Source organism: Triticum urartu, chromosome 3A, assembly GCF_056163025.1.
Source record: "Triticum urartu cultivar PI428250 chromosome 3A, HENAU_Tu73, whole genome shotgun sequence".
Taxonomy (NCBI): Eukaryota; Viridiplantae; Streptophyta; class Magnoliopsida; order Poales; family Poaceae; genus Triticum; species Triticum urartu.
Genome location: NC_141875.1, coordinates 28,364,958 through 28,434,608, shown reverse-complemented (window position 1 = coordinate 28,434,608; position 69,651 = coordinate 28,364,958). Strand labels below are relative to the sequence as shown.

The 69,651-nt window shown below is 47.4% G+C and overlaps 2 protein-coding genes and 2 pseudogenes across 2 annotated transcripts; all 4 read left to right on the top strand.

Annotated features, from left to right (window-relative positions):
- The first annotated feature begins 2,377 nt into the window (after positions 1-2,377).
- Positions 2,378-3,961, top strand: LOC125546536 (lysine--tRNA ligase pseudogene; annotated as a pseudogene).
- A 28,958-nt stretch (positions 3,962-32,919) lies between these two features.
- LOC147978156 (lysine--tRNA ligase pseudogene) lies at positions 32,920-34,439 on the top strand (annotated as a pseudogene).
- Positions 34,440-50,156: 15,717 nt separating this feature from the next.
- On the top strand, positions 50,157-55,299 carry LOC147978155 (uncharacterized). Its single transcript, XM_087514658.1, has 2 exons — positions 50,157-51,690; positions 55,208-55,299. The coding sequence occupies exons 1-2, from the start codon at positions 50,157-50,159 to the stop codon at positions 55,297-55,299; spliced, it is 1,626 nt and encodes a 541-aa protein (XP_087370784.1).
- Positions 55,300-64,143: 8,844 nt separating this feature from the next.
- On the top strand, positions 64,144-65,680 carry LOC125546537 (lysine--tRNA ligase-like). The gene is made up of 2 exons (XM_087514657.1): positions 64,144-64,601; positions 64,639-65,680. The coding sequence occupies exons 1-2, from the start codon at positions 64,144-64,146 to the stop codon at positions 65,678-65,680; spliced, it is 1,500 nt and encodes a 499-aa protein (XP_087370783.1).
- Positions 65,681-69,651: the final 3,971 nt, after the last annotated feature.

Below are 69,651 nucleotides of genomic sequence, written 5' to 3'. Positions count from 1 at the left end.
AACTTCCTTGATAGTTTCCATTCCATGTAGTTGGGCCGAACTTCAATCAAAAGTTTGTTCAACCCCTCCCAAGGCTTTATTGGAGTTGTAAGGTACTATAGAGGTAAAATGAGCATGACTATCTCCATAAACAAACAATAACGTAAATAGAGCAAGGAAACAACACATACTGTACTGTTGTGTTCAGTATATGGTGCTTCCATCTTTTGTTCAAATCTTCTACAGCCCCATACTGCATCACGGATACAAAAGGGTGAGAACTAAGAAGACAAACAGAACCATTAGGGGCCTAGATAAAATGTTGTTTGCTGCTAATCTCACTTTCAAAATCGTTATTAGCACTTAACAAAACAAAACATATCAGAATTTCCTAACAAATAAAAAGCTATAGTTCACACTCTGTTTCTCTTTCAGAAATTACAAAGTATCATGTGAATGCCCAAGATAAGACATTATACATGCTATACTAAAAGTAAGATGGCATCAAACGAACTATGAATCCATTTATGATCTGACCAACACAGGGGAAAGAAACAACAGCTACCTGAATGATCGCCCAGACGGCGGCCGTGAGGGGCACCCAGTTAGACAATGGCACGACCCAGCACTCAACGAACCACGCGAAGAGGCCGAGAAGGATTAATTTTCTTGGAAGATACTGACTTGTCAAAAGTCAGATGCCATGACCAGATCTTGCCATCTTCAGATACCGATCCTAGATATGTCATGGTCCCTTAATACATGTTCTGGTTCGACTCTATATCAAGGAATTATTGATTGTGAAGATTGCACATGTGCGGAATCCTGAGATTGTTTGCCAATGTTAAGAATAGGGAAAAAATAAAGAACAGAAATAATTCACCCGCCCTCCACAAGATCAGGTCGACGCCGTTATGCTGCATGAGCGACAGTAGCGCGTCCCGCACCGTCTGGAGCAGATCCCGCCGTCCCGCTCCCACATTTTGTTTATATGGGTAGGGATGGTTCAGAACATTTTTCTCGAATACGCATGAGCATGCGTATCATATATTAAAGAAGAAGCAGCAAAGAAGCCGGATAGAATGCCTTTCGGCCATTACAATGCCAATCACAGGAATTAGCATCCACATCCACCAAACACACCCACCACGCGTACTACAATACTTGCTTCACCTAGGCCAACCTCATGCCGATGGCGATTGGGCAAGCCACAGAGCAACCGAGCCGCGTCACAACCGCTGCCGAAGACCTCTACAACAAGACCATAACTCGCGACCAACACAGACCAACGTACTCAACCCATTGCGCCAAGAAGAAGTCAGCAAGTGGACGGCAGGGCCTGGACGGACCTAGAGACGGCATCAAGGGATGGTTCAGAACATTCAGAGGGGCCATTCCCACAGACGATTTTGATTTCCTCAGAGCGATGATTAACCTAGCCAGCTAGTCATTTTCAGGCTTGGGAATAAAGCTTCAGAAAATCTCAAGGTTCCGTGATTCGAAGGTTATGTTCTCAAGACAGATTTGCATCGGTTTTTAGGAGATTCACATCAGATTTCAAACTAAGAATCTCATAGGTCATCCCCACGCTGAGCAGAGCACTACTCATTCACATCAGAATTCAAACTAAGAATCTCATAGGTCATCCCCACGCTGAGAAGAGCACTACTCACCAGTGACGAGATCGAACGCAGATGGAGGCGCAGGAGAGGGAGCACGGAGATCCCAACCAGGAGCACGACCCTCCTTCCGAGTCCCCTCCCGGAGGATGAGCAGCGAGACAGAGACACACGGGCAGAGGTCCGTGCTGCTGCTGCAGATGAGGCCGAGGTCGGAGGCGGTGACGTCGTCTGTCAGGGGTGGAGAACCTCTCTCCCGTCGCGGCCCCCCTTCCGCTGCCGTACTCGAGGAAGAAAGGGAGAGGCGGAGGGCTAGAAATAGGCTAGGGCAGGGGAAAGGGGAGGAGCAGACGAGAGAAATGGCTGAGACAGCGGCGGCGGCTTTGGAGGTTGCGCGCGAGAGCTGATGTGACGATGTGGGGCGAAAGAAAAGTAGAAGTTACCTTCCAAGGGAAGGAAGGGATCCATCGCTAGTTTTTTTATACTTCGCCACAGTAAAGACGGGGATGAGCGATGCCGATGGGAGCCTGATGGAATTTTTTTTATACTTCGCCAGAGTAAAGACGGGGATGAGCGATGCCGATGGGAGCCTGATGGATGCATTTTTTTGTCGTACATGCGAACGCGCGAGGAATGTGAACGCGTGAGGAGGCGCCTTTGATGCGCACGTTAATGTTTTGGATATAAATAAACCGACGAGAACACGAAATCGGTGCTAGGTCAACAAAGTCTCCGCTCTGTTTTTCCCCAACTACGGTACGGGAGAGAGTTTTGCACGGCGCGCCATGGCGGACGACGGCATGGATCCCACCCAGTACTAGCACAACAGGCTCGGCGCGCTCGCCGCGCAGAAGGCCGCCGGCGTCAACCCCTACCCGCACGCCTTCCAGCCCACCGTCTCCGTCGCCGACTACGTCCACAGGTACAGGGGCCTGGCTGACGGGGAGAAGCTGGTCGACGTCACCGAGTCCCTGGCCCGGAGGATCATGAGCAAGAGGACGTCGTCCTCCAGCCTCCTCTTCTACGACCTCCACCGCGGCGGCGCCAAGGTCCAGGTCATGGCAGACTCCGGGACCTCGGAGCTGGAGACTCCCGAGGAATTCTCCGCTTTCCACTCTGGCGTGAAGCTTGGCGACGTGGTCGACGTGCGTGGGTTCCCTGGTAAAAGCAACCGAGGCGAGCTCAGCATATTCCCTGCACAGTTCGTCGTGCTCTCGCCCTGCCTGCACATGCTGCCGCGGCAGGCTAATAGGCACCGACGCGCGCCGCCGCTGCCGTGGGCGCCCGGCATGCCCAGGAACATGGAGAGCTACGCCCTCAAGGACCAGGAGACACGGTATCACCGACGGTACCTCGATCTCATGGTGAACCGTGAGGTGAGGTCCATCTTCATGGCGCGAGCCAGAGTCGTCTCCTTCATCCGGAGCTTCCTTGACAAGCGTGGGGTTTTGGAGGTGGACACCCCGATGATGAACGTGGTTGCCGGTGGCGCCGCCGCCAGGCCGTTCGTCACGCACCACAACGACCTGAACATGAAGTTGTACATGCGCATCGCGCCAGAGCTCTACCTGAAGCAGCTCGTCGTCGGTGGACTGGACCGCGTGTACGAGATCGGGAGGCAGTTCAGGAACGAAGGCATCGACACGATGCACAACCCCGAGTTCACGACGTGCGAGTTCTACATGGCCTATGCGGACTACAACGACCTGATGGAGCTCACGGGCGGCTACAAGGGACAGTACCACGCCAACGGCGCCGACAAGACGCCTATCGAGATCGATTTTACTCCTCCGTTCGCGCGGATCAACATGATCAAGGGACTGGAGGACATGGCCGATCTCAACATACCGGAGGAGGATCTGTCGACCGATGATGCCAATGAGTACTTGATGGAGGCTTGTGCCAGGTACGACATTACGTGCCCGCTTCCACACACGACGGCACGGCTGCTGGACACGCTTGTCGGGCACTTCCTGGAGGAGACATGCGTGAACCCGACGTTCATCATCAACCATTCGGTGATCATGAGCCCACTCGGAAAGTCACACAGGGACGAAGCCCGGCCTGGACTGACTGAAAGGTTTGAGCTGTTCATCAACAAGCATGAGGTGTGCAACGCCTACACGGAGCAGAATGACCCCGTCGTGCAGAGGGAGGGGTTTGAGGAGCAGCTCAGGGATCGTCAGGACGGTGACGATGAAGCGATGGCCATGGACGAAACCTTCTGCACTGCCCTTGAGTATGGCCTGCCACCGACCGGAGGCTGGGGTCTGGGGATTGATCGCCTCACCATGTTGCTGACGGATTCCCAGAACATAAAGGAGGTCCTCCTGTTCCCGGCCATGAAGCCTCAAGACAGCTAGCTGTTTGAAAAGATGAAATTCTTGTCCTATGAAAGAAACAAAATGGAATTTAAGTTATGGACAGTAATTGCCCATTGTCAATAAGGTTTCCTAGTTCTGTGCTTTACAAATAGTTAATTTCTGTACTTCGAGAAATAACAAGCAATGTTAACTAGTTCTATGTTATTTTAATGGACAGTAACTGCCATTGTGAATATGGTTTTCTATTTCATTGAGTTGCTATAAGCCTATAACTAACCTCATGTTCATGTAATATGTTTTGGTGTTTTTTTCTTCTGAAAAAGAGGACAACTCCGGTCCCAGAATCCCACATACGACAAGATGTTTCTGCTCCAAACGGTAGAGCAGAAACATCTGCACTCGCCGGCCGAAGCAGATGCGAGCAAACTTAAAAAACTCCGCTCCCCAGGTAGGTAAGTTGCCGTGATTTGCTACAGAATCTTTTGTTCAAAAGAAATCTCATTGCATCCAACAAAGCTTTGCGATGTGTTGGTCCAAGTAAAAAAGTAGACGCAATGCCATCATTACTCAACCTTAAGCAAGAGACAGCACAGGTTGCAACCATGGAACACTTTAAAATTTGTAAGATGGCACCCTTTTTAAACACTTGATGATGTTGTACTGGAACAACCGCAGGGAGTCATATGGAAACATCAGAAACTTACACCTGATTGCTGTTATGTGTCGCTTGTTCTTCCAAGAATTGCATGGAATTTGTTCTGCGCCAGGTTTGCAGCGTATAGAAGTTCCAATCTGGCAAACATCTACAAGTCACATAGTAGTCCTCACATAATACATCAATTGATTTGCAATGGACATATCTACTTACAGATTGTGTATAAACATGCTCAACTTATTCTCATGTCTTCAGGTCGGAAGGGAGCCGTTTATACTTTGAGCAAAATGTCACAGGGGCTTTGATCCAGTAGCACATCATTCCTTTTGTCTGACTAAATGACGCGGTTTTGATGGACAGTTAGACAAAATAGCATAAATTGGGTTTTTGCTTGGTCTAGGATAATTTTCACCCTGGGCCCTTACACCTGGCTCGATCGACCCTTATCGACCAGAAGTAGTCGTTAATCCAAAGAAATAACAACGCCGCCGCAGCTTCTTTCTTTCACTCGGACCCATATTACGAAAGCAAGAAAGGCAGCTACCGGCCAGCAGACGAGGGGCATGCAGACCCCACGGCACCGGAATTTTTCACTAGTACGACAGATGGTCGAAGCGTCCGCGCTAGCATTCCCAGAATTCCGAGCATTGCCACCATGTCTTGCTAATTTTCTGATGCCTCCTAATCCTATATGCTTCCAGCAACATTGACTACGATTTTTCTATTGAAGCTTTAGAGCTGATCCCGATTTCACTGCATTCTGATATACGTTTAGGTTTCACCATAGTGTGTCAGCAATTGCATGCAAGAGGGTCGGGGAGGTTAGTGAAGAATGGAAAAGCAGCAAGTGAAAGGGTGAGCTTTTAAAAGTAGAGGATGTAGAAGTATTGTCACGCCTGCGGTCTTAATGTTAGCCACGTCACCCATCATGTGGTACACAGACCCAGTGATGTTGTAATAAGTTGTAGCAGAAAGGAGAAAAGTCACTTGCATATGTTGATCGATCCTTCAATGTCGCTTAATAGTGATATAACTCACCATGTTATAAAGTGACTACCATCATATGTAGACCAGGCCGGAGTATGTCACTGTTTATGTTGCCAGTTATTTTCAGTAGATTTACACTTTGGACAAACCAAAAATATGTATGTGCAATCACCACCAGGTGTCCATTAAGTGAGGAAATGAGCTAGACCCAAAGCAATAGTTTGACAGGTTTAGTTTGGGTATATTACTAAAATCACCTAGAGATACATCCAAGTATAAACTAGTATAAGAAACTAGTGTTACATATTGGTACTACCATCATTCTGGATGTATTTTTTTTCTAACGTCCAATTGAAGCAAGTTACACAAAAAACATGGGGCTAAAATATATTTGTCATCTAATGCAATTTAGTAAACTTCTTTGCATTGTCTCTCTTACATAGTATTGGCTACGTGAGAGTATCTTGTGCCAGGAAAGAGAGGCTGTTTTCTTAGCACTACGTATCCTAGTAGTGGGCTGCAAAGGGGGAGACATTTCAGTAGTGGCATATTGTTGCTTGGATCTCCCTAACTTCCTGATGCCTCCTGCTCCTACAAGTAGAGAGGCAAGACATAAATGCCATCCAAGTATTATTTTCTGACAACTTAATCATCATTTTTAATTTGTCAGTCAGAATGACTAGAAACAATCGAGATTTCAAATGTGCAGGCGTACAAGTTGTGTTTGTGAGTATTGCATGTGGCAAGAGGAAAATGAAATGGGCAAGGAATGGGACTCCTCCCTTTTAAAGATGGATCCAGGAGGTAGAATCAATTTGTGTGGGGCCTTGATTATTAGTCGTCTCCCTGATCTCGGCAGCCACCTTCCATTGGCCGCAAGTCACGCAACTTCGTACTGTTCTTTTAAGTGCTGTGTTTGATATTGTTATTCCAGTGACCCGGTAGTGCCGTAGTGGCCGTCATGGTTAAAATTTTCAATGAAATTTCACATATTTCGATGAGTTCCAAAATTGTTTTCTTTTCCAAACTAAAAACCTTGGTGGTGGTAATCACAAATAGTTAATTTCTCTTCCTTTTCACAAATAGTTTATTTCTGTACTTTGAGGAATAACAAGGCAATGTTTCCGAGTTCTGTCGTATTTTAATGGACAGTAATTCCCCATTGTCAATATGGTTTTCCTTTTCATTGAGTTGCGTATAATTAACCTCATCTCTGACCATGCTGCATGTAATATTTTTTGATGTTTTTTTTTCTGAAAAAGAGGATAACTCAATCCCGACAGGGGTCCACCTCCTTTCAGGCCACCACACCCCAGATACAACAAGAATTTTCTGCTCCGAACAGCAGAAGCAGATTGGAGCGAAATTACCACCTCGGCTCCCCAGTAGGTAACTTGTTGTAATTTGCCACAGAATTTTACTTCCTGTCCAACAGAAATTTCAATACATCCAATATAGTTTAGCGATGTGTTGGTTCATGTAAAAAAAATTAGAGGGATGACCATTACTGATCCTCAGAATGTACACAAAAAGTTTTACACATTGCCATTGTACAGTGCAAAAGTTGCAACCATGAAACACTTCAACTTTGAATCATAAGATGTCACACATTTTGGACACTTAATGATGTTGTGCTCCCACAATTTTAGGGAGTCAAATTCTGCACCATATTGAGAGATCATAAACTATACCTGATTGGTGTTATGCGCAGCTTGTTCTCTCGGAATTTTACGAATTATGTTTTGCAGCAGGTTTGCAGCATATAGAAGTTACAGTCTAGACTCGTACATGTTACTTTGTCTTGCGACATTCTATTTGGCAGTGAAAATATTTTCCCTTGAATGGACGCCAAAAGGAATGGCAATCAAAATTCAGTGTAACACAAAGGAGGGCAAATCGAAAGGAGAGGGGGGCAAACACAGAAGCAGGTGCAGCCGAGCTGTGATAGACCCGTGCGTTATTGTCTTCAAGGTACTACAGGTTTCCAGATACTAGTAACCCAAAAGCACATATCAGCCTGTGAGCGCAGACCCTCCCTGTAATAAGGATACAAAGGTCCAAAAAGGTGCATATTAAACAAAACGGACGCACTAGCAGGACAAGCACGGAGCAACAGCATGTATGCACTGATCTCGCTATCCGGTTCTCGCCGGAGGAGGTGGGGAGGTCGATCGCCTCAATGAAGGCGGGGTCGGCGCCGGGGCCGGATGGCCTGCCGGTTGCCTTCTTCCAGAAATTCTGGAACGTCCTAAAACCTGTGATCATGCCAATGTTCCATGAATTCTATATCGGAACATTTGACATGGCGCGTATAAATTTTGGTGTTATCACCCTGATCCCATAAGTAGTTGGGGCGACGGACATTTGCCAATTCAGACCTATCACAGTTATCAACGTCCTGGAGCGCATCTTCTCTAAAGTCTGCACAATTAGACTCGCACTGGTAGTCGAGAGGATGAACCACCCACTTCAGACAGCCTTCTTGAAAGGGAGACGAATTCATGACGAGCTTCTGTCCCTGCATGAGATTGTGCACGAGGTACGATCGCGTGTCCAAAAGGGTGTCTTCCTCAAGCTGGACTTCCAGAAAGCCTATGATCGGCTAGACTGGGATTTCCTGCGGCTCGTTATGCAGCGTAGAGGCTTTGAGGACAAATGGTGCAACTGGATTATGCAGTTGGTACGGTCTGCCAAGACTGCGATTAACATTAACGGTGATGTGGGGCCGTTCTTCTCATCCTCTGCGGGAGTGAAGCAAGGGGATCCGATACCCCCCTGCTCTTCAATCTCGCCGTGGATGCTCTGGCAGGCATCCTGGACAAAGCTAGGAGGGCCGGCCACCTCTTGGGAGTTGCTAGTGTTGGGAATCAAAGCAGAATTTTAAAATTTTCTATGCATCACCAAGATAAATCTATGGAGTCATCTAGCAATGAGGGAGAGAGGACTGCATCTACATACCCTTGTAGATCACGAGCAGAAGCGTTCAAGAGAACGGGGTTGATGGAGTCGTACTCGTCGTGATCCAAATCACCGAAGATCCTAGCGCCCAATGGACGGCACCTCCGCGTTCAACACACGTACGGAGCGAGGACGTCTCCCGCGCCTTGATCCAGCAAGGAGGAGGGAGAGGTTGAGGAAGAGGGCTCCAACAGCAGCACGACGGCGTAGTGGTGGTGAAGCTGCAGTACTCCGGCAGGGCTTCGCCAAGCTCTTACGGAGGAGGAGAGGTGTTGGGGAGGGGAGGGGCTGCGCCTTGGATGTTCTATGCAGCCCTCCCCTTGCCCCTCTATTTATAGGGGAAGGAGGAAGGGGGCCGGCCCCCTCTAGACGAGATCTAGAGGGGGGGGGGCAAGGGAAGGGGGCTTGCCCCCCAAGCAAGGGGGGAGCCCCCTTTAGGGTTTCCCCCCCCCCCCAACCCTAGGCGCATGGGCCCAAGGGGGGGCTGTGGCCTGCCCATGTAGGGCTGGTCCCCTTTCCTCTACAGCCCATTAGGCCCTCCGAGAGAGGTGGCCCCTCCCGGTGGACCCCCGGAACCCCTCCGGTGGCCCCGGTACAATACCGATATGCCCCCGAACCTTTCCGGTGACCGTATGACAACTTCCTACATATAAATCTTCACCTCCGGACCATTCGGGAACTCCTCGTGACGTCCGGGATCTCATCCGGGACTCCGAACAACATTCGGTAATCACATATAAGTCTTCCTAACAACCCTAGCGTCACCGAACCTTTAGTGTGTAGACCCTACGGGTTCGGGAGACATGCAGACATGACCGAGACGACTCTCCGGTCAATAACCAACAGCGGGATCTGGATACCCATGTTGGCTCCCACATGCTCCACAATGATCTCATCGGATGAACCATGATGTCGAGGATTCAATCAATCTGTATACAATTCCCTTTGTCTAGCGGTACGATACTTGCCCGAGATTCGATCGTCGGTATCCCGATACCTTGTTCAATCTCGTTACCGGCAAGTCTCTTTACTCGTTCTGTAACACATCATCCCGTGATCAACTCCTTGGTCACATTGTGCACATTATGATGATGCCCTACCGAGTGGGCCCAGAGATACCTCTCCGTTTACACGGAGTGACAAATCCCAGTCTCGATTCGTGCCAACCCAACAGATACTTTCGGAGATACCTGTAGTGTACATTTATAGCCACCCAGTTATGTTGTGATGTTTGGCACACCCAAAGCACTCCTACGGTATCCGGGATTTGCACAATCTCATGGTCTAAGGAAATGATACTTGACATTAGAAAAGCTTTAGCAAACGAACTACACGATCTTGTGCTAGGCTTAGGATTGGGTCTTATCCATCACATCATTCTCCTAATGATGTGATCCCGTTATCAACGACATACAATGTCCATGGTCAGGAAACCGTAACCATCTATTGATCAACGAGCTAGTCAACTAGAGGCTTACTAGGGACATGGTGTTGTCTATGTATCCACACATGTATCTGAGTTTCCTATCAATACAATTCTAGCATGGATAATAAACAATTATCATGAAAAATGAAATATAATAATAATAACTAATTTATTATTGCCTCTAGGTCATATTTCCAACAGTCTCCCACTTGCACTAGAGTCAATAATCTAGTTCACATCGCCATGTGATTAACACTCACAGGTCACATCGCCATGTGACCAACATCCTAGAGTCTACTAGACTCAATGATCTAGTTCACATCACTATGTGATAAACCCTCAAAGAGTTCTGGGTTTGATCATGTTATGCTTGTGAGAGAGGTTGTAGTCAACGGGTCTTGCCATATTCAGATCCCTATGTATTTCGCAAAACTTTATATCGTAGATGCTGCTACCACGTTCCATTTGGAACTATTCCAAATTATTGCTCCATTATACGTATCCGGTATCTCTACTCAGAGCTATCCGGACAGGTGTTAAGCTTGCATCGACGTAACTCTTTATGTCGAACTCTTTATCACCTCCATAACCGAGAAACATTTCCTTATTCCTCTAAGGATAATTTTGACTGCTATCTGATCCAGTCCTAGATCACCTTTGTACCCTCTTGCCAGACATGTGGCAAGGCGCACAACAGGTGCTGTACTCAGCATGGCATACCGTATAGGGCCTATGACAAGAGCATAGGGGACGACCTTCGTCCTTCCTCTTTCTTCTGCTGTGGTCAATCTTTGAGTCTTACTCAACTTCACACCTTACAACTCAGGTAAGAACCCCTTCTTTGACTGATCTATTTTGAACTCCTTCAAAAAACATGTCAAGGTGTGCGTTCTTTGAAAGTATCATCAGGCGTTTTGATCTATCTCTATAGATCTTGATGCCCAATATGTAAGCAGCTTTATCCAGGTCTTCCTTTGAAAAACACTCTTCAAACAACCATTTATGCTTTCCAGAAATTCTACATTATTTCGGATCAACAATATGTCATCCACATATACTTATCAGAAATGTTGTAGTGCTCCCACTCACTTTCTTGTAAATACAAGTTTCTAGCAAACATTGTATAAACCTAAAAGCTTTGATCACTCCATCAAAACATAAATTCCGATTCCAAGATGCTTGCTCTAGTCCATAGAATGATTGCTGGAGCCAGCATACCTTTTAGCATCCTTAGGATCGACAAAACCTTTTATTGTATCACATACAACTTTTCTTATGAAAACTGGTAAGAAAACTTGTTTTGACATCCATCTGTCAGATTTCATAATCGAAAAATACAGCTAATGCTAACATGATTCTGACAGACTTAAGCATCGCTACGGGTGAGAAAATCTCATCGTAGTCAACTCCTTGAACTTGTGAAAAACTTTTTTGCCACAAGTCGAGCTTCATAGACGGTAACATTACCGCCCACGTCCGTCTTATTCTTAAAGATCCGTTTATCTCAATGTTGTGCTGGAGATGACAATGAATCGGGGTGCTTCAGGGGAGCTCCTCGCGTGGGGCTGCTTTGATGTGGCAGCCAGTTTTGCGTTGACTGGATCCAACGGCTACGCTCAAAAGGATCCGACGAGTCACGGGGTGGGGTCGTGGGGTTGCTTGTTTGGCAAGTCAGGGTAGGTTATGTTCGATTTTGAGTCCAAACTAGCGCATAGTCGTCTCTTCTTCTTTGCATACTAGTAGGTGGGGCGCGCCTCCTGTGCGTTCTTGTGCGCACTTGCCTTGGCTGTGCAGCTGTGCACGTGGATATGCAGGCCAGGGTACGAATCACAAAAACTTAGAGAAAAGTGTTCATTCAAGAGACATAGCAAGGTAATAGGTGCATATTATAAGATATTAGGTCACAATCTTACAAGGTGGATGATAGAGCACAACATTGAATTGAAATCAAAGACTAACATGCTCCAAAAGAAAAACGATCTTCACAGAAAAGTAGAGTTCATATATATAGATAGCAGGTGCTGCTGATGGCGATGTTCTAGAGATTAGCTAAAGATGATAGATAGTTCATATATATAGATAGCAGGTGCTGCTGACGACGTCGTGTCTTGAGACAATGGACGGTGAGGGAGAGGCGGCGCCCTTCCTTGCATATCTTCTTTGAACTTTAAGTTTGCAATGAACTTAATACATTCTTCAAGACCAGCAAAACATGTGGATTCTTGGGGAAAAAATCTGACCATAGTATTCAAACCTGTAGAAGTAGAAGGAACCAAATCAGCATCATATTTATTTGAACCGATTCAAGAACAAGCAGATCTATGCAGATAAGGGATGTATTGTGTTGCATGCATTAGGAACAAAATATTCAAGCAGCACCATCGAATTGCTAGTAAAAGGGGGTAGAGCAAAAGCATGTATTTAAACAGAGCACCTCCTAATAAAAGTTTCAAGAGTATAGGATACCTCTTGAGTTCTGAAACTTGAACTAAGATTTTGAGACTTGTCGTTAGTTTAGTACAACTTTAGTCGGAAGGAGTAGTAGCTAACATCTTTGGAATCACAGAAAAACAATGGTATATTATGCCTAACGCTATACGGTCCATCATAATTTTATCTTCCTCGAGTGTGTCACTGAGATTGGTCAGGGTAATGATCCCCGATGTGAATTTGAACCATTAAAACATAAGGATCAAAGACTGGGGGATGGGAGATATAAGCAGATCAATGATTGAGCTCTACTAAGGATACAAGGCACAAATATAAGAGATACTACATAAGATGGTAATGAGTTGGACTGCTCTACAAAGAAAAGTGAGCAAACCAGTATGTAAAGCTCGTTAATTTTGGTCTGGAGGCATCAGGATGGAAGTAACAAACATAAATAATAGTTACCAAATAAAATTGTTAACAAAGACATATTTAGATACATCAAACATGCCGCTCCTCTGGTCGGACCTCCTCCACATCCAAAGACGCCCCGTCAGTACCAGAATAAGCTACGTTGCCGACGGCCCAGGGCCGTCAGCATAGGCCTATGCCGACGGCCACCGTCGGCAACTCGTACGTCGGCATATCCTAGGGCGGCCGTCAGCATAGCAAAGCCGTCGGAATAGGACGCTATGCCGACGGTGTCCGTACCACCGTCGGCACACATGCACCGTCGGCAAAATTTTCCGCCTAACGGCTCCGCCGTCAAAACCGAGCCAACCATGTGCTGACACGTTGCACAGGTATCCCGACGGTAAAGCCGTCGGCATAGCTCTAGAACTTATGCCGACGGTCTAACCGTCGGCCTAGCAGTGCCACATGTCAGCTGCTGGGCAGGCCTGGCGCATAGCTACGCCGACGGTTAGACCATCGGCATACTTGCTGACCATAACAAAAAAAACAATTAAGGCTAGAAATTTACGAATGCAATTAGAGACATGATTCTAGAAATTAAATCCCAACAAACAAATATGTGTAAGAGAACTGCACTGGCAACAAGTGAGCTGCGCAAACACAACCAGAACAGCAAAGATGGCTTCGAAAACTGAATCAGTTAGTCTTCCAGCTCACACTGAATACAACTACTAGTGCTAGTAATCAAAATTAAATGGTACGGCCATCCACTCTGAAAATCAGTGCACAGATAAACGTCACAATCCACATTATTAACTTGGAAGAAAAAAACTTGTTGGTTGGGAGCGACCTTGTGTTCGTTGGATGCCGTCGCCGTCGAGATCCAAGTCAAAGTTTTAAGATATTTGCTTCTCAAGATGCAGAGCATTTTTGTCAACCTACACAACAGCACCACCACCAGCAATACTATGAGCGACAATCCAGACGGCCACCACAATTAGCTAGTAAGACATTAACACCATAATATGAAGCAAACAGAGCAATCCCAATGTGCAAAGGAATTGTACTGATTCCATTGAAACAATACCGTGGCATAAGTAACAGGTGCCACAAAACAGAGCTAGCTGCTGAGTGTAGAGCAATACTAGTATAATTTCAAATTCAGAGGACAGTTACTAAGCCATAAACACTAGATAAGCATCTCAGCTCAGGGGACAACAAAACTATAAATTCCATTGCATCAATATCAATAGGATGGCATAATGATCAGGTGGCACAAAACAAAACAAAGCTGTGGGGTGAGTCTAGCACAGAAAAACAACGGTTTGGCCATCAGTCATAGCTCTCAAGATAAAACAAAAGAGGTCTCAGTTTTAAACTGAAAAGAAACAACTAGTTATGAGAGCTTTTTCAATAGTAACTTGGAGATGCATAAAGAACAACTAGGTACGACTCACCCTGGATGCATGCATGCATGAGCATCCATACTTGCAGTGCAGGCAGTAAATAACAAACTACTATATTTCCCAAAGTATATAATAGCTTTGTAAAAAAGAGGATTGTATCAGCCAGGCACTTCTCCCAGGATCAATGTATGCATGCAATTCATCCAGGCCCAGCATGATGCTAAATCCTACTCATGTTGCTAGCACATATACATATATACACAACAAGAACGAATTCACAGGCACAAAAATGAATATCCCCTGGATAGCATGGTAATGAACCACTCACATGCAATTTGATAGGACTAGTACTAGTGATAACAATCCAACAATGTCCTAACAGCTGCAGCAACACGCACACATCAACTGCCTGAATACTGGTGAATAGCAAAGTCTATCCATACTTGACAAAGGAGCAAATCAATGTCAAGTTCATCTCAGATGTGTGGTTCATGACAACGGTAGCAGTTAACAAGATTACTGAATTTTAATTTGTGGAAGCAAGGAAACAAGCAATAGAATGCCTATCTCGTTCAACACTAGAGTAACAGCAGTAGCAAATTCAGTCCAGCATGTGAGTAAGTAAAAAATATAGATCAACAGGGAATCAAACTAGTTCAAAGAGATCTGTAACAAAATTTATAGTAAAAATCATCTAGCATTAATCAATGGTTCTGTTTTGATCCAAACTAGATGAATTCAAGGCTAATCTATTAGTCTAGTAGCAATCATCTAGTATGTGACAGTAGAGGAGTAAGTGTTATTGTACAGTTAGAAAAATACACGTCATGTGCATGGCAGCAACCGGAGGGAACAGAGGATGGAGAGGGGCTCACCATGGTGGTGCTTTAGCCGATGCAGTGCACCGCCGTCATGCCGTGGAGGGAGCCGCCGGAGGGAGCCACCACCTCGCCGGAGTTTACCCGCTGCGCGCGTCCGCCCCGCAGCCACCGGGTGCAGGAGTACCATCCACGAGGCGGAGCCGCCCATGGGACTTGCGGTGGGCTTCGGAGAGGGCGGAGCAGAGTCGCCGTCGCCGCGCCGGAGTTGGAGGGGATGCCACCCTCGGAACCCTAGCCATCGGAATGGGTCGTGGCTGATCTCTTGGGGCCATGAGAGGCAGATCTGGCCGGAGGGAAGGGAAGAGCGGAGGCAGGGGGCTCGGATCTGTGCTGCGCGTTTGCGAGGCTCGCCGGAACACGCCGGAATCGTGCGGCGTAGGCAGCGGCGGCGGGGGTAGGGAGAGACGAGAGAGAGAGAGGAAGGAGAGAGGTGGCAGGGAGGGAGAGGTGGGGCTGGTGTCGTGGTGGGGTAGGCTTCCCTGCCACGTCACCGATCCGTGGGAGGTTGCTTCCAATCAATAGGAAGCCAGCACAGATTTTGTGTTTCTTTGCACAGTTTTTTGAACAGGAAATACTCATGTTAAAATTTAGTAAAACAATAAAAAAAATCCAAATCTTCTAGGAGTAATAAACCAATACCATGGAAAATTTCATATTTATTTACACCTTGTTTGCATTTAAAAAAAATAAAAACATCCGCAAAATGACGAATGTTATGGCCTAATTCATGGCATAGTTATAGTGATATCATATTGTGTATAAGTGTGCATCTTAGAATGGAAAACAATTTTGATGAAGGGAGTTTTCATTTTATTTTCAAGCAAAATTTTGTTTTCAATTTCTGATTGCCGAAAAAGATTATTTTTGTGTGAAAACCCTACTGAATACTTGTTGCTGGATCTAGCCATTAAAATCCATGGAAAATCATACGGCGCTGGAAATCCTCGGGACCGGGCATGGTGTCACCATATAGCCCTTGTAGGGTGTGGTAAAAATCTGAGCGCGTTTCGCAAAAGGCTGACCGGAGGCCCTTTGTAAATTGCACCATCTTCGAGGTAGTATCTAGCTATCGGGATGGAAAGTGTGTGGTTTGTGAAGGAAGGGTGTTGCCCGTTGCTCTGTTGAACTCGAAACTTCTCGTGCTCTTAAAGGGGGGGGGTATTACATGACATGTGCCAGGACATGGCATTTTCGGGCCCGCTTGGAATATTTGAGACATTTATTGCATCCATAGGGTTTCAATGCGGGAAATTACAGATATGCATGGCGGCCTCCTGAAATGATGTCCAAAAGTGGTTTGTACAATCGTATATGATGTCTTTTCGGAATGTGTATACCTAGTGCAACAAAAGGAGGGGAAGGACCCACCACCGGGGGGCGAATGTACCTCGGCGGCATGCCGGATCTAGCTGTTCAAATCCACAGAAAACATACGATGTCAGAAATCCTCAAGACCTGGGACGATGTTCATATGTTCCTTGTAGGGTCTAGTAAAAGTTTGAGTGTGTTTCGTAGAAGCCTGACCGAAAGCCACTTGTAGATTGCACCATCTCCTAGGTAGTATCTGGCTATCAAGAGGGAATGTGTCCGGTTTGTGAAGGAAGTGTGCTACCCGTTGCTCCATTGACCTCAAAACTTGTCTTTCTCTCAAAGGGGGGCATTACATGACATGTGCCAAGACATGGCATTTTTTGGGCCCGCCTGGAATATTTGAGACATTTATTGCATCCGGTTCTATACCCAACACGCACGATCCCCCCTCCATGCGACGGTGGCATTGCCGTCCGTGGAGGGGGACAACACCCCGGACACCCAAGACGGGCGTCTACACATGCCACATCACTTTCACACATGCATTGGGACACGGTATGGTGTTTCGATGGCATTGTGACACTTTGAAGCCCCACCGACAGGACTAACCCTATTCCCGTTGACCAGGAGATCTAGGCCTTTGACTTTCGTCGAACGGGCTTTGACCAGTGGACTCTTCCACCTGGTTACGATTGGTCAGCCCGTAGGAACATCCACGAACACGACCTAGACCCAACCAACCACTAGATTCCCTCTGGTTCTACCTGATGCACACGTTCCCCCCCCCTCCAAATGACGTCGGCACTGGCATCCGTGGAGGGGGCAACACCCCGGAGACCCAAGACGGGCGTCTATGCATGCCACGTCAATTTCACACATGCATCAAGACCGCGTGCGCTATTTCGGTGGCATTGCCACAACCGGAAGGCCACCACAAAGCCCCTTGGCCAGGAGATCTAGGCCTTTGACTTTCGCCGGATGGGCTTTGACCAGTGGACTCTTCCAACTGGTTGTGAATAGTCATCAGGGCCGTCGATGGAGGGGGCCGAGGTGGGCGACCGCCCAGGGCCCCCAAATATTTGGGGCCCCTAATCACTAAGTATTAGTCTATTAGCTGTAGGTTTAAAATCAGGAAAAATAAAGCTCATGTGCCCATTCGCCCAAAACAGCATGTATAACAGGCCCATGAGGTCTAGAGAATCGATCAATCGATCGTTTTTCTGCCATAGTGCACTGATTGCAAACAGGCCCCAACAACGCCCGTTGGTTTTGCTTCCTTCGATCGCCCACCAAAGACTACGGTGCCAGATCTACCTGAATGCCTTCCTGCTTCGGCATCCGTCGATCGCCCATGCCCTGTCAATTACGAGCGCCATCACCTCTGGTCTTCCACTATCAGGTAATAAGTTCATTTGTTTTGATTAGGTTAGGTGGGAAGTGCTGAACGAGGCTAGATTTAGGACACAATTAAGTTTGAACTCAGTAGTTCTTGATTTTTTTGGTTGTTGGAAAATCATCATATATGTATTGTGTGATTATTTAGTTCGACCCTGATGTAAATTTAGGGTCCTATTTTGATTTTTGCCCCGGGGCCCCAAATTTTTGGAGACGGCCCTGATAGTCATCCCACAGGAACATCCCCGAACACAGCCTGGAACCAACCAACCAATAGATTCCCTCCGGTTCTACCCGACACGCACGATTCCCCCTCCAAGTGACGGCGGGACAGCCGTCCATGGAGGGGGGCAACACCTCGAAGACCCAAGACGGGCCACTACTAGGAAAAGGGCTATAGATAGGATTGATACTAATGGCGCACCATGGAAGCAGTGCACCACTACTATATACTAATGGCACACCAGTTGGTGATGCGCCATTAGTGTGGAAGAAAGTAATGGCGCACCAGAAACAGGGTGCGCCACTAGTATTAAATTATTATTTTTTCCATTTTTCCATACATACTAATGGCGCATCAGGTCGAAGTGCGCCATTACTAGTTCTAAGTAGTAATGGCGCACCAAGCAGACAGTGCGCCATTACTGTCAAATTTTTTTATTCTTTTTTTGCAAAACTACTAATGGCGCATCGTTTCACAATGCACCATTACTAGTTTAAACTAGTAATGGCGCACTATTACCCGGTGCGCCATTAGTATATATATATATTTTACTTTTTTGCAAAACTACTAATGGAGCACCACCTGCAGGTGCGCCATTAGTAACCAGGGTTACTAATGGCGCATTTGCTGGTGGTGCGCCATTAGTAACCTGGGACCCCAACAAGATATTTTGGACAGCCCCACACCTACCCACTCACTTTCCCCACTTCATTCCCTCCACCTCCTTCTCCAAGCTTTTGGCCATCTCCTCCTCCTCACCTCATTTCCACCATAGATTCATCAAAATTAAGTGGTGAAATTACCTTTTTTTGATAGGTAAGTAAGGGGAAAGCTATCTTCATGATGTAGATCTACTTTTTTTCTCCCTAGCTCGCTCCAACAACGTGCACATGCACTTTTTGTGGCCTAGCTAGATCTATGTATGTTTGTGGTGTTGCATGTGTTTATGGTGTTGCATATATGTTTGTGTTTGAAGGTACCGGTATTTGAAATGCGATAGTTGCCAATATTTTGCCGGAATGTTTTGATTCATTTCCATTTCGGCGAGAATTTTGGCACTATGCATTCTTTTTGGTCCTATTTTTAGGGAAGGTCATGCCAAATTTTTTCTTGGTTCTAAAATATCGTTTTGCTCTACCCCGCAGGCGACCATGGTCCGCACGATGACTGAAGGCATCGTGAATAGGTTTTTGAGCTCCGCGAAGGCTGAGATGCTTCAAAAGAACGAGACGGAGATAAGATGTCCGTGTCGAAGATGCAAGCTGAAGAGCCTTATTGCGGACCCGGATTCCGGGCAGGTGCGGGACCACCTGCTCTTGCATGGTTTCATGGATGGCTATCGGTGGCAAGGTGATGAAGATGACTATGAAGTCATCCATGGGGGCCGGGAAAGAAATGAGGAAGGACAACAAGACAAGTACCACCGCGGTGAGGGCGGGCGAGAAGACGAAGAATCTCCAGGACATGATCACGACGGTGAAGTTGTACACAGTCATCATGTAGAAGATGTCGTACATGATGATGAGGAAGATCAAGACGAAGGGCATGATCATGAAGATGAAGATGCCGGAGCAGACGACGATGGAGGCTGGGTGCAGGACCCTCATATTCAAGAGCTGCTTCTCAAGCAGACGGATAACGCAAGAGCTGTCGCCTGAGAGAAAGCCAAGTTGGATCAACTGGAGATAGACGCGGTTACTCCATTGTATGAAGGATGCAGGCCCGAGGATACCCGCCTGAAAGTAACGCTCATGGCTCTGGAGATGAAGGTAAAACACAAAATGACCGACGCATGCTTCGACAAGAACATGTCATTCTGGCACGAACGTCTTCCCAAGGGGAACAAGTGCCTGACCAGTTTCAAGGAGGCGAAGAAAATCGTGTGTCCTCTGGATTTACCACACGTGAAATACCATGTGTGCATGAACAATTGTATCATTTATCGGGACAAGCACGCGGAGTCTACCATATGTCCGGTGTGCGGCGTCACTCGATACAAGAAGAGGAAGAACGCTCCTCGAAAATCGGTGTGGTACTTTCCGATCACTCCTCGTCTGCAGCGGTATTTCGCGGACCCTAAGGTAGCAAAGCTCCTGCGTTGGCACGCGGATAGGGAGGAGAAGAAGCGGGAAGGTGACGTAAATGATCCGGAGATAAATAAAAAAAACAAGATGCTGAGTCACCCTAAGGATGCGAGCCGGTGACGAGCGTTGAACTTCGAATACCCAGAATTTGGGAAGGATCCAAGGAACATCGTGCTGGGCACGAGCACCGATGGAGTCAATCCATTTGGCAGCCAGAGAAGCACACATAGCAGCTGGCCTATGTTTGTGTCGATGTACAACCTTCCCCCTTGGTTGTGCATGAAGAGGAAGTACATTCACATGAGTAGGCTAATTGAAGGGCCGAAACAACCAGGGAACAACATCAATCTGTATCTGGGGCTGCTGAAGGAGGAGCTAGACACGCTGTGGAAAACGCCAGCCAATACATGGGACGCCGCAGAGAAAGAATAATTCCCTATGAGAGCCACACTGCTCACGACGGTGCACGACTATCTCGGTTACGGATATCTCGCGGGGCAGGTAGTCCACGGATTTTCTGGATGCGTAAGGTGCATGGATGACACAACGTATCGCCAGCTAGATAGAGATCCCGGGTCTTCGAAAACCGTGTTCATGGGACATCGAAGGTGGCTTTGCGATGATGACCCGTGGAGGAAACGCAAGGATCTGTTCGATGGTGAAACCGAACCCCGAAAACACCCGTGTACGAGGAGCGGCGAGGAAATAGACGAGTTGTTGAAAATTTGGAAAGACTGCCCACTGCCGGGAAAGAAGCAAAAGGCGCCAGAGCCAGGAAAGAAGTGAAATGCGCCAGAGCCGCTGCTGAAGGTATGGAAAACGAGGTCTGTTTTCTGGGACTTGCCGTACTGGAAGATCCACCGTGTGCCTCACAGCCTTGATGTCATGCATATCATGAAGAACGTGTGCGAGAGTCTGCTTGGTACCCTTCTCAACATGCCAGAGAGGACCAAAGATGGGCTGAAAGCAAGGGCAGACTTGAAATCAATGGGCATCGGGCAGGAGCTTCACGCTAATGATGACGATGATGATGATGATGAGGCGAAGCAGGACACAGAAAGTCGTCGCAAAGGCAAAAAGGCCAAGAAGACCGGAAATGACTACCCTCCCGCGTGCTTCACTCTAAGTCAGGAGGAGATCGAGCAGTTTTTCACCTGCCTCCTAGGAGTAAAACTTCCTTACGGTTACGCGGGGAAGATAAGCAGATACCTAGACCCAGCGAAGCAGAAGTTCAGCGGGATGAAGTCTCACGACTGTCACGTGCTGATGACGCAGATACTTCCAGTTGCAATCTGTGGGATCATGGACGCGCACGTCCGTGAAACGCTATTTGGCCTATGCAACTTTTTCGACGTCATCTCTCGGAAGTCGATTGGCGTGAACAACTCAGAAGGCTACAGGAAGAGATCGTGGTGATACTATGTGAGCTTGAGATGTACTTCCCGCCCGCATTCTTCAACGTTATGGTGCATCTGCTGGTCCATATCATGGAGGATATCATCCAACTCGGGCCGACGTTCCTGCACAGCATGATGCCGTTCGAAAGGATGAATGGTGTCATCAAAGGATACGTTCGCAACATGTCACATCCAGAGGGAAGTATAGCCAGGGGCTTTCTGACCGAAGAGTGCATCTCCTACTGCACGAATTATCTAGGCATCGAGAACCCCGTTGGTCTGCCCGTCAACAGGCACCTCGGCAGGCTTGCTGGATGGGGTCACCGTGAGGGTCGCCGCGAAATGCATGTCGACTTCGAGGGTCGACTCGCCGACTTTGAAAGAGCAAACCTAGTCGCGCTACAACACATAGACGTGGTCGATCCTTGGGTGGTAGAGCACAAAACCTTTATTGAGAAGACGTACAATGACCGAGGCCAACAGAGGACGGACGGAGATATACTCAAAGAGCACAACTCATGTTTCACGCGTTGGTTCAAGCAGAAGCTTCTGTCGTACCCTTTACATGAAGATTCTTCCGCGGAAGAACAACTCATATTCGCCTTGTCACAGGGCGCCGAGCACAACCTAATGACCTATGAGGCGTACGATGTGAACGGCTACACATTCTACACCGAGGACAAGGACATGAAGAGCGATGGTTATCAGAACTCCGGGGTAACGATGGAATCCTACACCGGTAACGACAAGGACAGATACTACGGAAGGATCGAGGAGATCTAGGAGCTGAGCTACGCTGGAGAGAAGGTCCCGATGTTCCGTGTCAGATGGGCCAAGAGCGTCCTAAAAGATGACCGGTATTTCACCACCATGGTTATACCCAAAGCCAAATCCAAGACCGCGGGCGCAAACGTCACCGTGAAAAATGAGCCATGGGTACTGGCTTCCCAAGTGGACCAAAGCTTCTTCATTACCGACCCGTCAAAGCCTAGTCGTGTTGTCGTGAGGAGAGGCAAAAGGAAGATCATCGGAATGGATGGAGTAGCCAATGAGCAAGACTTCGACAAGTACGGCGACCCGAAGATCGAACCTGACGACGACGATGAAGTAGCAGCACACACCACAAGAAGAAGCAGGACCACCCTACCTAAAGGACGTCCGTTCCATAGAAGAACTCCATTTGCGAAAAATAACGGCAAGAAGATTGTGAACAGATAGCTAGCTAAGATCGATTGTATTTAAATCATAGTCTTCATTTCTCGATTGTATTTCATGGGCACTTTTTGATATCATGAATATTTTTAAATTTCATGGGCACTTTTTGAATTCATGAGGACACTTGATCTCGATCCCCCTCCATCTCGATCTCGATTCCCCCTCCATCTCGATCTCGATCCCCCTCCATCTCGATCCCACCCGCACCCTCCCCCGCTACCACCACCGCCGCCGATGACCCACCGCAACCCTCCCCCGCTCCACCGCCACCAACGGGCACCCCCCGCACCCTCCCCCGCTCCACCGCCGCCGCCGATGATATTTTCAAGTAACAAATTTGAACATATTTTTAAAAAAATTATTACTGTTTTTATAAAAAAAATATTACTGTTATGATTTAAACAAGTTTGAACATATTTAAACACAAATAAATATCAAAAACAGCATTTAAAATGCATAAAAAAAATATTGGGGAGCCTGGGAATCAAACCCAGGACCTCCTGGTGTGTGTGCTGCGTGCTGACTAGTCAGGCTAGTGGATGGGTTCTGTTGTAGATAGGGTTAGGCTGTAGATATGGTTAGTGGGCTAGATTAAAAGAAAATTCTAATGGCGCACCGAGGGGAGGTGCGCCATTAGAATAGTCATACTTATGGCGCACGGCTGGGTGGTGCGCCATTAGAACCCTCCCCCTAGCTATCCTCCCTCTCCCTCGCCAAATCCCCTTCGACCCTCTCTCCCTTGCCACCAGATCCACCCGCGCGCTGCCCCGACCCACGACGCCGCCGCCCCGACCCTCACTGGACTCCACCCCTGCCGCCCCCGCGCCCCCACCCTCGCCGCCCCGACCCTCGCCGGACTCCTCCTCGCCGTCTGCACCTTCTTCCACCTCCGGCCACCGCGGCCTCACCGTCTATGGAGGTATCTGCTCGATGGACGCGCTCCTCGACGGCGGCGCGAGCCTCCCCGCGCGGCTGCTGCTCATCGACGACGGTTAGTCTCTATCCCTCCCTCCCTCTCTCCCCCGCTCATCCCCATGCCCCCACGGGGCGGCGACCTAGGGTTAGGAGCAGGAGCTCGCCGCCGCCGCCCCTCGTGCCGCTGCAGCTGCTTCTTGCGGCCGCCTTTCCCGCGCGCTCGTGCGCGGACACCGGGCCCCACGTGCGCGGACACCGTCACGCGGCTGCTGCTTCTTGTTGTCAGTTTGCTGACATACCTTCAATTCCTGCCATGCTTATCTTCAATTAACCATAGGGTTCCTAAGGTTTCTCAGATTGAGATATAAGTAATGGCCATTATAGATAGATGCGTGCAAATCACATGTTGTTAAGATTTCCATACATGTAGCTACCATTTGGTCATACAAATTGGTGCTCCTGCATATTGTTTTTGGTCCTTATAAATTGTTCAGTAGTGTTCCTGGAGGATGACTAAGGAATTAGTGCTCTGTTATGATTTCTTGATAGAATTGTCGAACTACTGTCCTATGTATTAGTACTGATTATTTGGGTCCTTATCCTTGCTTCAAAGGATGCTGGTAGGTAAATCGGTGGCCTTATTAACCATGCTATGCCATTGTTAGCTGTATTAGTACTGATTATTTGGTTAGCTGTAGTAGGAGAGTGCCTGCTGATTAGTGTTTATTTGCTTTTTTTGGCGCTTAATTGGTTATTTGTCTGAATTAGTGTTAGTTCTGACAATGATTGTTGTGCTTATGGCTTTAGAAAATGATAAACTGTTTGAATTTGATAGGCAGGTGTCCTTTTAGATTTTGTTGGTAAATCTGTTTTATTCAATGGTTATTGATAGTAGATTATCATTCCTATTTTAGGAAGGTCTATTCCTGCAATATCATTGTTACCTTTTATTTGGACTACTACTGCTAGGACTTGCTCCAGATTTTAGGATTTCTTTTCTTTTAGGATTTATTTTCTTCTAGGACTAGGTTTTTATTATTTTTTCTGTTGTGATTGTTTTTTGAGCTCTTTCTTTTTCTTTTCCTACTATCCTTATCCTAATTATCTTAAATTGTTATAATGTGTGTAACATGATTAGATCTTGGATTTGCTAGTGGACTTTGGGAGTTTCTTAGCCAGCTTGGTGACTCCATATTTTTCACTATTTCAGCAAGTCTTTTGTAAGCATTAAACTTTCAGCACTACATTTCTATCTTATGTGTACATCTGTTTGCTTCGAATTGCTATATATGTATTGTTGTTACTAAAAATGATGAAGCTCCTGTCAATTGCTATACATATATATATATATGTGTATGATGATCCTCCTTTCCTGCAGTAGTATAACTAGGATATAAAGCACATTGAACTAACAATCTTGTATGGTGCCTAAACTACCATGATTCAGGAACATCAGATGACTCGAGGGTTGCAGTACATGGAATGCATTTGCAAATGCAGCCAAAACCTGACGTATACCAAAAAAGATTGTTATATTCCTCCCTGGTACAATAAATAATAAACTAAAATAGTTCCTGGTACAAAAAGAATAAACTATACATAGTTAATTTCTTCTCTTCAGCATCTTTCTGAATGACCCTAATTGTCGCTGACAATATCTGGACAGATTGAAAACAATTTAACTTCAGTACTTCAAGTAATTTGCATGAAAGATTTTTGAAGTCCAACTTCTGAATCCAGAATTTGATTAGTTCCATAAATTTGTATGACCACAGATTTAGAAAATTTTCAGAGATTTGTATGACCAAAGATACAGTTCAGATTTGATTAGTTCCATAAATTTGTATGACCAAATATATATTTCAGATTTGTATAGTTTCAGAGATTTGTATGACCAAAGATACAGTTCAGATTTGAATTGTTTTAGAAATTGGTATGACCAAAGATGCTATTGTATATAAATGGGCTGCTGTAGAACTGTTCTTCATCTTTAGAGTGCTGTTGTATAGAAATATGCTGAATTTTCTGCTCTGATTGTTGCTCAAAGAAATTTAGCAAAAAAATGGGGTCCTGGGAGACGCCGCTGCTGCTTGAGGCCCTTGAGAGGCCCTTCGTGTCATGATGATTTTGCAGGTACCCCGAGAGGCCCTTGAGTTTGCCGGAATGTCGATTAACTTCCATTCCGGCAAATTCGGGTACTCCATATGTCCTATTTTCAGCAAAGGTCATGCTGAAATTTTCCGTGAATTTTAGCATGACTTTGCTAAAAATCGGACATACGAGGTACTTGCTACTAATGCATGGGCCGGGGTATCTTAGTACTTAATTAAGTAGGATCAACTGCCCCTTTATTCTTGCTGTATTAAACCATAGGTGGCAATAGAGCCAAGTGATTAGTGCCAAGTGATTAGGCCCAACCTAGGGTTTACTCTTTTTGTACCAGGAATAAAAAGTTTAATGAGCTTACCACGGATATCCTTTGATGAGCGAAGATGAGTACAAGGTGTTCAAGATCAAGTGCGAGAGCGGTGCAACCTCCGAATCAAGTCAGTGGAGGAAAGAAATGCGGGAGTTGAACTTAGGGGAACACAAACTCGGGCCCGGCAGTTATAGAGTGGCGGAGCCTTTATGGGACAAGGAGGACGCGGAGCGTGCCGAGCAAGGCCTACCGCCCCGCTTCGAGAACTACAGCGGTGACAAGCAGACCAGGAACTATGTCAGGGCCCGGTACAAGGAGGACCCGATAACAAAGGAGCTTACCATGGATCCGAAGACCAGGGCGCTTGAGCTTCTTCTAGTAAGGAATACACCCCCGCGTAATTAGCTCCATATGGTTGCACTCTAATTAATCCCCAATATTTCTAAATGGTTCATGTTCCTTTCGCAGGACACTGAAAGCAGTAGCGCGGGGTCGTCTAAGAGCTCCCCTTTCGACACCCCTTTAAATAGGGTGCTGAACGTAATGAAAAACAAGGATAAGCTCACTAAGCCGACGTCAGCTGGTCGTGTGGCCGGCAAAGGCTTGTCCACAAAATGGGGGTCATACTATACCGCTGGTGTGCGGAAGGAGAAAAAGACCAGCTCGGAAAGCCAGACGCGCGAGGTTGAAGAACTCAAGGCACAAGTGGCGCGGATTCCGGAGGTTTTCCAAGAGCAAGTGCAACAACAACTTGGAACGACGCTCAACGCCATGGTGCCTACGTTGATTCATGGGCTGACGGCATGGATTGCGGGCGGCCAACAGGGACCTCCCTCGGTTCCCAGCTTCACGGCCAGCAACTCGCACAGCGCGCAGGCGGCTCCATTGGTGTCTCCGGCGGCGCCATTGGTGTCTCCGGCGGAGGTGGTATTCGTGTCTCCGGCGCCGGCACGGGCATTGGAGCTTAATGCACCCGGGTGTACGCCGGCCGGCACCTCGCCAGCAAGTGCCCCCTCCGTCAGTTGCACCCCCGCCGTTGGCGGTGCCTCGACATTAGCCGAGCTCGACGGCATCACGGTAACTAAGCCTCTCGGCCGATGATTTCATCTCCTTGCCTTTGACTGGGCATCCCTGATGCCCTCTACATGTTTTCGCAGGGCACCGCCGACGTTCCTTGCACTCTTTTTCACTTCGTGGGCGCCGAGTTGGTCGATGTCGCCAAGGGCAGAATCGTTCAACCGGGCAACCCCACGTTCCACGGTAATCCGATGCAACCCACAATCTATAGGGTTGAAGTGGTTCGGGTGCTGCCAGGCTGCGACGAGCTGTTACCTCCGATTCGACCCGTTGGGGCCGACGAAGAAGATGAGATGACCCTCAGCACCTGCTTAAACTCGCCCCTGCTTTGGCCGAAGAGCCAGATTCGTTTGGGGGCGGGGGACACCACCCCACAGACAAGACCGCCAGTCGTGCCGGCGCCAAGCCATGGCAAGAACGCCGCAACGCTACCGGACCTGCCGGACATCCCTATGGCACAGGATCCGGACGGCGACGACAACGATGATGGTACATTTACCAAAGTTGATAAGTACTTTGCCGAACATGGGTACGCTGACGAGTTCTGCGGGCCTCTTTCTCAAGAACCCAACCAAGACGACCGCGATCTAGCTGGTACGGCGGAGAAATCCAATTGCAACAGGCGTCGTCTGGCGTTCAGTTCTCAGGATACGCCTCCAGCTCCCACCTTCACCGAGCCTCAGATAGCTGAGGTGCGAAATATTATCAGCCCCAACATGCTCAAGAAGGCGGTCTGTGAGCAGAACTCGGTCCCATTACAGGAGATCAAGAAGAAGGGACGGAAACGAAAGACTAACAAGGGCGCCGGTGCGAGCCAGCCGGCATCGAGTTCGATCCGTGCTCAGGACGGGCCACCTTCACCTAAGGATATCTCGAGGAGGGTGCATGTGGCGGGTAGGGCGATGCTACCGCCAAATATGCTGAATGCTGCAACCGGTGCTATGCGGAGTCTGCACGACAGTGTTCTTTCTTTGGAGAAGCGGCGTCTCAGAGAGAAGGATGTGGCATACCCGGTTTTCGTGGCCAAGGTGCCAGAGGGCAAGGGCTTTGTGGATGGCAACATCGGGGGTCCTGTGATTTGATGACATCTTTGCTATGTTTAACCTTCATCCGCTGCACCACACCTTCGTTCGGCTATTTTCGCTGAGTATGGAGATGCGGATCATTAGAGACAAGACCCCGGACATCGTGATAGTCGACCCCTTCTACATGCGTGCCAAGCACTTGAGCAGTGCTGGGGACCGCCAAGTTGCGAGTTCACACCTCGAAGGTGTCATTCTAGCAAACCCAGATAAGGATAAGTTCCTTGTGGCTTACTTTCCCGAGTAAGTCATCCCTTAACCACCCCGTAACATATGATTTCTTAGATTTCGGTCGTTCTTTTTTTCTAACATTCTGTGTCCTGTGCAGTGACACACATTGCACACTCATTCTCTTAAGCCCGAAATATTCCATGGCCACATATTTAGACCCGAACCGTAACTCCAAGATAGACTACACAAATGTCAAGAAAGTTCTTGATGATGTTCTCCCCGCCTACGCCAAATCTAGAGGCACCTTCACCAGGGCAGTTCGTAAGTACGGCAAGCACATGTTCTCACACAATACGAAGTTCTGCTGCGTCAAGCAGCCGCCTGGCGGTCAGAAGGATGCCTACTACGCCCTGCATCACATGTGGGCGATCGTAAGGGACCATCATCAACTTCTGCTACCAGATAATCTCAAAGATTGGGCCGCGAGCTTGTCGGCAGTCCAGGATGCGGACCTCAGACAAGAATTCTTTCGCATCCAGTCGGAGTTTGCGGACATCATCCATCAAGATGTCCTTCATACCTCGGGGCAGTTCTTCCTTAGATATCAACCGTCCAACAGTGAGATAGATGAAATGCTACAAATGCAGGGTGACAACGACCGCGATTTCATGACCATCACAACAGACGGCGGCTTCATCCACGTTCCTGTCCGATGAGTCGAGTCGAAAGTAGTGATGTGTAGTTCTGAAACATTGATTGGCTCATGTTGTAATTATACTTTAATGAATTCGTATGTCTCTTTGGTTTGGACAGTCGTTCAACTTAGATGTAATCAATGCTATTTATTAGTAGGACCATGAATCGTGCTATTAATGTCTTCCTTTTCTCTTCCGATCCTTTTGTTGCATACTTACATATTGCTTATGTATTGTCTGTTGTTTGGCTTGTGCATAGAGATGCCATCGTATGTCGTGTACAAGGGTAAGGTTCCAGGAGTCTACGACGACTGGGAGGAGTGTCTGAGACAGGTTCACCGTTTCAGCGCTAACAGTTACAAAGGGTACACCACTAGGGCGGAGGCCGAATGTAGATACGCCCGCTATCTAGAGGGAGAGAGGAGGGAGCGTTGGAGGAACCGGATGAAGACCAGTTTGATCGCGATGATGCTCATCGTGATGACCACAGCTCTCTTCTATGTGATGGTAGTTTAGATGATCGATATCGACTTGTAATGTGAAGGCAAACTCGATACTCGCGGTCTTGAGACTTGTAATGTTTTATCTTTGTTCGGTCTTTTGAATTCGGAGACTAATATGATGAATTGTATTCGGAGACTAATCTTCTATTGTATTCGATGAATCTGATGTTGCTGTGTGGTGCTGTCTATATTCTGTCCAATAATATATTTTGTAACCTGTGCAAAAATCAGAAAAGCAAAAATAAAAATAAAACCTAATATTCATACTAATGGTGCACCACACAAGACACTAATGGCGCACTGTGATCATCACACTAATGGCGCATTAACTGCTGGTGCGCCATTAGAATGCCAAAGCACATGGGTACATATGGCCCCCTGGAAGGCATTCTAATGGCGCACTGCAGGCTATACTAATGGCGCACTACGTGGTGCGCCATTAGAACACCAGATACTAATGGTGCACCGGTGGTGCGCCATTAGAATTTAATTCTAATGGCATGATGCCAGTGGCGCACCGGTAGTGCGCCATTAGAAGGCAAATTCGGTGCGCCACTAGCATGCCTTTTCCTAGTAGTGTAGTGATTAGTGGGGCTTACTGGACAGAAAGAGAATAGTATGATTCCCAGTTTGATCAGAAAAGAAGTAGAAGATCAATATGTTAGTTGAGGTACAGTATGAGGTACACCGCCGTGAGCGCCGCCATGAGCTCCAGCGCCTCACCGGAGCTGCAGCAGGTGTACTGTGGCGGGCGAGCATGCCGATGAGACGACGAAGTCCACTACAGCAGGTGTACTGTCTACCTCAAATCAACAAAATCAAAAGGAATTTTGAAATGATTTGATTCTACATAATCAACTTCCATGGATCAAATGCATATAGTATAATCTAATGTTATTTGCGAAACCTTTTGAACTACCAACTACTAAGTTGCATCCAAGCACGAAATATAATTTCAGGCAGAAGCTCACCTCGACAGTAGATTGGAACTTCCTTGATAGTTTCGGTTCCATGTAGTTGGGCCGAACTTCAATCAAAAGTTTGTTCAACCCCTCCCAAGGCTTTATTGGAGTTGTAAGGTACTATAGAGGTAAAATGAGCATGACTATCTCCATAAACAAACAATAACGTAAATAGAGCAAGGAAACATCACATACTGTACTGTTGTGTTCAGTATATGGTGCTTCCATCTTTTGTTCAAATCTTCTACAGCCCCATACTGCATCACGGATACAAAAGGGTGAGAACTAAGAAGACAAACAGAACCATTAGGGGCCTAGATAAAATGTTGTTTGCTGCTAATCTCACTTTCAAAATCATTATTAGCACTTAACAAAACAAAACATATCAGAATTTCCTAACAGATAAAAAGCTATAGTTCACACTCTGTTTCTCTTTCAGAAATTACAAAGTATCATGTGAATGCCCAAGATAAGACATTATACATGCTATACTAAAAGTAAGATGGCATCAAACGAACTATGAATCCATTTATGATCTGACCAACACAGGGGAAAGAAACAACAGCTACCTGAATGATCGCCCAGACGGCGGCCGCGAGGGGCACCCAGTTAGACAATGGCACGACCCAGCACTCAACGAACCACGCGAAGAGGCCGAGCAGGATTAATTTTCTTGGAAGATACTGACTTGTCAAAAGTCAGATGCCATGACCAGATCTTGCCATCTTCAGATACCGATGCTAGATATGTCATGGTCCCTTAATACATGTTCTGGTTCGACTCTATATCAAGAAATTATTGAGTGTGAAGATTGCACATGTGCGAAATCCTGAGATTGTTTGCCAATGTTAAGAATAGGGAAAAAATAAAGAACAGAAATAATTCACCCGCCCTCCAGAAGATCAGGTCGACGCCATTATGCTGCATGAGCGACAGTAGCGCGTGCCGCACAGTCTGGAGCAGATCCCGCCGTCCCGCTCCCACATTTTCTTTATATGGGTAGGGATGGTTCAGAACATTTTTCTCGAATACGCATGAGCATGCGTATCATATATTAAAGAAGAAGCAGCAAAGAAGACGGATAGAATGCCTTTCGGCCATTACAATGCCAATCATAGGAATTAGCATCCACATCCACCAAACACACCCACCACGCGTACTACAATACTTGCTTCACCTAGGCCAACCTCATGCCGATGGCGATTGGGCAAGCCACAGAGCAACCGAGCCGCGTCACAACCGCTGCCGAAGACCTCTACAACAAGACCAAAACTCGCGACCAACACAGACCAACGTACTCAACCCATTGCGCCAAGAAGAAGTCAGCAAGTGGACGGCAGGGCCTGGACGGACCTAGAGACGGCATCAAGGGATGGTTCAGAACATTCAGAGGGGCCATTCCCACAGACGATTTTGATTTCCTCAGAGCGATGATTAACCTAGCCAGCTAGTCATTTTCAGGCTTGGGAATAAAGCTTCAGAAAATCTCAAGGTTCCGTGATTCGAAGGTTATGTTCTCAACACAGATTTGCATCGGTTTTTAGGAGATTCACATCAGATTTCAAACTAAGAATCTCATAGGTCCTCCCCATGCTGAGCACAACACTACTCATTCACATCAGAATTCAAACTAAGAATCTCATAGGTCATCCCCACGCTGAGCAGAGCACTACTCACAAGTGACGAGATCGAACGCAGATGGAGGCGCAGGAGAGGGAGCACGGAGATCCCAACCAGGAGCACGACCCTCCTTCCGAGTCCCCTCCCGGACGATGAGCAGCGAGACAGAGAAACACGGGCAGAGGTCCGTGCTGCTGCTGCAGACGAGGCCGAGGTCGGAGGCGGTGACGTCGTCTGTCAGGGGTGGAGAACCTCTCTCCCGTCGCGGCCCCCCTTCCGCTGCCGTACTCGAGGAAGAAAGGGAGACGCGGAGGGCTAGAAATAGGCTAGGGCAGGGGAAATGGGAGGAGCAGACGAGAGAAATGGCTGAGACGGCGGCGGCGGCTTTGGAGGTTGCGTGCGAGAGCTGATGTGACGATGTGGGGCGAAAGAAAAGTAGAAGTTACCTTCCATGGGAAGGAAGGGATCCATCGCTAGTTTTATTATACTTCGCCACAGTAAAGACGGGGATGAGCGATGCCGATGGGAGCCTGATGGAATTTTTTTTATACTTCGCCACAGTAAAGACGGGGATGAGCGATGCCGATGGGAGCCTGATGGATCCATTTTTTTGTCGTACATGCGAACGCGCGAGGAGGCGCCTTTGATGCGCACGTTAATGTTTTGGATATAAATAAACCGACGAGAACACGAAATCGGTGCTAGGTCAACAAAGTCTCCGCTCTGCTTTTCCCCAACTACGGTACGGGAGAGAGTTTTGCACCGCACGCCATGGCGGACGACGGCATGGATCCCACCCAATACTACCACAACAAGCTCAGCGCGCTCGCCGCGCAGAAGGCCGCCGGCGTCAACCCCTACCTGCACGCCTTCCAGCCCACCGTCTCCGTCGCCGACTACGTCCACAGGTACAGGGGCCTGGCCGACGGGAAGAAGCTGGTCGACGTCACCGAGTCCCTGGCCGGGAGGATCATGAGCAAGAGGACGTCGTCCTCCAGCCTCCTCTTCTACGACCTCCACCGCGGCGGCGCCAAGGTCCAGGTCATGGCAGACTCCGGGACCTCGGAGCTGGAGACTCCCGAGGAATTCTCCGCTTTCCACTCTGGCGTGAAGCTTGGCGATGTGGTCGACGTGCGTGGGTTCCCTGGTAAAAGCAACCGAGGCGAGCTCAGCATATTCCCTGCACAGTTCGTCGTGCTCTCGCCCTGCCTGCACATGCTGCCGCGGCAGCCTAATAGGCACCGGCATGCCCAGGAACATGTAGAGCTACCCCCTCAAGGACCAGGAGACACGGTACCGCCGACAATACCTCGATCTCATGGTGAACCCTGAGGTGAGGTCCGTCTTCACGGCGCGAGCCAGAGTCGTCTCCTTCATTCGGAGCTTCCTTGACAAGCGTGGGTTTTTGGAGGTGGACACCCCGATGATGAACGTGGTTGCCGGTGGCGCCGCCGCCAGGCCGTTCGTCACGCACCACAACGACCTGAACATGAAGTTGTACATGCGCATCGCGCCAGAGCTCTACCTGAAGCAGCTCGTCGTTGGCGGACTGGACCGCGTGTACGAGATCGGGAGGCAGTTCAGGAACGAAGGCATCGACACGACGCACAACCCCGAGTTCACGACGTGCGAGTTCTACATGGCCTATGCGGACTACAACGACCTGATGGAGCTCACGGAGGAGATGCTGGGCGGCATGGTGAAGGAGCTCATGGGAGGCTACAAGGTACAGTACCACGCCAACGGCGCCGACAAGCCGCCTATCGAGATCGATTTTACTCCTCCGTTCGCGCAGATCAACATGATCAAGGGACTGGAGGATATACCGGAGGAGGATCTGTCGACCGATGATGCCAACGAGTACTTGATGGAGGCTTGTGCCAGGTACGACATTACGTGCCCGCTTCCACACACGACGGCACGGCTGCTGGACACGCTTGTCGGGCACTTCCTGGAGGAGACATGCGTGAACCCGACGTTCATCATCAATCATCCGGTTTGAGGAGCACAGGGACGAAGCCCGGCCTGGACTGACTGAAAGGTTTGAGCTGTTCATCAACAAGCATGAGGTGTGCAACGCCTACACGGAGCTGAATGACCCCGTCGTGCAGAGGGAGCGGTTTGAGGAGCAGCTCAGGGATCGTCAGGACGGTGACGATGAAGCGATGGCCATGGACGAAACCTTCTGCACTGCCCTTGAGTATGGCCTGCCGCCGACCGGAGGCTGGGGTCTGGGGATTGATCGCCTTCCTGTTCCTGGCCATGAAGCCTCAAGACAGCTAGCTGTTTGAAAAGATGAAATTCTTGTCCTATGAAAGAAACAAAATGGAATTTAAGTTATGGACAGTAATTGCCCATTGTCAATAAGGTTTCCTAGTTCTGTGCTTTACAAATAGTTAATTTCTGTACTTCGAGAAATAACAAGCAATGTTAACTAGTTCTATGTTATTTTAATGGACAGTAACTGCCATTGTCAATATGGTTTTCTATTTCATTGAGTTGCTATAAGCCTATAACTAACCTCATGTTCATGTAATATGTTTTGGTGTTTTTTTCTTCTGAAAAAGAGGACAACTCCGGTCCCAGAATCCCACACACGACAAGATGTTTCTGCTCCAAACGGTAGAGCAGAAACATCTGCACTCGCCGGCCGAAGCAGATGCGAGCAAACTTAAAAAACTCCGCTCCCCAGGTAGGTAAGTTGCCGTGATTTGCTACAGAATCTTTTGTTCAAAAGAAATCTCATTGCATCCAACAAAGCTTTGCGATGTGTTGGTCCAAGTAAAAAAGTAGACGCAATGCCATCATTACTCAACCTTAAGCAAGAGACAGCACAGGTTGCAACCATGGAACACTTTAAAATTTGTAAGATGGCACCCTTTTTAAACACTTGATGATGTTGTACTGGAACAACCGCAGGGAGTCATATGGAAACATCAGAAACTTACACCTGATTGCTGTTATGTGTCGCTTGTTCTTCCAAGAATTGCATGGAATTTGTTCTGCGCCAGGTTTGCAGCGTATAGAAGTTCCAATCTGGCAAACATCTACAAGTCACATAGTAGTCCTCACATAATACATCAATTGATTTGCAATGGACATATCTACTTACAGATTGTGTATAAACATGCTCAACTTATTCTCATGTCTTCAGGTCGGAAGGGAGCCGTTTATACTTTGAGCAAAATGTCACAGGGGCTTTGATCCAGTAGCACATCATTCCTTTTGTCTGACTAAATGACGCGGTTTTGATGGACAGTTAGACAAAATAGCATAAATTGGGTTTTTGCTTGGTCTAGGATAATTTTCACCCTGGGCCCTTACACCTGGCTCGATCGACCCTTATCGACCAGAAGTAGTCGTTAATCCAAAGAAATAACAACGCCGCCGCAGCTTCTTTCTTTCACTCGGACCCATATTACGAAAGCAAGAAAGGCAGCTACCGGCCAGCAGACGAGGGGCATGCAGACCCCACGGCACCGGAATTTTTCACTAGTACGACAGATGGTCGAAGCGTCCGCGCTAGCATTCCCAGAATTCCGAGCATTGCCACCATGTCTTGCTAATTTTCTGATGCCTCCTAATCCTATATGCTTCCAGCAACATTGACTACGATTTTTCTATTGAAGCTTTAGAGCTGATCCCCACTGCATTCTGATATACGTTTAGGTTTCACCATAGTGTGTCAGCAAGTGCTTGCAAGAGGGTCGGGGAGGTTAGTGAAGAATGGAAAAGCAGCAAGTGAAAGGGTGAGCTTTTAAAAGTAGAGGATGTAGAAGTATTGTCACGCCTGCGGTCTTAATGTTAGCCACGTCACCCATCATGTGGTACACAGACCCAGTGATGTTGTAATAAGTTGTAGCAGAAAGGAGAAAAGTCACTTGCATATGTTGATCGATCCTTCAATGTCGCTTAATAGTGATATAACTCACCATGTTATAAAGTGACTACCATCATATGTAGACCAGGCCGGAGTATGTCACTGTTTATGTTGCCAGTTATTTTCAGTAGATTTACACTTTGGACAAACCAAAAATATGTATGTGCAATCACCACCAGGTGTCCATTAAGTGAGGAAATGAGCTAGACCCAAAGAAATAGTTTGACAGGTTTAGTTTGGGTATATTACTAAAATCACCTAGAGATACATCCAAGTATAAACTAGTATAAGAAACTAGTGTTACATATTGGTACTACCATCATTCTGGATGTATTTTTTTTCTAACGTCCAATTGAAGCAAGTTACACAAAAAATATGGGGCTAAAATATATTTGTCATCTAATGCAATTTAGTAAACTTCTTTGCATTGTCTCTCTTACATAGTATTGGCTACGTGAGAGTATCTTGTGCCAGGAAAGAGAGGCTGTTTTCTTAGCACTACGTATCCTAGTAGTGGGCTGCAAAGGGGGAGACATTTCAGTTGTGGCATATTGTTGCTTGGATCTCCCTAACTTCCTGATGCCTCCTGCTCCTACAAGTAGAGAGGCAAGACATAAATGCCATCCAAGTATTATTTTCTGACAACTTAATCATCATTTTTAATTTGTCAGTCAGAATGACTAGAAACAATCGAGATTTCAAATGTGCAGGCGTACAAGTTGTGTTTGTGAGTATTGCATGTGGCAAGAGGAAAATGAAATGGGCAAGGAATGGCACTCCTCCCTTTTAAAGATGGATCCAGGAGGTAGAATCAATCTGTGTGGGGCCTTGATTATTAGTCGTCTCCCTGATCTCGGCAGCCACCTTCCATTGGCCGCAAGTCACGCAACTTCGTACTGTTCTTTTAAGTGCTGTGTTTGATATTATTATTCCATTGACCCGGTAGTGCCGTAGTGGCCGTCATGGTTAAAATTTTCAATGAAATTTCACATATTTCGATGAGTTCCAAAATTGTTTTCTTTTCCAAACTAAAAACCTTGGTGGTGGTAATCACAAATAGTTAATTTCTCTTCCTATTCACTAATAGTTTATTTCTGTACTTTGAGAAATAACAAGGCAATGTTTCCGAGTTCTATCGTATTTTAATGGACAGTAATTCCCCATTGTCAATATGGTTTTCCTTTTCATTGAGTTGCGTATAATTAACCTCATCTCTGACCATGCTGCATGTAATATTTTTTGATGTTTTTTTTTCTGAAAAAGAGGATAACTCAATCCTGACAGGGGTCCACCTCCTGACAGGCCACCACACCCTAGATACAACAAGAATTTTCTGCTCCGAACAGCAGAAGCAGATTGGAGCGAAATTACCACCTCGGCTCCCCAGTAGGTAACTTGTTGTAATTTGCCACAGAATTTTACTTCCTGTCCAACAGAAATCTCAATCCATCCAATATAGTTTAGCGATGTGTTGGTTCATGTAAAAAAAATTAGAGGGATGACCATTACTGATCCTCAGAATGTACACAAAAAGTTTTACACATTGCCATTGTACAGTGCAAAAGTTGCAACCATGAAACACTTCAACTTTGAATCATAAGATGTCACACATTTTGGACACTTAATGATGTTGTGCTCCACCAATTTTAGGGAGTCAAATTCTGCACCATATTGAGGGATCATAAACTATACCTGATTGGTGTTATGCGCAGCTTGTTCTCTCGGAATTTTACGAATTATGTTTTGCAGCAGGTTTGCAGCATATAGAAGTTACAGTCTAGACTCGTACATGTTACTTTGTCTTGCGACATTCTATTTGGCAGTGAAAATATTTTCCCTTGAATGGACGCCAAAAGGAATGGCAATCAAAATTCAGTGTAACACAAAGGAGGGCAAATCGAAAGGAGAGGGGGGCAAACACAGAAGCAGGTGCAGCCGAGCTGTGATAGACCCGTGCGTTATTGTCTTCAAGGTACTACAGGTTTCCAGATACTAGTAACCCAAAAGCACATATCAGCCTGTGAGCGCAGACCCTCCCTGTAATAAGGATACAAAGGTCCAAAAAGGTGCATATTAAACAAAACAGATGCACTAGCAGGACAAGCACGGAGCAACAGCATGTATGCACTGATCTCGCTATCCCGTTCTCGCCGGAGGAGGTGGGGAGGTCGATCGCCTCAATGAAGGCGGGGTCGGCGCCGGGGCCGGATGGCCTGCCGGTTGCCTTCTTCCAGAAATTCTGGAACGTCCTAAAACCTGTGATCATGCCACGTATAAATTTTGGTGTTATCACCCTGATCCCATAAGTAGTTGGGGCGACGGACATTCGCCAATTCAGACCTATCACAGTTATCAACGTCCTGGAGCGCATCTTCTCTAAAGTCTGCACAATTAGACTCGCACTGGTAGTCCACCCACTTCAGACAGCCTTCTTGAAAGGGAGACGAATTCATGACGAGGTTCTGTCCCTGCATGAGATTGTGCACGAGGTACGATCGCGTGGACAAAAGGGTGTCTTCCTCAAGCTGGACTTCCAGAAAGCCTATGATCGGCTAGACTGGGATTTCCTGTGGCTCGTTATGCAGCGCAGAGGCTTTGAGGACAAATGGTGCAACTGGATTATGCAGTTGGTACGGTCTGCCAAGACTGCGATTAACATTAACGGTGATGTGGGGCCGTTCTTCTCATCCTCTGCGGGAGTGAAGCAAGGGGATCCGATACCCCCCTGCTCTTCAATCTCGCCGTGGACGCTCTGGTAGGCATCCTGGACAAAGCTAGGAGGGCCGGCCACCTCTCGGGAGTTGCTAGTGTTGGGAATCGAAGCAGAATTTTAAAATTTTCTATGCATCACCAAGATCAATCTATGGAGTCATCTAGCAACGAGGGAGAGAGGAGTGCATCTACATACCCTTGTAGATCACGAGCGGAAGCGTTCAAGAGAACGGGGTTGATGGAGTCGTACTCGTCGTGATCCAAATCACCGAAGATCCTAGCGCCGAACGGACGGCACCTCCGCGTTCAACACACGTACAGAGCGAGGACGTCTCCCGCGCCTTGATCCACCAAGGAGGAGGGAGAGGTTGAGGAAGGGGGCTCCAACAGCAGCACGACGGCGTAGTGGTGGTGAAGCTGCAGTACTCCGGCAGGGCTTCGCCAAGCTCTTACGGAGGAGGAGAGGTGTTGGGGAGGGGAGGGGCTGCGCCTTGGATGTTCTATGCAGCCCTCCCCTTGCCCCTCTATTTATAGGGGAAGGAGGAAGGGGGCCAGCCCCCTCTAGATGAGATCTAGAGGGGGGGCAAGGGGAGGGGGCTTGCCCCCCAAGCAAGGGGGCGCCCCCTTTAGGGTTTCCCCCCCAACCCTAGGCGCATGGGCCCAAGGGGGGCGCTGTGGCCTGCCCATGTAGGGCTGGTCCCCTTTCCTCTACAGCCCATTAGGCCCTCCGAGAGAGGTGGCCCCTCCCGGTGGACCCCCGGAACCCCTCCGGTGGCCCCGGTACAATACCGATATGCCCCCGAACCTTTCCGGTGACCGTATGGCAACTTCCTACATATAAATCTTCACCTCCGGACCATTCGGGAACTCCTCGCGACGTCCGGGATCTCATCCGGGACTCCGAACAACATTCGGTAATCACATATAAGTCTTCCTAACAACCCAAGCGTCACCGAACCTTCAGTGTGTAGACCCTACGGGTTCGGGAGACATGCAGACATGACCGAGACGACTCTCCGGTCAATAATCAACAACGGGATCTGGATACCCATGTTGGCTCCCACATGCTCCACGATGATCTCATCGGATGAACCACGATGTCGAGGATTCAATCAATCCGTATACAATTCCCTTTGTCTAGCGGTACGATACTTGCCCGAGATTCGATCGTCGGTATCCCGATACCTTGTTCAATCTCGTTACCGGCAAGTCTCTTTACTCGTTCCGTAACACATCATCCCGTGATCAACTCCTTGGTCACATTGTGCACATTATGATGATGTCCTACCGAGTGGGCCCACAGATACCTCTCCGTTTACATGGAGTGACAAATCTCAGTCTCGATTCGTGCCAACCCAACAGATACTTTCGGAGATACCTGTAGTGTACATTTATAGCCACCCAGTTATGTTGTGACGTTTGGCACACCCAAAGCACTCCTACGGTATCCGGGATTTGCACAATCTCATGGTCTAAGGAAATGATACTTGACATTAGAAAAGCTTTAGCAAACGAACTACGCGATCTTGTGCTAGGCTTAGGATTGGGTCTTGTCCATAACATCATTCTCCTAATGATGTGATCCCGTTATCAATGACATACAATGTCCATGGTCAGGAAACCGTAACCATCTATTGATCAACGAGCTAGTCAACTAGAGGCTTACTAAGGACATGGTGTTGTCTATGTATCCACACATGTATCTGAGTTTGCTATCAATACAATTCTAGCATGGATAATAAACGATTATCATGAACAATGAAATATAATAATAATAACTAATTTATTATTGCCTCTAGGGCATATTTCCAACAGTCTCCCACTTGCACTAGAGTCAATAATCTAGTTCACATCGCCATGTGATTAACACTCACAGGTCACATCGCCATGTGACCAACATCCTAGAGTCTACTAGACTCAATGATCTAGTTCACATCACTATGTGATAAACCCTCAAAGAGTTATGGGTTTGATCATGTTATGCTTGTGAGAGAGGTTGTAGTCAAAGGGTCTTACCATATTCAGATCCCTATGTATTTCGCAAAACTTTATATCGTAGATGCTGCTACCACGTTCCATTTGGAGCTATTCCAAATTATTGCTCCATTATACGTATCCGGTATCTCTACTCAGAGCTATCCGGACAGGTGTTAAGCTTGCATTGACGTAACTCTTTATGTCGAACTCTTTATCACCTCCATAACCGAGAAACATTTCCTTATTCCTCTAAGGATAATTTTGACTGCTATCTGGCGATCCAGTCCTAGATCACCTTTGTACCCTCTTGCCAGACATGTGGCAAGGCGCACATTAGGTGCTGTACTCAGCATGGCATACCGTATAGGGCCTATGACAAGAGCATAGGGGACGACCTTCGTCCTTCCTCTTTCTTCTGTCGTGGTCAATCTTTGAGTCTTACTCAACTTCACACCTTACAACTCAGGTAAGAACACCTTCTTTGACTGATCTATTTTGAACTCCTTCAAAAAACATGTCAAGGTGTGCGTTCTTTGAAAGTATCATCAGGCGTTTTGATCTATCTCTATAGATCTTGATGCCCAATATGTAAGCAGCTTTATCCAGGTCTTCCTTTGAAAAACACTCTTCAAACAACCATTTATGCTTTCCAGAAATTCTACATTATTTCGGATCAACAATATGTCATCCACATATACTTATCAGAAATGTTGTAGTGCTCCCACTCACTTTCTTGTAAATACAAGTTTCTAGCAAACATTGTATAAACCTAAAAGCTTTGATCACTCCATCAAAACATATATTCTGATTCCAAGATGCTTGCTCTAGTCCATCGAAGGATTGCTGGAGCCAGCATACCTTTTAGCATCCTTAGGATCGACAAAACCTTTTATTGTATCACATACAACTTTTCTTACGAAAACTGGTAAGAAAACTTGTTTTGACATCCATCTGTCAGATTTCATAATCGAAAAATACTGCTAATGCTAACATGATTCCGACAGACTTAAGCATCGCTACGGGTGAGAAAATCTCATCGTAGTCAACTCCTTGAACTTGTGAAAAACCCTTTTTGCCACAAGTCGAGCTTCATAGACGGTAACATTACCGCCCACGTCCGTCTTCTTCTTAAAGATCCATTTATCTCAATGTTGTGCTAGAGATGACAATGAATCGGGGTGCTTCAGGGGAGCTTCTCGCGTGGGGCTGCGTTGATGTGGCAGCCAATTTTGCGTTGACTGGATCCAACGTCTACGCTCAGAAGGATCCGACGAGTCATGGGGTGGGGTCGTGGGGTTGCTTGTTTGGCAAGTCACGGTAGGTTCTGTTCGATTTTGAGTCCAAACAAGCGCATAGTCGTCTCTTCTTCTTTGCATACTAGTAGGTGGGGCGCGCCCAGGGCGCGCCTCCTATGCGTTCTTGTGCGCACTTGCCTTGGCTGTGCAGCTGTGCACATGCATATGAAGGCCAGGGTACAAATCACAAAAACTTAGAGAAAAGTGTTCATTCAAGAGACATAGCAAGGTAATAGGTGCATATTATAAGATAGTAGGTCACAATCTTACAAGGTGGATGATAGAGCACAACATTGAATTGAAATCAAAGACTAACATGCTCCAAAAGAAAAACGATCTTCAAAGAAAAGTAGAGTTCATATATATAGATAGCAGGTGCTGCTGATGGCGATGTTCTAGAGATTAGCTAAAGATGATAGATAGTTCATATATATAGATAGCAGGTGCTGCTGACGACGTCGTGTCTTGAGACAATGGACGGTGAGGGAGAGGCGGCGCCCTTCCTTGCATATCTTCTTTGAACATTAAGTTTGCAATGAACTTAATACATTCTTCAAGACCAGCAAAACTTGTGGATTCTTGGGGAAAAATCTGACCATAGTATTCAAACCTGTAGAAGTAGAAGGAACCAAATCAGCATCATATTTATTTGAACCGATTCAAGAACAAGCAGATCTATGCAGATAAGGGATGTATTGTGTTGCATGCATTAGGAACAAAATATTCAAGCAGCACCATCGAATTGCTAGTAAAAGGGGGTAGAGCAAAAGCATGTATTTAAAGAGAGCACCTCCTAATAAAAGTTTCAAGAGTATAGGATACCTCTTGAGTTCTGAAACTTGAACTAAGATTTTGAGACTTGTCGTTAGTTTAGTACAACTTTAGTCCGAAGGAGTAGTAGCTAACATCTTTGGAATCACAGAAAAACAATGGTATATTATGCCTAACGCTATACGGTCCATCATAATTTTATCTTCCCCGATGTGAATTTGAACCACTAAAACATAAGGATCAAAGACTGGGGGATGGGAGATATAAGCAGATCAATGATTGAGCTCTACTAAGGATACAAGGCACAAATATAAGAGATACTACATAAGATGATAATGAGTTGGACTGCTCTACAAAGAAAAGTGAGCAAACCAGTATGTAAAGCTCGTTAATTTTTCTCTGGAGGCATCAGGATGGAAGTAACAAACATAAATAATAGTTACCAAATAAAATTGTTAACAAAGACATATTTAGATACATCAAACATGCCGCTCCTCTGGTCGGACCTCCTCCACATCCAAAGACGCCCCATCACTACCAGAATAAGCTACGTTGCCGACGGCCCAGGGCCGTCGGCATAGGCCTATGCCGACCGCCACCGTCGGCATAGCCCAGTCAGCAACTCGTACGTCGTCATATCCCAGGGCGGCCGTCAGCATAGCAAAGCCGTCGGTATAGGCCGCTATGCCGACGGCATCCAAACCACCGTCGGCACACATGAACCGTCGGCAAAATTTTCCGCCTAACGGCTCCGCCGTCAAAACCGAGCCAACCATGTGCTGACACATTGCACAGGTATCCCGACGGTAAAGCCGTCGGCATAGCTCTAGAACTTATGCCGACGGTCTAACCGTCGGCCTAGCAGTGCCACATGTCAGCTGCTGGGCAGGCCTGGCGCATAGCTACGCCGACGCTTAGACCGTCGGCATACTTGCTGACCATAACAAAAAAAAACAATTAAGGCTAGAAATTTACGAATGCAATTAGAGACATGATTCTAGAAATGAAATCCCAACAAACAAATATGTGTAAGAGAACTGCACTGACAACAAGTGAGCTGTGCAAACACAAGCAGAACAGCAAAGATGGCTTCGAAAACTGAATCAGTTAGTCTTCCAGCTCACACTGAATACAACTACTAGTGCTAGTAATCAAAATTAAATGGTACAGCCATCCACTCTGAAATTCAGTGCACAGATAAATGTCACAATCCACATTATTAACTTGGAAGAAAAAATACTTGTTGGTTGGGAGCGACCTTGTGTTCATTGGATGTCGTCGCCGTCGAGATCCAAGTCAAAGTTTTAAGATATTTGCTTCTCAAGATGCAGAGCATTTTTGTCAACCTACACAACAGCACCACCACCAGCAATACTATGAGCGACAATCCAGACGGCCGCCACAATTAGCTAGTAAGACATTAACACCATAATATGAAGCAAACAGAGCAATCCCAATGTGCAAAGAAATTGTACTGATTCCATTGAAACAATACCGTGGCATAAGTAACAGGTGCCACAAAACAGAGCTAGCTGCTGAGTGTAGAGCAATACTAGTATAATTTCAAATTCAGAGGACAGTTACTAAGCCATAAACACTAGATAAGCATCTCAGGGGACAGCAAAACTATAAATTCCATTGCATCAATATCAATAGGATGGCATAATGATCCGGTGGCACAAAACAAAACAAAGCTGTGGGGTGAGTCTAGCATAGAAAAACAACGGTTTGGCCATCAGTCATAGCTCTCAAGATAAAACAAAAGAGGTCTCAGGTTTAAACTGAAAAGAAACAACTAGTTATGCGAGCTTTTTCAATAGTAACTTGGAGATGCATAAAGAACAACTAGGTACGACTCACCCTGGATGCATGCATGAGCATCCATACTTGCAGTGCAGGCAGTAAATAACAAACTACTATATTTCCCAAAGTATATAATAGCTTTGTAAAAAAGAGGATTGTATCAGCCAGACACTTCTCCCAGGATCAATGTATGCATGCAATTCATCCAGGCCCAGCATGATGCTAAATCCTACTCATGTTGCTAGCACATATACATATATACACAACAAGAACGAATTCACAGGCACAAAAATGAATATCCCCTGGATAGCATGGTAATGAACTACTCACATGCAATTTGATAGGACTAGTACTAGTGATAACAATCCAACAATGTCCTAACAGCTGCAGCAACACGCACACATCAACTGCCTGAATACTGGTGAATAGCAAAGTCTATCCATACTTGACAAAGGAGCAAATCAATGTCAAGTTCATCTCAGATGTGTGGTTCATGACAACGGTAGCAGTTAACAAGATTACTGAATTTTAATTTGTGGAAGCAAGGAAACAAGCAATAGAATGCCTATCTCGTTCAACACTAGAGTAACAGCAGTAGCAAATTCAGTCCAGCATGTGAGTAAGTAAAAAATATAGATCAACAGGGAATCAAGCTAGTTCAAAGAAATCTGTAACAAAATTTACAGTAACAATCATCTAGTATTAATCAATGGTTCTGTTTTGATCCAAACTAGATGAATTCAAGGCTAATCTATTAGTCTAGTAGCAATCATCTAGTATGTGACAGTAGAGGAGTAAGTGTTATTGTACAGTTAGAAAAATACACGTCATGTGCATGGCAGCAACCGGAGGGAACAGAGGATGGAGAGGGGCTCACCATGGTAGTGCTTTAGCCGATACAGTGCACCGCCGTCATGCCGTGGAGGGAGCCGCCGGAGGGAGCCACCGCCTCACCGGAGTTTACCCGCTGCGCGCGTCCGCCCCGCAGCCACCGGGTGCAGGAGTACCATCAACGAGGCGGAGCCGCCCATGGGACTTGCGGTGGGCTTCGGAGAGGGCGGAGCAAAGTCGCCGTCGCCGCGCCGGAGTTGGAGGGGACGCCACCCTCGGAACCCTAGCCATCGGAAGGGGTCGTGGCTGAGCTCTCGGGGCCACAAGAGGTGGATCTGGCCGGAGGGAAGGGAAGAGCGGAGGCAGGGGGCTCGGATCTATGCTGCGCGTTGGCGAGGCTCGCCGGAACACGCCGGAATCGTGCGGCGTAGGCAGCGGCGACGGGGGTAGGAAGAGACGAGAGAGAGAGAGGAAGGAGAGAGGTGGCAGGGAGGGAGAGGTGGGGTTGGTGTCGTGGTGGGGTAGGCTGCCCTGCCACGTCACCGATCCGTGGGAGGTTGCTTCCAACCAATAGGAAGCCAGCACAGATTTTGTGTTTCTTTGCACAGTTTTTTGAACAGGAAATACTCATGTTAAAATTTAGTAAAAAAATAAAAAAATCCAAATCTTCTAGGAAAAGTAAACCAATACCATGGAAAATTTCATATTTATTTACACCTTGTTTGCATTAAAAAAAATAAAAACATCCGCAAAATGACGAATGTTATGGCCTAATTCATGGCATAGTTATAGTGATATCATATTGTGTATAAGCGTGCATCTTAGAATGGAAAACAATTTTGATGAAGGGAGTTTTCATTTTATTTTCAAGCAAAATTTAGTTTTCAATTTCTGATTGCCGAAAAAGATTATTTTTTGTGTGAAAACCCTACTGAATACTTGTTGCTGGATCTAACCATTAAAATCCACGGAAAATCATACGGCGCTGGAAATCCTCGGGACCGGGCATGGTGTCACCATATAGCCCTTGTAGGGTGTGGTAAAAATCTGAGCGCGTTTCGCAAAAGGCTGACCGGAGGCCCTTTGTAAATTGCACCATCTTCGAGGTAGTATCTAGCTATCGGGAGGGAAAGTGTGTGGTTTGTGAAGGAAGGGTGTTTCCTGTTGCTCTGTTGAACTCGAAACTTCTCGTGCTCTTAAAGGGGGGGGGGGGTATTACATGACATGTGCCAGGACATATCATTTTCTGGCCCGCATGGAATATTTGAGACATTTATTGCATCCGTAGGGTTTCAATGCGGGAAATTATAGATATGCATGGCGGCCACCTAAAATGATGTCCAAAAGTGGTTTGTACAATCATATATGATGTCTTTTCGGAATGTGTATACCTAGTGCAACAAAAGGAGGGGAAGGACCCACCACCGGGGGGCGAATGTACCTCGGCGGCATGCCGGATCTAGCTATTAAAATCCACAGAAAACATACGATGTCGGAAATCGTCAGGACCTGGGACGATGTTCATCTGTTCCTTGTAGGGTCTAGTAAAAGTTTGAGTGTTTTTCGTAGAAGCCTGACCGAAAGCCACTTGTAGATTGCACCATCTCCTAGGTAGTATCTGGCTATCAAGAGGGAATGTGTCCGGTTTGTGAAGGAAGTGTGCTACCCGTTGCTCCATTGACCTCGAAACTTGTCTTTCTCTCAAAGGGGGGCATTACATGACATGTGCCAAGACATGGCATTTTTTGGGCCCGCCTGGAATATTTGAGACATTTATTGCATCCGGTTCTATACCCAACACGCACGATCCCCCCTCCAAGCGACGGTGGCATTGCCGTCCGCGGAGGGGGATAACACCCCGGACACCCAAGACGGGCGTCTACACATGCCACATCACTTTCACACATGCATTGGGACACGGTACGGTGTTTCGATGGCATTGCTACACCTTGAAGCCCCACCGACAGGACTAACCCTATTCCCGTTGACCAGGAGATCTAGGCCTTTGACTTTCGTCGGACGGGCTTTGACCAGTGGACTCTTCCACCTGGTTACGATAGGTCAGCCCATAGGAACATCCACGAACACGGCCTAGACCCAAACAACCAGTAGATTCCCTCTGGTTCTACCTGATGCACACGTTCCCCCCCCCCTCCGAATGACGTCGGCACTGGCATCCGTGGAGGGGGCAACACCCCGGAGACCCAAGACGGGCGTCTATGCATGCCACGTCACTTTCACACATCCATCAAGACCGCGTGCGCTATTTCGGTGGCATTGCCACAACCGGAAGGCCACCACGAAGCCCCTTGGCCAGGAGATCTAGGCCTTTGACTTTCGCCGGATGGGCTTTGACCAGTGGACTCTTCCAACTGGTTGTGAATAGTCATCAGGGCCGTCGATGGAGGGGGCCGAGGTGGGCGACCGCCCAGGGCCCCCAAATATTTGGGGCCCCTAATCACTAAATATTAGTCTATTAGCTGTAGGTTTAAAATCAGGAAAAATAAAGCTCATGAGCCCATTCGCCCAAAACAGCATGTATAACAGGCCCATGAGGTCTAGAGAATCGATCAATCGATCGTTTTTCTGCCATAGTGCACTGATTGCAAACAGGCCCCAACAACGCCCGTTGGTTTTGCTTCCTCCGATCGCCCACCAGAGACTACGGTGCCAGATCTACCTGAATGCCTGCCTGCTTCGGCATCCGTCGATTGCCCACGGCCTGTCAATTACGAGCGCCATCACCTCTGGTCTTCCACTATCAGGTAATAAGTTCATTTGTTTTGATTAGGTTAGTTGGGAAGTGCCGAACGAGGCTAGATTTAGGACACAATTAAGTTTGAACTCAATAGTTCTTGATTTTTTTGGTTGTTGGAAAATCATCATATATGTATTGTGTGATTATTTAGTTCGACCCTGATGTAAATTTAGGGTCCTATTTTGATTTTTGCCCCGGGGCCCCAAATTTTTGGAGACGGCCCTGATAGTCATCCCATAGGAACATCCCCGAACACGGCCTGGACCCAACCAACAAATAGATTCCCTCCGGTTCTACCCGACACGCACGATTCCCCCTCCAAGTGACGGCGGGACAGCCGTCCATGGAGGGGGGCAACACCTCGAAGACCCAAGACGGGCCACTACTAGGAAAAGGGCTATAGATAGGATTGATACTAATGGCGCACCATGGAAGCAGTGCGCCACTACTATAAACTAATGGCGCACCAGTTGGTGATGCGCCATTAGTGTGGAAGACACTAATGGCGCAACAGAAACAGGGTGCACCACTAGTATTAAAATATTTTTTTTCCATTTTCCATACATACTAATGGCGCATCAGGTCGAAGTGCGCCATTACTAGTTCTAAGTAGTAATGGCGCACCAAGCAGACAGTGCGCCATTACTGTCAAATTTTTTTATTCTTTTTTTTGCAAAAGTACTAATGGCGCATCGTTTCACAATGCGCCATTACTAGTTTAAACTAGTAATGGCGCACTATTACCCGGTGCGCCATTAGTGTATATATATATATTTTTTACTTTTTTGCAAAACTACTAATGGAGCACCACCTGCAGGTGCGCCATTAGTAACCAGGGTTACTAATGGCGCATTTGCTGGTGGTGCGCCATTAGTAACCTGGGACCCCAACAAGATATTTTGGACAGCCCCACACCTACCCACTCACTTTCCCCACTTCATTCCCTCCACCTCCTTCTCCAAGCTTTCGGCCATCTCCTCCTCCTCACCTCATTTCCACCATAGATTCATCAAAATTAAGTGGTGAAATTACCCTTTTTTTTGATAGGTAAGTAAGGGGAAAGCTATCTTCATGATGTAGATCTACTTTTTTCTCCCTAGCTCGCTCCAACAACGTGCACATGCACCTTTTGTGGCCTAGCTAGATCTATGTATGTTTGTGGTGTTGCATGTGTTTGTGGTGTTGCATATATGTTTGTGTTTGAAGGTACCGGTATTTGAAATGCGATAGTTGCCAATATTTTGCCGGAATGTTTTGATTCATTTCCGTTTCGGCGAGAATTTTGGCACTATGCATTCTTTTTGGTCCTATTTTTAGGGAAGGTCATGCCAAATTTTTTCTTGGTTCTAAAATATCGTTTTGCTCTACCCCGCAGGCGACCATGGTCCGCACGATGACTGAAGGCATCGTGAATAGGTTTTTGAGCTCCGCGAAGGCCGAGATGCTTCAAAAGAACGAGACGGAGATAAGATGTCCGTGTCGAAGATGCAAGCTGAAGAGCCTTATTGCGGACCCGGATTCCGGGCAGGTGCGGGACCACCTGCTCTTGCGTGGTTTCATGGATGGCTATCGGTGGCAAGGTGATGAAGATGACTATGAAGTCGTCCATGGGGGCCGGGCAAGAAATGAGGAAGGGTAACAAGACAAGTACCACCGCGGCGAGGGTGGGCGAGAAGACGAAGAATCTCCAGGACATGATCACGACGGTGATGCTGTACACAGTCATCATGTAGAAGATGTCGTACATGATGATGTGGAAGATCAAGACGAAGGGCATGATTATGAAGATGAAGATGCCGGAGCAGACGACGATGGAGGCTGGGTGCAGGACCCTTATATTCAAGAGCTGCTTCTCAAGCAGACGGATAACGCAAGAGCTGCCGCCCGAGAGAAAGCCAAGCTGGATCAACTGGAGATAGACGCGGTTACTCCATTGTATGAAGGATGCAGGCCCGAGGGTACCCGCCTGAAAGTAACGCTCATGGCTCTGGAGATGAAGGTAAAACACAAAATGACCGACGCATGCTTCGACGAGAACATGTCATTCTGGCACGAACGTCTTCCCAAGGGGAACAAGTGCCCGACCAGTTTCGAGGAGGTGAAGAAAATCGTGTGTCCTCTGGATTTACGGCACGTGAAATACCATGTGTGCATGAACAATTGTATCATTTGTCGGGACGAGCACGCGGAGTCTACCATATGTCCGGTGTGCGGCGTCACTCGATACAAGAAGAGGAAGAAAGCTCCTCGAAAATCCGTGTGGTACTTTCCGATCACTCCTCGTCAGCAGCGGTATTTCATGGACCCTAAGGTAGCAAAGCTCCTGCGTTGGCACGCGGATATGGAGGAGAAGAAGCGGGAAGATGACGGAAATGATCCGGAGATAAATAAAAAAGACAAGATGTTGAGTCACCCTAACGATGCGAGCCAGTTGCAAGCGTTGAACTTTGAATACCCAGAATTTGGGAAGGATCCAAGGAACATCGTGCTGGGTGCGAGCACCGATGGAGTCAATCCGTTTGGCAGCCAGAGAAGCACACATAGCACCTGGCCTGTGTTTGTGTGGATGTACAACCTTCCCCCCTGGTTGTGCATGAAGAGGAAGTACATTCACATGAATATGCTAATTGAAGGGCCGAAACAACCTGGGAACGACATCAATATGTATCTGGGGCTGCTGAAGGAGGAGCTAGACACGCTATGGAAAACGCCAGCCAATACGTGGGACGCCGCAGAGAAAGAATATTTCCCTATGAGAGCCGCACTGCTCACGACGGTGCACGACTATCTCGGTTACGGATATCTCGCGGGGCAGGTAGTCCACGGATTTTCTGGATGCGTAAGGTGCATGGATGACACAACGTATCGCCAGCTAGATAGAGATCCCGGGTCTTCGAAAACCGTGTTCATGGGACATCGAAGGTGGCTTCGCGACGATGACCCATGGAGGAAACACAAGGATCTGTTCGATGGTGAAACCGAACCCCGAAAACGCCCGTGTACGAGGAGCCGCGAGGAAATAGACGAGCTGTTGAAAAATTGGAAAGACTGCCCACTGCCGGGAAAGAAGCAAAAGGCGCCAGAGCCGGGAAAGAAGCGAAAGGCGCCAGAGCCGCTGCTGAAGGTATGGAAAACGAGGTCTATTTTCTGGGACTTGCCGTACTGGAAGATCCACCGTGTGCCTCACAGCCTTGATGTCCTGCATATCACGAAGAACGTGTGCGAGAGTCTGCTTGGTACCCTACTCAACATACTAGAGAGGACCAAAGATGGGCCGAAAGCAAGGGCAGACTTGAAATCAATGGGCATCAGGCAGGAGCTTCACGCTAATGATGATGATGATGATGATGATGATGATGATGATGATGATGAGGCGAAGCAGGACACAGAAAGTCGTGGCAAAGGCAAAAAGGCCAAGAAGACCGGAAATGACTACCCTCCCGCGTGCTTCACTCTAAGTCAGGAGGAGATCGAGCAGTTTTTCACCTGCCTCCTAGGAGTAAAACTTCCTTACGGTTATGCGGGGAAGATAAGCAGATACCTAGACCCAGCGAAGCAGAAGTTCAGCGGGATGAAGTCTCACGACTGTCACGTGCTGATGACGCAGATACTTCCAATTGCAATCCGTGGGATCATGGATGCGCACGTCCGTGAAACGCTATTTGGCCTATGCAACATTTTCGACGTCATCTCTCGGAAGTCGATTGGCATGAGGCAACTCAGAAGGCTACAGGAAGAGATCGTGGTGATACTATGCGAGCTTGAGATGTACTTCCCGCCCGCATTCTTCGACGTTATGGTGCATCTGCTGGTCCATATCGTGGAGCATATCATCCAACTCGGGCCGACGTTCCTGCACAGCATGATGCCGTTCGAAAGGATGAATGGTGTCATCAAAGGATACATTCGCAACATGTCACGTCCAGAGGGAAGTATAGCCAGGGGCTTTCTGACCGAAGAGTGCATCTCCTACTGCACGAATTATCTAGGAATCGAGAACCCCATTGGTCTGCCCGTCAACAGGCACCTCGGCAGGCTCGCTGGATGGGGTCACCGTGAGGGTCGCCGCAAAATGCATGTCGACTTCGAGGGTCGACTCGCCTACTTTGGAAGAGAAAACCTAGTCGCGCTACAACACATAGACGTGGTTGATCCTTGGGTGGTAGAGCACAAAACCTTTATTGAGAAGACGTACAATGACCGAGGCCAACAGAGGACGGACGGAGATATACTCAAAGAGCACAACTCATGTTTCACGCGTTGGTTCAAGCAGAAGCTTCTGTCGTACCCTTTACATGAAGATTCTTCCACGGAAGAACAACTCATATTCGCCTTGTCACTGGGCGCCGAGCACAACTTGATGACCTATGAGGCGTACGATATGAACGGCTACACATTCTACACCGAGGACAAGGACATGAAGAGCGATGGTTATCAGAACTCCGGGGTAACGATGGAATCCTACACCGGTAACGACAAGGACAGATACTACGGAAGGATCGAGGAGATCTGGGAGCTGAGCTACGCTGGAGAGAAGGTCCCGATGTTCCGTGTCAGATGGGCCAAGAGCGTCCTAAAAGAATACCGGTATTTCACCACCATGGTTATACCCGAAGCCAAATCCAAGACCGCGGGCACAAACGTCACCGCGAAAAATGAGCCATGGGTACTGGCTTCCCAAGTGGACCAATGCTTCTTCATTACCGACCCGTCAAAGCCCAGTCGTGTTGTCGTGAGGAGAGGCAAAAGGAAGATCATCGGAATGGATGGAGTAGCCAATGAGCAAGACTTCGACAAGTACGGCGACCCGAAGATCGAACATGACGACGACGATGAAGTAGCAGCACACACCACAAGAAGAAGCAGGACCACCCTACCTAAAGGACGTCCGTTCCACAGAAGAACTCCATTTGCGAAAAAGAAGGGCAAGAAGATTGTGAACAGATAGCTAGCTAAGATCGATTATATTTAAATCGTAGTCTTCATTTCTCGATTGTATTTCATGGGCACTTTTTGATACCATGAATATTTTTAAATTTCATGGGCACTTTTTGAATTCATGAGAACACTTGATCTCGATCCCCCTCCATCTCGATCTCGATTCCCCCTCCATCTCGATCCCACCCGCACCCTCCCCCGCTAGCACCACCGCCGCCGATGACCCACCGCAACCCTCCCCCGCTCCACCGCCGCCGATGAGCACCCGGCCCCCCGCACCCTCCCCCGCTCCACCGCCGCCAACGGGCACCCCCCGCACCCTCCCCCGCTCCACCGCCGCCGCCAATGATATTTTCAAGTAACAAATTTGAACATATTTTTTAAAAAATTATTACTGTTTTTATAAAAAAATATTACTGTTATGATTTAAACAAGTTTCAACATATTTAAACACAAATAAATATCAAAAACAGCATTTAAAATGCATAAAAAAATATTGGGGAGCCTGGGAATCAAAACCCAGGACCTCCTGGTGTGTGCTGCGTGCTGACCAGTCGGGCTAGTGGATGGGTTCTGTTGTAGATAGGGTTAGGCTGTAGATATGGTTAGTGGGCTAGATTAAAACAAAATTCTAATGGCGCACCGAGGGGAGGTGCGCCATTCGAATAGTCATACTTATGGCGCACGGCTGGGTGGTGTGCCATTAGAACCCTCCCCCTAGCTATCCTCCCTCTCCCTCACCAGATCCCCTTCGACCCTCTCTCCCTCGCCACCAGATCCACCCGCGCGCTACCCCGACCCACGACGCCGCCGCCCCGACCCTCGCCGGACTCCACCCCCGTCGCCCCCGTGCCCCCGCGCCCCCACCCCCTGCCCCGACCCTCGCCGGACTCCTCCTCACCGTTTGCGCCTTCTTCCACCTCCGGCCACCGCGGCCTCACCGTCTGTGGAGGTATCTGCTCGACGGATGCGCTCCTCGACGGCGGCGCGAGCCTCCCCGCGCGGCTGCTGCTCATCGACGACGGTTAGTCTCTGTCCCTCCCTCCCTCTCTCCCCCCGCTCATCCCCATGCCCCCACGGGGCGGCGACCTAGGGTTAGGAGCAGGAGCTCGCCGCCGCCGCCCCGTCGTGCCGCTGCTGCTGCTTCTTGCGGCCGCCTTTCTCGCGTGCTCGTCCGCGGACGCCGGGCCCCACGTGCTCGTGCGTTGCCGCCGCCGCCGTCACGCGGCTGCTGCTTCTTGTTGTCAGGTTGCTGCCATAACTTCAATTCCTGCCATGCTTATCTTCAATTAACCATAGGGTTCCTAAGGTTTCTCAGATAGAGATATAAGTAATGGCCATTTATAGATAGATGCATGCAAATCACATGTTGTTAAGATTTCCATACATGTAGCTACCATTTGGTCATACAAATTGGTGCTCCTGCATATTGTTTTTGGTCCTTATAAATTGTTCAGTAGTGTTCCTGGAGGATGACTAAGGAATTAGTGCTCTGTTATGATTTCTTGATAGAATTGTCGAACTACTGTCCTATGTATTAGTACTGATTATTTGGGTCCTTATCCTTGCTTCAAAGGATGCTGGTAGGTAAATCGGTGGCCTTATTAACCATGCTATGCCATTGTTAGCTGTATTAGTACTGATTATTTGGTTAGCTGTAGTAGGAGAGTGCCTGCTGATTAGTGTTTATTTGCTTTTTTTGGCGCTTAATTGGTTATTTGTCTGAAGTAGTGTTAGTTCTGATCATGATTGTTGTGCTTATGGCTTTAGAAAATGATAAACTATTTGAATCTGATAGGCAGGTGTCCTTTTAGATTTTGTTGGTAAATCTGTTTTATTCAATGGTTATTGACAGTAGATTATCATTCCTATTTTAGGAAGGTCTATTCCTGCAATATCATTGTTACCTTTTATTTGGAATACTACTTCTAGGACTTGCTCCAGATTTTAGGATTTCTTTTCTTTTAGGATTTATTTTCTTCTAGGACTAGGTTTTTATTATTTTTCTGTTGTGATTGTTTTTTGAGCTCTTTCTTTTTCATTTCCTACTATCCTTATCCTAATTATCTTAAATTGTTATGATGTGTGTAACAGGATTAGATCTTGGATTTGCTAGTGGACTTTGGGAGTTTCTTAGCCAGCTTGGTGACTCCATATTTTTCACTATTTCAGCAAGACTTTTGTAAGCATTAAACTTTCAGCACTACATTTCTATCTTATGTGTACATCTGTTTGCTTCCAATTGCTATATATGTATTGTTATTACTAAAAATGATGAAGCTCCTGTCAATTGCTATACATATATATGTGTATGATGATCCTCCTTTCCCGCAGTAGTATAACTAGGATATAAAGCACATTGAACTAACAATCTTGTATGGTGCCTAAACTACAATGATTCAGGAACATCAGATGACTCAAGGGTTGCAGTACATGGAATGCATTTGCAAATGCAGCCAAAACCTGACATATACCAAAAAAGATTGTTATATTCCTCCCTGGTACAATAAATAATAAACTAAAATAGTTCCTGGTACAAAAATAATAAACTATACATAGTTAATTTCTTCTCTTCAGCAACTTTCTGAATGACCCTAATTGTCACTGACAATATCTGGACAGATTGAAAACAATTTAACTTCAGTACTTCAAGTAATTTGCATGAAAGATTTTTGAAGTCCAACTTCTGAATCCAGAATTTGATTAGTTCCATAAATTTGTATGACCACAGATTTAGAAAATTTTCAGAGATTTGTATGACCAAAGATACAGTTCAGATTTGATTAGTTCCATAAATTTGTATGACCAAATATATATTTCAGATTTGTATAGTTTCAGAGATTTGTATGACCAAAGATACAGTTCAGATTTGAATTGTTTCAGAAATTGGCATGACCAAAGATGCTATTGTATATAAATGGGCTGCTGTAGAACTGTTCTTCATCTTTACAGTGCTGTTGTATAGAAATATGCTGAATTTTCTGCTCTGATTGTTGCTCAAAGAAATTAAGCAAAAAATGGGGTCCTGGGAGACGCCGCTGCTGCTTGAGGCCCTTGAGAGGCCCTTCGTGTCGTGATGATTTTGCAGGTACCCCGAGAGGCCCTTGAGTTTGCCGGAATGTCGATTAACTTCCGTTTCGGCAAATTCGGGTACTCCATATGTCCTATTTTCAGCAAAGGTCATGCTGAAATTTTCCGTGAATTTTAGCATGACTTTATTAAGTAGGATCAAGTGCCCCTTTATTCTTGCTGTATTAAACCATAGGTGGCAATAGAGCCAAGTGATTAGTGCCAAGTGATTAGGCCCAACCTAGGGTGCCTCGGCATCGATAAACCCTAAATGATGAAAACTTAACTTGGCTGCCCCGGATGCCTCGGTGTCGATGAGAACCTAAATGATGTACGCTTAGGCTTTTAGGGTGCCTCGGCATCGACAAACCCTAAATGATGAAAGCTTAGGCTTTTAGGGTGCCTCGGTGTCGACAAACCCTAAATGATGAGACCATGATCTTGTTCCTTGACAATAACCAACTTTTTGACCAATTTTTTTCCTATTTAGAGCGAAACATGGCCCACAACGATGAGGCCGGTGGTTTGGGCGGCAAGCAATTCTGGGAGCTGTCCCAGGAGATGGAGGAACAACCTCACCGCTATGAGGACGCCGCGGAAGACACCGATCCTAATTACACAACCCCTAGTGGCGTCGGGGATGACACCACTGATGGTGCCGCCGAGGATGCCACCACGGATGATGGCGGCGCACACACAGATGGCAGCCAACCGAAGAAGCAAAGGAAGGACCGGCGCCCGAATGCGCTCCGCACCGTCAAGGAGGAATTCACTCAAGTGGATTCCGACGGGAATCCAACGGAGCCCAAACATATAGTCAAGGGGTACTCGGTTCAGCTCGGGTGCATTCTCCGAAGCACCGTATCGATCAACACCGAGAACCTTAGGCATAAGGACCGAGGGAATTTGCGCAACCTCCTCTTCACGAAGCTGCACGAACGATACAAGTTCCCCGCCGAATTTGAAAACACACGCCTCTCAGGGAATAAAGTGAACAGTGCCTCCCTCACAAAGATGAGCACGGCCCTGTCTACTTGGAAAAGCGCGGTGAAGAGAATGATTGATAAAGGTGATAGTTATGAGAAGATCAAGGCAAAATATCCTTTGATGAGTGAAGATGAGTACAAGGAGTTCAAGATCAAGTGCGAGAGCAGTGCAACCTCCGAATCAAGTCAGTGGGGGAAAGAAATGCGGGAGTTGAACTTAGGGGAACACAAACTCGGTCCCGGCGGTTACAGAGTGGCGGAGCCTTTATGGGACAAGGAGGACGCGGAGCGTGCCGAGCAAGGCCTACCGCCCCGCTTCGAGAAATACAGCGGTGACAAGCAGACCAGGAACTATGTCAGGGCCCGGTACAAGGAGGACTCGATAACAAAGGAGCTTACCACGGATCCGAAGACCAGGGCGCTTGAGCTTCTTCTGGTAAGGAATACACCCCCGCGTAATTAGCTCCATATGGTTGCACTCTAATTAATCCCCAATATTTCTAAATGGTTCACGTTCCTTTCGCAGGACACTGAAAGCAGTAGCGCGGGGTCGTCTAAGAGCTCCCCTTTCGACACCCCTTTAAATAGGGCGCTGAACGTAATGAAAAACAAGGATAAGCTCACTAAGCCGACGTCAGCTGGTCGTGTGGCCGGCAATGGCTTGTCCACAAAATGGGGGTCATACTATACCGCTGGTGTGCGGAAGGAGAAAAAGACCAGCTCGGAAAGCTAGACGCGCGAGGTTGAATAACTCAAGGCACAAGTGGCGTGGATTCCGGAGCTTGTCCAAGAGCAAGTGCAACAACAACTTGGAACGACGCTCAACGCCATGGTGCCTACGTTGATTCATGGGCTGACGGCGTGGATTGCGGGCGGCCAACAGGGGCCTCCCCGGTTCCCAGCTTCACGGCCAGCAACTCGCACAGCGCGCAGGCGGCTCCATTGGTGTCTCCGGCGACGCCATTGGTGTCTCCGGCGGCGGCGCCATTGGTGTCTCCGGCGGAGGCGGTATTCGTGTCTCCGGCGCCGGCACGGGCATTGGAGCTTAATGCACCCGGGTATACGCCGGCCAACACCTCGCCAGCAAGTGCCCCCTCCGTCAGTTGCACGCCCGCCGTTGGCGGTGCCTCGACATTAGCCGTGCTCGACGGCATCACGGTAACTAAGCGTCTCGGCCGATGACTTCATCTCCTTGCCTTTGACTGGGCGTCCCTGATGCCCTGTACATGTTTTCGCAGGGCACCACCAACGTTCCTTGCACTCTTCTGCACTTCGTGGGCACCGAGTTGGTCGATGTCGCCAAGGGCAGAATCGTTCAACCGGGCAACCCCACGTTCCACGGTAATCCGATGCAACCCACAATCTATAGGGTTGAAGTGGTTCGGGTGCTGCCAGGCTGCGACGAGCTGTTACCTCCGATTCGACCCGCTGGGGCCGACGAAGAAGATGAGATGACCCTCAGCACCTGCGTAAACTGGCCCCTACTTTGGCCGAAGAGCCAGATTCGTTTGGGGGGGGACACCACCCCACAGACAAGACCGCCGGTCGTGCCGGCGCCAAGCCATGGCAAGAACGCCGCAAACGCTACCGGACCTGCCGGACATCCCTATGGCACAGGATCCGGACAGCCCTATGGCACAGGATCCGGACGGCGACGACAACGACGACGGTACATTTACCAAAGTTGATAAGTACTTTGCCGAACATGGGTACGCTGGCGAGTTCTGCGGGCCTCTTTCTCAAGAACTCAACCAAGACGACCGCGATCTAGCTAGTACGGCGGAGAAATCCAATTGCAACAGGCGTCGTCTGGCGTTCAGTTCTCAGGACATGCCTCCAGCTCCCGCCTTCACCGAGCTTCAGATAGCTGAGGTGCGAAATATTATCAGCCCCAACATGCTCAAGAAGGCGGTCTGTTAGCAGAACTCGGTCCCATTACAGGAGATCAAGAAGAAGGGACGGAAACAGAAGACTAACAAGGGCGCCGGTGCGAGCCAGCCGGCACCGAGTTTGATCCGTGCTCAGGACGGGCCACCTTCACCTAAGGATATCTCGAGGAGGGTGCATGTGGCGGGTAGGGCGATGCTACCGCCAAATATGCTGAATGCTGCAACCGGTGCTATGCGGAGTCTGCACGACAGTTTTCTTTCTTTGGACAAGCAGCGTCTCAGAGAGAAGGATGTGGCATACCCGGTTTTCGTGGCCAAGGTGCCAGAGGGCAAGGGCTTTGTGGATGGCGACATCGGGGGTCCTGTGGTTTGATGACATCTTTGCTATGTTTAACCTTCATCCGCTGCACTACACCTTCGTTCGGCTATTTTCGCTGAGTATGGAGATGCGGATCATTAGAGACAAGACCCCGGACATCGTGATAGTCGACCCCTTCTACATGCGTGCCAAGCACTTGAGCAGTGCTGGGGACCGCCAAGTTGCGAGTTCACACCTCGAAGGCGTCATTCTGGCAAACCCAGATAAGGATAACTTCCTTGTGGCTTACTTTCCCAAGTAAGTCATCCCTTAACCGCCCCGTAACATATGATTTCTTAGATTTCGATCGTTCTTTTTTTTCTAACATTCCGTGTTCTGTGCAGTGACACACATTGCACACTCATTCTCTTAAGCCCGAAATATTCCATGGCCACGTATTTAGACCCGAACCGTAACTCCAAGATAGACTACACAAATGTCAAGAAAGTTCTTGATGATGTTCTCCCCGCCTACGCCAAATCTGGAGGCACCTTCACCAGGGAAGTTCGTAAGTACGGCAAGCACATGTTCTCACACAATACGAAGTTCTGCTGCGTCAAGCAGCCGCCTGGCGGTCAGAAGGATGCCTACTACGCCCTCCATCACATGCGGGCGATCGTAAGGGACCATCATCAACTTCTGCTACCAGATAATCTCAAAGATTGGGCCGCGAGCTTGTCGGCAGTCCAGAATGCGGACCTCAGACAAGAATTCTTTCGCATCCAGTCGGAGTTTGCGGACATCATCCATCAAGATGTCCTTCATACCTCGGGGCAGTTCTTCCTCAGATATCAACCGTCCAACAGTGAGATAGATGAAATGCTACAAATGCAGGGTGACAACGACCGCGATTTCATGACCATCACGACAGACGGCAGCTTCATCCACGTTCCTGTCCGATGAGTCGAGTCGAAAGTAGTGATGTGTAGTTCTGAAACATTGATTGGCTCATGTTGTAATTATACTTTAATGAATTCGTATGTCTCTTTGGTTTGGACAGTCGTTCAACTTAGATGTAATCAATGCTATTTATTAGTAGGACCATGAATCGTGCTATTAATGTCTTCCTTTTCTCTTCCGATCCTTTTGTTACATATTGCTTATGTATTGTCTGTTGTTTGGCTTGTGCATAGAGATGCCGTCGTATGTCGTGTACAAGGGTAAGGTTCCCGGAGTCTACGACGACTGGGAGGAGTGTCGGAGACAGGTTCACCATTTCAGCGGTAACAGTTACAAAGGGTACACCACTAGGGCGGAGGCCGAATGTAGATACGCCCGCTATCTAGAGGGAGAGAGGAGGGAGCGTTGGAGGAACCGGATGAAGACCAGTTTGATCGCGATGATGCTCATCGTGATGACCACAGCTCTCTTCTATGTGATGGTAGTTTAGATGATCGATATCGACTTGTAATGTGAAGGCAAACTCGATACTCGCGGTCTTGAGACTTGTAATGTTTTATCTTTGTTCGGTCTTTTGAATTCGGAGACTAAGATGATATATTGTATTTGGAGACTAATCTTCTATTGTATTTGATGAATCTGATGTTGCTGTGTGCTGCTGTCTATATTCTGTCCAATAATATATTTTGTAACATGTGCAAAAATCAGAAAAGCAAAAATAAATAAAACCTAATATTCATACTAATGGCGCACCACACAAGACACTAATGGCGCACTGTGATCGTCACACTAATGGCGCATTAACTGCTGGTGCGCCATTAAAATGCCAAAGCACATGGGTACATATGGCCCCCTGGAAGGCATTCTAATGGCGCACTGCAGGCTATACTAATGGCGCACTACGTGGTGCGATATTAGAACACCAGATACTAATGGCGCACCGGTGGTGCGCCATTAGAATTTAATTCTAATGGCGTGATGCCAGTGGCGCACCGGTAGTGCGCCATTAGAAGGCAAATTCGGTGCGCCACTAGCATGCCTTTTCCTAGTAGTGTAGTGATTAGTGGGGCTTACTGGACAGAAAGAGAATAGTATGATTCCCAGTTTGATCAGAAAAGAAGTAGAAGATCAATATGTTAGTTGAGGTACAGTATGAGGTACACCGCCGTGAGCGCCGCCATGAGCTCCAGCGCCTCACCGGAGCTGCAGCAGGTGTACTGTCGCGGGCGAGCATGCCGATGAGACGACGAAGTCCACTGCAGCAGTTTTACTGTCTACCTCAAATCAACAAAATCAAAAGGAATTTTGAAATGATTTGATTCTACATAATCAACTTCCATGGATCAAATGCATATAGTATAATCTAATGTTATTTGCGAAACCTTTTGAACTACCAACTACTAAGTTGCATCCAAGCACGAAATATAATTTCAGGCAGAAGCTCACCTCGACAGTAGATTGGAACTTCCTTGATAGTTTCGGTTCCATGTAGTTGGGCCGAACTTCAATCAAAAGTTTGTTCAACCCCTCCCAAGGCTTTATTGGAGTTGTAAGGTACTATAGAGGTAAAATGAGCATGACTATCTCCATAAACAAACAATAACGTAAATAGAGCAAGGAAACAGCACATACTGTACTGTTGTGTTCAGTATATGGTGCTTCCATCTTTTGTTCAAATCTTCTACAGCCCCATACTGCATCACGGATACAAAAGGGTGAGAACTAAGAAGACAAACAGAACCATTAGGGGCCTAGATAAAATGTTGTTTGCTGCTAATCTCACTTTCAAAATCATTATTAGCACTTAACAAAACAAAACATATCAGAATTTCCTAACAAATAAAAAGCTATAGTTCACACTCTGTTTCTCTTTCAGAAATTACAAAGTATCATGTGAATGCCCAAGATAAGACATTATACATGCTATACTAAAAGTAAGATGGCATCAAACGAACTATGAATCCATTTATGATCTGACCAACACAGGGGAAAGAAACAACAGCTACCTGAATGATCGCCCAGACGGCGGCCGCGAGGGGCACCCAGTTAGACAATGGCACGACCCAGCACTCAACGAACCACGCGAAGAGGCCGAGCAGGATTAATTTTCTTGGAAGATACTGACTTGTCAAAAGTCAGATGCCATGACCAGATCTTGCCATCTTCAGATACCGATGCTAGATATGTCATGGTCCCTTAATACATGTTCTGGTTCGACTCTATATCAAGAAATTATTGAGTGTGAAGATTGCACATGTGCGAAATCCTGAGATTGTTTGCCAATGTTAAGAATAGGGAAAAAATAAAGAACAGAAATAATTCACCCGCCCTCCAGAAGATCAGGTCGACGCCGTTATGCTGCATGAGCGACAGTAGCGCGTGCCGCACCGTCTGGAGCAGATCCCGCCGTCCCGCTCCCACATTTTCTTTATATGGGTAGGGATGGTTCAGAACATTTTTCTCGAATACGCATGAGCATGCGTATCATATATTAAAGAAGAAGCAGCAAAGAAGACGGATAGAATGCCTTTCGGCCATTACAATGCCAATCACAGGAATTAGCATCCACATCCACCAAACACACCCACCACGCGTACTACAATACTTGCTTCACCTAGGCCAACCTCATGCCGATGGCGATTGGGCAAGCCACAGAGCAACCGAGCCGCGTCACAACCGCTGCCGAAGACCTCTACAACAAGACCAAAACTCGCGACCAACACAGACCAACGTACTCAACCCATTGCGCCAAGAAGAAGTCAGCAAGTGGACGGCAGGGCCTGGACGGACCTAGAGACGGCATCAAGGGATGGTTCAGAACATTCAGAGGGGCCATTCCCACAGACGATTTTGATTTCCTCAGAGCGATGATTAACCTAGCCAGCTAGTCATTTTCAGGCTTGGGAATAAAGCTTCAGAAAATCTCAAGGTTCCGTGATTCGAAGGTTATGTTCTCAACACAGATTTGCATCGGTTTTTAGGAGATTCACATCAGATTTCAAACTAAGAATCTCATAGGTCCTCCCCATGCTGAGCACAACACTACTCATTCACATCAGAATTCAAACTAAGAATCTCATAGGTCATCCCCACGCTGAGCAGAGCACTACTCACCAGTGACGAGATCGAACGCAGATGGAGGCGCAGGAGAGGGAGCACGGAGATCCCAACCAGGAGCACGACCCTCCTTCCGAGTCCCCTCCCGGACGATGAGCAGCGAGACAGAGAAACACGGGCAGAGGTCCGTGCTGCTGCTGCAGACGAGGCCGAGGTCGGAGGCGGTGACGTCATCTGTCAGGGGTGGAGAACCTCTCTCCCGTTGCGGCCCCCCTTCCGCTGCCGTACTCGAGGAAGAAAGGGAGAGGCGGAGGGCTAGAAATAGGCTAGGGCAGGGGAAATGGGAGGAGCAGACGAGAGAAATGGCTGAGACGGCGGCGGCGGCTTTGGAGGTTGCGTGCGAGAGCTGATGTGACGATGTGGGGCGAAAGAAAAGTAGAAGTTACCTTCCATGGGAAGGAAGGGATCCATCGCTAGTTTTATTATACTTCGCCACAGTAAAGACGGGGATGAGCGATGCCGATGGGAGCCTGATGGAATTTTTTTTACACTTCGCCACAGTAAAGACGGGGATGAGCGATGCCGATGGGAGCCTGATGGATCCATTTTTTTGTCGTACATGCGAACGCGCGAGGAGGCGCCTTTGATGCGCACGTTAATGTTTTGGATATAAATAAACCGACGAGAACACGAAATCGGTGCTAGGTCAACAAAGTCTCCGCTCTGCTTTTCCCCAACTACGGTACGGGAGAGAGTTTTGCACCGCACGCCATGGCAGACGACGGCATGGATCCCACCCAATACTACCACAACAAGCTCGGCGCGCTCGCCGCGCAGAAGGCCGCCGGCGTCAACCCCTACCTGCACGCCTTCCAGCCCACCGTCTCCGTCGCCGACTACGTCCACAGGTACAGGGGCCTGGCCGACGGGAAGAAGCTGGTCGACGTCACCGAGTCCCTGGCCGGGAGGATCATGAGCAAGAGGACGTCGTCCTCCAGCCTCCTCTTCTACGACCTCCACCGCGGCGGCGCCAAGGTCCAGGTCATGGCAGACTCCGGGAACTCGGAGCTGGAGACTCCCGAGGAATTCTCCGCTTTCCACTCTGGCGTGAAGCTTGGCGATGTGGTCGACGTGCGTGGGTTCCCTGGTAAAAGCAACCGAGGCGAGCTCAGCATATTCCCTGCACAGTTTGTCGTGCTCTCGCCCTGCCTGCACATGCTGCCGCGGCAGCCTAATAGGCACCGGCATGCCCAGGAACATGTAGAGCTACGCCCTCAAGGACCAGGAGACACGGTACCGCCAACAATACCTCGATCTCATGGTGAACCCTGAGGTGAGGTCCGTCTTCACGGCGCGAGCCAGAGTCGTCTCCTTCATCCGGAGCTTCCTTGACAAGCGTGGGTTTTTGGAGGTGGACACCCCGATGATGAACGTGGTTGCCGGTGGCGCCGCCGCCAGGCCGTTCGTCACGCACCACAACGACCTGAACATGAAGTTGTACATGCGCATCGCGCCAGAGCTCTACCTGAAGCAGCTCGTCGTCGGCGGACTGGACCGCGTGTACGAGATCGGGAGGCAGTTCAGGAACGAAGGCATCGACACGACGCACAACCCCGAGTTCACGACGTGCGAGTTCTACATGGCCTATGCGGACTACAACGACCTGATGGAGCTCACGGAGGAGATGCTGGGCGGCATGGTGAAGGAGCTCATGGGCGGCTACAAGGTACAGTGCCACGCCAACGGCGCCGACAAGCCGCCTATCGAGATCGATTTTACTCCTCCGTTCGCGCAGATCAACATGATCAAGGGACTGGAGGATATACCGGAGGAGGATCTGTCGACCGATGATGCCAACGAGTACTTGATGGAGGCTTGTGCCAGGTACGACATTACGTGCCCGCTTCCACACACGACGGCACGGCTGCTGGACACGCTTGTCGGGCACTTCCTGGAGGAGACATGCGTGAACCCGACGTTCATCATCAATCATCCGGTGATCATGAGCCCACTCGCAAAGTCACACAGGGACGAAGCCCGGCCTGGACTGACTGAAAGGTTTGAGCTGTTCATCAACAAGCATGAGGTGTGCAACGCCTACACGGAGCTGAATGACCCCGTCGTGCAGAGGGAGCGGTTTGAGGAGCAGCTCAGGGATCATCAGGACGGTGACGATGAAGCGATGGCCATGGACGAAACCTTCTGCACTGCCTTTGAGTATGGCCTGCCGCCGACCGGAGGCTGGGGTCTGGGGATTGATCGCCTTCCTGTTCCTGGCCATGAAGCCTCAAGACAGCTAGCTGTTTGAAAAGATGAAATTCTTGTCCTATGAAAGAAACAAAATGGAATTTAAGTTATGGACAGTAATTGCCCATTGTCAATAAGGTTTCCTAGTTCTGTGCTTTACAAATAGTTAATTTCTGTACTTCGAGAAATAACAAACAATGTTAACTAGCTCTATGTTATTTTAATGGACAGTAACTGCCATTGTCAATATGGTTTTCTATTTCATTGAGTTGCTATAAGCCTATAACTAACCTCATGTTCATGTAATATGTTTTGGTGTTTTTTTCTTCTGAAAAAGAGGACAACTCCGGTCCCAGAATCCCACATACGACAAGATGTTTCTGCTCCAAACGGTAGAGCAGAAACATCTGCACTCGCCGGCCGAAGCAGATGCGAGCGAACTTAAAAAACTCCGCTCCCCAGGTAGGTAAGTTGCCGTGATTTGGTACAGAATCTTTTGTTCAAAAGAAATCTCATTGCATCCAACAAAGCTTTGCGATGTGTTGGTCCAAGTAAAAAAGTAGACGCAATGCCATCATTACTCAACCTTAAGCAAGAGACAGCACAGGTTGCAACCATGGAACACTTTAAAATTTGTAAGATGGCACCCTTTTTAAACACTTGATGATGTTGTACTGGAACAACCGCAGGGAGTCATATGGAAACATCAGAAACTTACACCTGATTGCTGTTATGTGTCGCTTGTTCTTCCAAGAATTGCATGGAATTTGTTCTGCGCCAGGTTTGCAGCGTATAGAAGTTCCAATCTGGCAAACATCTACAAGTCACATAGTAGTCCTCACATAATACATCAATTGATTTGCAATGGACATATCTACTTACAGATTGTGTATAAACATGCTCAACTTATTCTCATGTCTTCAGTCGGAAGGGAGCCGTTTATACTTTGAGCAAAATGTCACAGGGGCTTTGATCCAGTAGCACATCATTCCTTTTGTCTGACTAAATGACGCGGTTTTGATGGACAGTTAGACAAAATAGCATAAATTGGGTTTTTGCTTGGTCTAGGATAATTTTCACCCTGGGCCCTTACACCTGGCTCGATCGACCCTTATCGACCAGAAGTAGTCGTTAATCCAAAGAAATAACAACGCCGCCGCAGCTTCTTTCTTTCACTCGGACCCATATTACGAAAGCAAGAAAGGCAGCTACCGGCCAGCAGACGAGGGGCATGCAGACCCCACGGCACCGGAATTTTTCACTAGTACGACAGATGGTCGAAGCGTCCGCGCTAGCATTCCCAGAATTCCGAGCATTGCCACCATGTCTTGCTAATTTTCTGATGCCTCCTAATCCTATATGCTTCCAGCAACATTGACTACGATTTTTCTATTGAAGCTTTAGAGCTGATCCCCACTGCATTCTGATATACGTTTAGGTTTCACCATAGTGTGTCAGCAAGTGCTTGCAAGAGGGTCGGGGAGGTTAGTGAAGAATGGAAAAGCAGCAAGTGAAAGGGTGAGCTTTTAAAAGTAGAGGATGTAGAAGTATTGTCACGCCTGCGGTCTTAATGTTAGCCACGTCACCCATCATGTGGTACACAGACCCAGTGATGTTGTAATAAGTTGTAGCAGAAAGGAGAAAAGTCACTTGCATATGTTGATCGATCCTTCAATGTCGCTTAATAGTGATATAACTCACCATGTTATAAAGTGACTACCATCATATGTAGACCAGGCCGGAGTATGTCACTGTTTATGTTGCCAGTTATTTTCAGTAGATTTACACTTTGGACAAACCAAAAATATGTATGTGCAATCACCACCAGGTGTCCATTAAGTGAGGAAATGAGCTAGACCCAAAGAAATAGTTTGACAGGTTTAGTTTGGGTATATTACTAAAATCACCTAGAGATACATCCAAGTATAAACTAGTATAAGAAACTAGTGTTACATATTGGTACTACCATCATTCTGGATGTATTTTTTTTCTAACGTCCAATTGAAGCAAGTTACACAAAAAATATGGGGCTAAAATATATTTGTCATCTAATGCAATTTAGTAAACTTCTTTGCATTGTCTCTCTTACATAGTATTGGCTACGTGAGAGTATCTTGTGCCAGGAAAGAGAGGCTGTTTTCTTAGCACTACGTATCCTAGTAGTGGGCTGCAAAGGGGGAGACATTTCAGTTGTGGCATATTGTTGCTTGGATCTCCCTAACTTCCTGATGCCTCCTGCTCCTACAAGTAGAGAGGCAAGACATAAATGCCATCCAAGTATTATTTTCTGACAACTTAATCATCATTTTTAATTTGTCAGTCAGAATGACTAGAAACAATCGAGATTTCAAATGTGCAGGCGTACAAGTTGTGTTTGTGAGTATTGCATGTGGCAAGAGGAAAATGAAATGGGCAAGGAATGGCACTCCTCCCTTTTAAAGATGGATCCAGGAGGTAGAATCAATCTGTGTGGGGCCTTGATTATTAGTCGTCTCCCTGATCTCGGCAGCCACCTTCCATTGGCCGCAAGTCACGCAACTTCGTACTGTTCTTTTAAGTGCTGTGTTTGATATTATTATTCCATTGACCCGGTAGTGCCGTAGTGGCCGTCATGGTTAAAATTTTCAATGAAATTTCACATATTTCGATGAGTTCCAAAATTGTTTTCTTTTCCAAACTAAAAACCTTGGTGGTGGTAATCACAAATAGTTAATTTCTCTTCCTATTCACTAATAGTTTATTTCTGTACTTTGAGAAATAACAAGGCAATGTTTCCGAGTTCTATCGTATTTTAATGGACAGTAATTCCCCATTGTCAATATGGTTTTCCTTTTCATTGAGTTGCGTATAATTAACCTCATCTCTGACCATGCTGCATGTAATATTTTTTGATGTTTTTTTTTCTGAAAAAGAGGATAACTCAATCCCGACAGGGGTCCACCTCCTGACAGGCCACCACACCCTAGATACAACAAGAATTTTCTGCTCCGAACAGCAGAAGCAGATTGGAGCGAAATTACCACCTCGGCTCCCCAGTAGGTAACTTGTTGTAATTTGCCACAGAATTTTACTTCCTGTCCAACAGAAATCTCAATCCATCCAATATAGTTTAGCGATGTGTTGGTTCATGTAAAAAAAATTAGAGGGATGACCATTACTGATCCTCAGAATGTACACAAAAAGTTTTACACATTGCCATTGTACAGTGCAAAAGTTGCAACCATGAAACACTTCAACTTTGAATCATAAGATGTCACACATTTTGGACACTTAATGATGTTGTGCTCCACCAATTTTAGGGAGTCAAATTCTGCACCATATTGAGGGATCATAAACTATACCTGATTGGTGTTATGCGCAGCTTGTTCTCTCGGAATTTTACGAATTATGTTTTGCAGCAGGTTTGCAGCATATAGAAGTTACAGTCTAGACTCGTACATGTTACTTTGTCTTGCGACATTCTATTTGGCAGTGAAAATATTTTCCCTTGAATGGACGCCAAAAGGAATGGCAATCAAAATTCAGTGTAACACAAAGGAGGGCAAATCGAAAGGAGAGGGGGGCAAACACAGAAGCAGGTGCAGCCGAGCTGTGATAGACCCGTGCGTTATTGTCTTCAAGGTACTACAGGTTTCCAGATACTAGTAACCCAAAAGCACATATCAGCCTGTGAGCGCAGACCCTCCCTGTAATAAGGATACAAAGGTCCAAAAAGGTGCATATTAAACAAAACAGATGCACTAGCAGGACAAGCACGGAGGAACAGCATGTATGCACTGATCTCGCTATCCCGTTCTCGCCGGAGGAGGTGGGGAGGTCGATCGCCTCAATGAAGGCGGGGTCGGCGCCGGGGCCGGATGGCCTGCCGGTTGCCTTCTTCCAGAAATTCTGGAACGTCCTAAAACCTGTGATCATGCCAATGTTCCATGAATTCTATATCGGAACATTTGACATGGCGCGTATAAATTTTGGTGTTATCACCCTGATCCCATAAGTAGTTGGGGCGACGGACATTCGCCAATTCAGACCTAT

What these genes read in the sequence shown, in the direction of transcription:
- LOC147978155 (XM_087514658.1), top strand. Translation starts at nt 50,157, where the DNA reads ATGGCTCTGGAGATGAAGGTAAAACACAAAATGACCGACGCATGCTTC. An exon ending in AGGAGTAAAACTTCCTTACG is followed by an intron (nt 51,691 to 55,207) that starts GTTATGCGGGGA and finishes TGTGTGTAACAG; the next exon opens with GATTAGATCTTGGATTTGCT.
- LOC125546537 (XM_087514657.1), top strand. Translation starts at nt 64,144, where the DNA reads ATGGCAGACGACGGCATGGATCCCACCCAATACTACCACAACAAGCTC. An exon ending in CTGCACATGCTGCCGCGGCA is followed by an intron (nt 64,602 to 64,638) that starts GCCTAATAGGCA and finishes GAACATGTAGAG; the next exon opens with CTACGCCCTCAAGGACCAGG.